Raw genomic sequence first — 72,089 nt, forward strand, 5'->3', positions numbered from 1 at the left:
AAGGGTCTATGACTTTGCCGAAAAGGGTTCTGCGGCGTCACAAATATTGGACATTTTTTTCATGTGAAGAGGAAATAAAAAATACATATAAATTGTATAAGATACACCTAAATTTAAATGCAAAATTTGTATACTCTAGCTCTCAAGATGTAAGAGATATTATCTTCATAACTGATTTTTAAATTAACAAATTACCTTCCATGTATGTTGATATCTATGATTAATAATTATCGATAAATAAAAGACGCTTTTATTTTTCATAGTTTTGTTTATTTGCAAGCTAAACATATGTTGTTTTTGTTTTGTATCCAGTTTTACTCATAATCATTATAATAATTGTAAAAAATGCTTTGCTATTGATGTTAAAAAAAATAGTTACTCTTATTTAAATTCCGATATATATATAATATATATAAGGGATTGAGTGTATGTGTATAGAAGTGAGAGCAAAAAGAAGTGTGTGTGTGAGTAGAACGCTTAAAATGATGTTCGGCTGCTGTTGCTGCTGCTCCCTAGGCCCCTTATCGTAATATATACATATGTATGTATATATATAATCTATGTATATATAGCAACATTTTTCGTTTTACTGATTTCTGTTTATATAATTTATCATACACAAAAACAAAATGAACAAAATGTTCGATAGAAGATGAATGTGTTCAGCAAATTGAATAGCAAAATGCACAGAGAGAAAAAATCAAGTAAATTGCATAACTTATATATTTAATAATAATTAGATGTAGGCATTACCATTCTAATATAATCATAATAATAATAATAATTAGAATAATAATAATAATAGCTTATATACTAAAATACAGAATGCAGTTGCAAGAAACGAAAAAAAAAAAAAAAAACAAAATAAAATATAAACAAAATTACAAAAAAAAAAAAATTGTATATCGAAAATATTAAGAAACAAATGAATGAAGCAGCTAAATTTATTAATTTTATATTATCCTTTTTTTTATAGTTTAAACTTTAGATTAAGTTTTGTTTGCATTTGTGGCTAGTTAGAAAATTACAAAAATTTGCATAAGAGTTTTGCTTTTTCATTGATTTTCGTTTTCGTTTTGTTTTAAAGTACATGTAATATCATTATTAGAGATGGAGTTTGATATCAACCTGCAGCTGCATTTTACAGTTATATATTTTTAAACTAATATTATGTGTATTTAAATTGAGTGTTTGTGTGTATATATATATATATTTATAAAAAGCTTTTCTGTATGTATATATATGTGTGTGTATCCTTTACTTTGTTTGACATTTTGCTATTACTTTATACAAGAAAAAAAAAATAATAATAATAATTAAATTAAAAAATAAAATAGAATATATTTTGTATATAAATTTGTTATTATTTCAGCTTGCTAAATTGATATATAATTATTTTGTTCAATTACAAATGAAAAGCTGGCGCTGTGCTGTAAAGCATTTGATTTCATTGTTTCTCTCTTTGTTTTCTTCTTGTTCTTTTATTATCATCATTATTAGTATGATTGTTGCCTAAATATAACTGAAGAGTTCGATTTAATTATGTATATTACATATCATTCATAATTTATTTGTAAATTTTAATCATCGTTGAAATGTCGCACAAAATTTTGATAAGAGTTTTCTTTGTTTGCTGTTGTTGTTCTTATTGTTGCTGCTGCTCGTTACTAATTATTATTAACATAACACAATTTATTATTATTATTATTATTGATTATTATTATTTCCTTTTTTATATATATATATTTTTTTGCTTGTTGTTGTTGTTGCTGTTGTTGTAGTCGGTTTTGCGGCATATCCGTGTGGCCATTCTTGTTGTTCCATGTGTCGTGTTGCATGTGAGTCCGCGATTGCTTTTGTTCCCGTCGCAGTTGCTCGTTTCATGTTGTTTCTCGTTCTGGTTTTGTTCTCTGTTTGCTTTCTTTTCTTTTTTTTTTTTTTTTACAACAATTGGCAGCAAGGAGAAGGCTTCGCCGGCTCTTTCACGTCCATCTGACGTTGTTTTTTGCGTGATGAAATATCCCTGATTAGATCGAAAAATACCTGCAGAAGAGCACACAGTGACATCGATTAATAACATGTTGTTAATTATTGACTATCATTATTTATGATTACTTTTTTTTTTTTTTTTTGGAGGGGGTTAATTTGTTCTAGAATTACAAAATTTTGAAAGTGTCTAAAACCGAAAGCAAAAAGTTTCATACACCATAAAACCAAATTGAAAGAAAGTAGAATACCAAAATAAAAACCAAACTAAAACAAAATACAACAACAAAAAAAAGGAAGAAGAAGAAAACCAAGGTAAATAAAAGTACTTAAGAGCTATGCGGGGTTTTTGGTTTGTTTTTAGAAATTAAATAAAAATATGCCTTTGCAAAAATGACATATTTATAATATATTTGCCCAGACTGCAAACCAAAGAGCAAAATTTTTGCTTAATATTTCTAAATATTTAAATAAGAATGTTGCAGTCGGTTGTATCCGACTTTAGGGTACTCATTTACGGCTTTAGCGTTGACAGAATCACTGTCCGATTTACCACGGACGGATAGACGGACAAAACCAATATACTCATTTCACTTTTGTGAATGAGCATAAAAATAATATATTTCAATTGAGTTAAGCCTTTGCTGCTTCAGGATTGGTTCTATGCTCAATTTAGTTTGCAGTCTTGACTCTACTTCAATTATTAAATTCTGCTAAATTTACCAAAAATAATTTACATAGCTTTAACATATTTATATGCATATATACATATATGTATAAGTGTGTAGCTGTGTGTACATGTGAACTGTTCAGCCTGCATAGTCGATGTTCTTTAAAATTGAATTAGAAATTGTATTATATATATGTTGATCAGATTCCTTATGAGTCTAACATTTCTTAACTGTTAATTGTTTAATATTTCAGTTGGAAAAATAAACTTTAATAATGCTAAAGCACAAAGTTTTACTGCTTTAACATTTTTACAAAGGCATAATTTATGCCAAATGTAATTGGTTCAAATTTGCGAGTAATATATCGATAAATTTGATATCAATAAATATTGTAAACTTTTTGAAGTTAAAAGAACCAATTCATGTTAATTCATGTTTATACAGTAAAATCTTATATTAAGTTAGACTTTAAAAGCAATATATAGCGAAAAAAGATATCCATATACTTATTGTACAGTTGTTCTTTGCAATAAAAACAAACTATATATGATTTTGATCACATTTGATTTTAATTGACATTAGAAAAATAAAAACTCATTTCTGATCTCTTACAAGTTCAGTTTAGTATATAGATAGAAGACAACATTTCGATAAATTGTATACCGATTAGCTCTGAAGCTAAAAAGAAGAAAATATTCTATATAATTCATATCATGTTTAATGTTTTCGAAGTAAAATCACATGTTATTCCACTCAAGTTCGATGAAAAGAAGATATCTTAAAAGACAAATAATATCGATAAATTTGAAATCGACTAATGTAAATTTATAAATTCTCTTCTAAAACTAAAGAGAAGAAAACACCCTATATAATTAGTATTCATTTAAATGTTTTTGAAGTTCGATGGGTAGAATATATCTTTCTTTTAGAAAGTCCGATTTAGCTTAGTATACAATATAGTATATGCAATATATTACCAACACAATATTAATTGTAAACATGCTAGACTCATTAGGTAGTTAGTTCGGTGAGTCGATTGGCAGTTTGGTTGAGTTAGTAAATATTGTAGTCGACCGATATGTAAGGTCTTTCTACTTATTATTAATGTTGTTTTGTTGTTAAAGTGGAAGTAAAATAAAAATTTAATTAATTAAATCTAAATCTAAATGTAAATCATATAAAATAATTAAATATAATTATTGTTAGAACCAAGGTGGAGTTTTAGTGTTGCAAAAAGCCAAAAGCGAAAGAGGGCAAGCTACGAAAGTACTTAAGGAATATATAATATTAAGGTATTACGCAAAGTGTGTTTTTGTGTGTGTGTGTGTATGTGAGAGAGAGAGAGATTTAAATAATTGCTTGTTTTGTTTGATTGAAATTATATATATATATAGTTAATTGTTGTTTCGTATGCACCTAATGCCTAAAGTAGGGTACACTTAAGTCTCCGCTTCTTGCATCTATCTTTAGCACGCCCGCTCGTGGCTTTCGAATCTTCGGTTTTTCGTGATCTTATTTCGCGCATCAAATCAAAAAATACCTGCAATTGTGATGGGAATAAAACATACATGTACGTATATATATATATATATATAAAGATATAGATATATATCTGTTGAAAATGTAGATATATTAAGAGATTTTTGTTGTCATTTGCTTTTCTTAAGGATAACGCTAAAAACATAAGTGTGTGTGGTTAGTGTTTGAGGAATTTGAATGGTTTATGTGTTTCTTGTGCCATGTTTAGACATTGAATTGCATTCTTTGTGAGACATTGTACATCGACGCGCTGGCAATACGAAAAATTAAAAACAATATCAAAATAATAATTAAATGAAAATATTTAAATATTTTGTCCAAGTCTTTACACAACATCCATAAGCCACAACGATAGCGATAACATTGTTGTAAAGCGTGCTACGATTTATAATCGATAACGATATTTTGAATACACTTCTTATATTAATTTCGATATCAAGTATCGTTTATTCCTCAGTTTTCTGAAAATTGAAAAAACTTCAAAAACGAAGATTTGTAAAAAAAAAAATTTGATAGATTACTGCAAAAATATATAATGTAAAATTTCGTAAGCAATATTTCCTCTAAATAATTCTTTTAAGCACTTCTAAGGATTACTTCTAACTCCTCTAAGTATTTCTTATAAGAATTGCTTTTAAGTATTTCCTCCAACTACTTCTTTTAAGTATTAACTCTAAATATTACTTCTAAGTATTTTTCCAACGTATTTCTTCGAAGTATTTCCTCAAAGTATTTATTTTTATTTTCAGTCTATTTATTTGAATTTCTAAACAAATGTGGTGTTCCAGAATAATTAAAGAAGTATATCTAAAGAAATATATATATAGTAAATATGACTTTTTATATTATCTGAATCTATTTAAAGGATTTTTTAAATATATACTTTAGGGTAAATATCAAGTCATGAATTTCTAACAAAAATTGAGTTCAGAAACAGATTTAAGAAATAGAACAATTTTTTAATTAAATGCAACCTTTCTTTTTTTTCATATTTCGGGTTTGAAGTTTGAAGAAAGTTTGGAATTTTTACTATATGTCAAAATTCTAAAAAATATTACCATAAATAATAAAAAATTATATTATTTTTTTTTTTAATACCTAGTAACTTAAATATATTTAAAAGATGATTGTTATTTATTTCTTTTTTTTTGAATAGACAAACTGAAATATTAAAATCTTTTTAAATGGTTAAATATTAAAATAAAAATTCAATTAAATTAAGTTTCTTATTAAACATTATTTATTATTTCTAAGACGGTCTTTAACATCCCTAATTTAAATATATAATTTAAAAAACAACTAAGTGTTTTACCGCACCTATAAAGGCAGAGCCTTAGAGAATATTATTGAAAAATAATTTTTAACAGTAAATACATTTATAAAAAAATATTTATTATAGGCGTATTTACTCTAATTGTCTGTCAAAATCAGAGCCAAATCAGTTTATCAATCAGTTTATTTATCGCTTTGAATGCACAAACAGTTCATGGCATAAACGTTCTGATTTAATACTAGCTTTCTTGATAACTATGTGTGTGTCTGTGCGTGTGTGTATGTGTATGCGTGTGCGTGTGTCGTACGGTAAAAGCCCAAAACAACAAGTGGCCATAAAATTGTTTGGCTAAAGATTTGCAATGTGCAAAACGCTTGAGATAAGCATACAAAAATGTGAATCGTAACAGAAGACGAGAAGAAAACTAATATGAGAGTGAGTAGTTGAAGTTGTTGTTGTTGTTGTTGTTGTTGCTGCAGCTGATTACAGTGTGTGGTAATCACAAAATACAAAAACACACATAAACTAAAAAGGAATAACAATTGACATATGTATATATATGTATGTATATTCTTTATACATATATATGAGAAAACAAAAACAAACGAAATGAAAAAGAACGAATAAAATGTGTGCAATACATTTTTGCATTTCGTTTTCTGTGGTTTCAATTTTCTGCTTTTTGATTGATTCATTCATGATTCATATATATTCATATTCATTTCCCACATTTCATTGGGTTTTCTTGTTTAAGCCAATTGTTGAAGAGCCTACAAAAATGTTTCTGCAAATGTTGTTACATTAAATATTCATATTCATATATATATACATATATGTATGTATATATGTACGTATAAAGATTGATTCATATCGCGACAGAGAGAGAGAGAGAGAGATAGCATTACAACTCAGAGAGTCATTTGCATGCTCCAACCGCACTTACCTTGTCCACATTCTCACGCGTCTTGGCCGAGGTCTCCACGTAGGGCACGGACCACTGCTGCGCCCTCACCTGGCACTCGTTGAGCGGCACCTTCCGTTTGTCATTTAGATCGCATTTGTTGCCCACCAGCAGGAACGGTATGCTCTCATCATTTTTCACCCGCAATATTTGTTCTCTGTGTGTATGAAATGGGATGGAATCGGTTCGTCAGTCAACAATATTTGCCAAAGTAACGGATAAAATGCTTATCAAACGGTTCGCCTAGCCATGCCATGCCATGACTCACAGCCCACACACTCAACTTGTGGCCCAACTATCGCGCCTGCTGAGCCACACCCAGTCACACTTCATAATTGTCATATGTCATACGGGCCGTTTGTATTAACTTAAGTCTCGGGCTCTCTCACATGCCGCCTCGGGCTCTCTGCTCGAAATGAGGTTAATGGGAGCATAAAAACATGGGCCTAGCCTAACAAGTGAGCAATAAGTTGATTAACAGCAAACTATCGAGCAAATAGAGTAGTTTGCTTATATAGGTCAATGGGAAGCGTTAAAGCATGGAGCATATTTTGTATGAAACTAAAAACCTAAAACATATGCTAACCTATTATTCCCTAAAGTCATAGAATGAGTCTAAGCATTTGAAGATTTATGAATATATACATATACAACAACTAAGATCAGTTTGAAATGAGCTTCCATAATTGAGAATCAGACGAGATTAAAAAATCGAATTTCTTACTTAAGGAACTATACCTTCACACATGCTTATATATGCTATAGATATATCTGTTATAGGCTCAGTTCAATCATGAATGCTGTATCAGGTGTATAAAGCTCCACTGTACTTGGCATAATGCTAAATTAAAAACTAGTCCAAATAAGAGATTGATAGATCAAAAAATTCTATCCCCTTGAAAAAAATTCGTTCTCAATAATTTTCGATAATTTCATTCCTTCGTCATTTCGAATTATCGTGACTCTACTGTATACTCCTGAGCAGGGCAAAGAGCTATGTCGATCTAGACATGCTAATCTTGACTTGAAATCTTAAATCTTTGAGCTTTACGTTCCTTTTAACTCGTCTCCTTTACTTATTATCGATAAGAATCGATAACTTGTGTGGCACTGCCGACTTATTTGATTCTTTATTCTAATCAAAAGTTGTATCGGCCTGCACTTTACGTACATTTACTGCCTAGGAATTACTTTAGACTTTAAGATTATGAATTTCAGACATGGGACCACTAATTAGAAAGTGTTGATGGGAGAGTAGCACTTGGTTGGCTGCGACGCCGCTGTGAGACTTGTGTAGGCACACTTGTGGGCTGACACGCCCACTTGACATACACTCGGAGAGGCACACACTCACCTGAATTCCTGGGTGGCCTGGAAGCTTTCGTCGTCTGTGATTGAGAAGACGCAGAGGAAACCTTCGCCGCTGCGAAAATAATTATCTCTGATCGCTGCATAGTCCTCCTGGCCGGCTGTATCTAGTATATCTATTTGTACTTCCTCTCCATCGAGCACAACCTGAACGAAGATGTATGTATGTATGTATGCGTTCGTGACAACTGTTGGTCCCCGTCAATAGAGTTTACCTTTTTCCTATAGCTATCGGCCTTGGTGGGCTCGTAGTCCTCAACAAACTCATCGTACATGAACTGCAAGGTGAGGGCCGATTTACCAACACCGCCGCTGCCCACCATGATGACCTTGTGGAGCGCCGGGCCGGCCGTCGGTTTCTTGCTCATGGCGATGGAACGTGTTAGGGGTAGGGGGCGACTGCTGTCCGGGCGGGATTAAGATGCGCTGTACACCGACTCGTCTCTTTGCCAAACGCTCGCTCGCTCACTCGTCCACTCACTCAGTCACGCTCCGGCGTTTGCTCTGTTTGTTTAGCTACAAAATAGAGCGGGAGAAAGGGTTGAATGGTTTCGTTAGCTATTTTCGATTGGGCTTCCTGTTTTGGGACATGGCTAAAATAGCCGGCGACAGACAGTTGCCGGTGCCGTTGCCGTTGTCGTTGTCGTTGACTCTCAAGTCATTCAACCGTTCAACAATTGAACCATATACGGCCTGCACTATGTGCCAGGGGTATTGACTTGTTGTGCTGTCTCTCATAACTGTCGAAACATTTGTGCCTTATGTAAGCCAGCTAACACAGTGACACCTGCCTTTAACGGCTGCCATTTGCACAGGCTTCCTGCATAGCTAACCATAATTATATGTCATTAATGGTTTTTGTTTCTTTACTTCCCATTTTTTGTGTACAAAACTAGATTAAACTACTCTAAATAGGATTATTTAATGGCTTTCCGATACGACTGGGGCAACTGGTTCGATTCATATTGGAGCTGCATTTTGTCGCGGATATGGATAAATGAATGAACAAGCGCATGAACTTTATATATACACATATATAAATATTTACATATATATTGTTATTTTTACCCATGCTCCAGGCTATGGCAAACCGATCTCAGTTCATTGCTGTTGTTTCTTGTTAATGCATAAAAGCTATGCTGTTTTTTTTTTTTTTTTTGTTTGTTTCCTTTGGCTACTCTGCGCAAATTGGCAAATGAAGCATTACAGCAGAAACTAGTGGGCTATGATCAACTGCAAGATACCCTGTGCCAGAGTAGCTTAGCAAACTTTGCTGCAACTTGTATTTTTAAATCTCAAATATGATTCTAAAATTATATATTTAATAGCTATCTACAACTAGATCGAGTTCAGTTCACACATCATACCCGTTTGCCATTGGGTACAGGGTATAACAATACAACAACAAAACAATAACGGTTGAATGAACTTTTTACAAACACAGCGCGCAGCAGGCATGTGAATAGCATAATGCAGAGCTGGCCAAAACCGAACTCAAAGGCACAACAGCAACAACAATAACAACAACAATGGCAACAACAATTTGTTGCTGTTTCTGTTTGTGGCCGCCATTCGCAATTAGCCTCTTGTGACCGACGCGTTGCCGTCATCGATTGCAATAAATTAAGGCGTAAAATTGCGTATGGCTTGGCTGCAGCCGCATGGCAGCAACATAGCCGCAACGAAATTGACACACTCAAAGAAAAACACACGCACACACACACACACAGTTAGATGAACGCTCTGGCTGGCTGGCTGGCTGGCTGATTGACCAGCCACGTGGCCATTTGGCTAGCAGCCAATTCAGCAGTGGGCCGAGACAAGAGATCAAGTTTGTTATAAAAAGAACCGAGCCGAAGAGAGGAAGAGTGCGAAAAGGGGTACACAGAGAGAGTGTGAGAGAGAGAGAGAGAGGTGGGCCTAAGAGCCAAAGCGATATAATTACATCGCCACAGCTGATGAGCTGTTGTCATAGACTGATGAGATTTGCCGCTGCCAGTGGGAATGTCTAGCCATAACGGTTCGCGTCTACAGTTACAAGAAAACCATTCATTAATTAATCAAAGCTTTACAAGATATGCCCAAAATAAAGTTATTATATTTGCTATTAAATTATATTGATACTAGATAAATAAACAGTCGACAAATTGAACAAATTTTTAATTAAAACTTTGTATTGCTTGTTTTTTTAATCTCATTGAATCTCTCTTGATGGCCCAACACAATTTATACATTGCCTTTCATTTGGACATTGAATGCAATATATTTATCGAAAATGAACGATTAATTAGGAAATTACCTATTATTGAAATTATTTAAAAGCTTATACATTTAGTTATCGATTGAAAGTATTGAAACAGTTATCGATAAAAACTATTGAAATGCTTATACACTCAATTATCGGTCAAAACGTTCCGGTTGAATTCAACACAATTTATTTTACGATAAGCGTATTGATTAGAATTCATTCCAATACAAATTATCGTAAAGCGATAATTATCGATTCAATAGTAGGACTATATTTTACTTATTGATATATTTCTACGATTGGGATGTCATTAGTTATCGATAAGAAACATTATGTAATTTAAGTACCTATTGATAATTAGAAACGAAAAAAAAAATTATCTATTGATAATTATCGATTACAATTAAATTTAATGAGCTGTTGTCATAGACTGATGAGATCATCCATAACAAAACTATATGCAATTTGTACACCGATAATTAAGACTCACAAAATTTGATCTATTAGCAGTTGTTATCGATTTTAATTTTCGATTACGATTAAATTTAATAGGACTCTTAGAAGGATAGTGTAACCTAAATTGCCAGTTAATATCGATTTACCTTATATTAATATTAATATATATGTACAATTTAACCCTAATTGGTTATCGATAAATTGAAATATTGATCTATCGATACATGTAGATAATAATTGATTGCAATTTGTCTAACAATAGCCTGATAGAAGTTTACTATTATTTGAGTTGTAGTTATTTCAGATAAGAATTGATAAGAGTTTAAATTGATTGTATTAGTTATTATAAGTCAATAATGATTTGATCGGCTTTTATTCAAGCAAAACCTACTCTTATTTTCAACTAAATGAAGATAAGCAAATGGGCGTTGTCGAAAGCTTCAAGTTCCCATGCTCAAATATGAAATATTTAAAAGAATTAATCAGAAGCAAAATTTAAAAGAAAATATAAGAAACAAACAAACAAATAATTTATTATTTGTACTCTAACTAAACAAGTTTTTTTTTTTTTTACAGAATTTCTTTTCAAATTGTAAATTTATTTGATTATGTCAGAGTCTAGCATAATGTATATAGTATATGCATTATGATCGTCTGTATAGGGTGATCAAAGCGGAAGAGCAACTAGAAATGTTTATGACGAAAATGATTTATGTGGCCATAAGGTATATATGTGTGTAGATGTGTACAGACATATGAATGTATGTGCGTGCGTAATATTTGAATGAATGAAGGCTTTCAGCCAACATGAATCAGCTCAACTAACAGCTAACAACAAGTGACATTTGTTTTGACAAACACAAAAAAAAAAAAATATATATGAAAAATATGAGAAGCCCAAGCAGTGGCGTATTAGTATTAGTAACCGCAGTTGACCCACAAAATAAAGAACTGCAATGTGCGCCGCCCAACTGAACTTGAATCGCTTGTGGTCGCTGCTGTTGCCAAATAAGATGAGTTTCGTTTAGACGACGCCTGGGAATTGAAAACAAAAACGGCAAGAGCAGCAGCTGTCAAATAAACTAATGTGCGCAACAAGTACAACAAACAAACAAACAAACGACAAGCAACAGCAACGAGCAACTCGATGAGTGCCACGCGGCGTATGAGTAATCGCCAGCAGCCAAACGAGCGCGTCAATCAATAGACCTGAAACTATACGAAAACAAAACAACAAAAACACACTCACACACACATACACACATAACAATGGAGCTCCAAAACAACAAGAGAAAACGAACACAAAAACTCCCACGCCCCGCTAAGCTGGCGGCTCTCTCAACTAAATTTCCAGTCACACCAGCATGAAACGAAAAGAAAAACGAGTCAAATTGCTGTAAGCGGGCGTGCCCAAATAGAGCATACCCTAAAGCCCATGCCGTGCCCTTTCGCATTAAGGAATGCATATCGATAATAATCGATTTCTTATATAAAGCAAATTTTAAGTTTGCAAATAAACAAACTACAAATATATCGACTTGGTTACATAATATGTATGTATATATACTAAATATTTATAGGTTCAGTCTCCTTCCGTCTTTCACATAGACTTTGATAAAAACCAGCATACCCTAAATGCGCCTTTTCAATGAACTCAGGGCCATATAGAATTTGATTTATTTGTTATTCATAGCAAAAGTTTGTAAAGAAGTTTTGCTAAACCAATATAAAACAAGTAAGAATATTGCAATCGGGCGTTAACGACTGCAGAATACTCATTCAAGGCCCATACGCTGCCGTATCTATTTTGCGACTTGTCGCGCCCCTAAGTGGCATATATACATATATTATATTTTTGTGCAAATCTTGTACACAATCTAAATTAAAATGCATTTTCCAATTTGCCACGAACGGATCGGGAAAATTTTGACACTTTACACGAATATGTTTTCCAAATTGAAAGTCTCTAGCTTCTATAGCACCGAAGGGGCTTACATTCACAGGGACAGACGGACATTGCCCACAACCAATATGCTCATTTTACTTTCGTGAAGAAGTATATAAAATCAGCAAGGAATCAAGATAGCTGAAGAAAGTTGGGTAAATTAGTTTGTTTATTTTTTCCTCAACATAAACCAACTAAAATGAAGCAAGACCCCAATCAGATCAAACAATAGCAGATGATTTTATTCCTGTATAATTTGTCTATTAAAAAAAACGTATACCACAAAATATTGAAAGGTATACAAGGAGTATAGACTCAAGCTATAGTCACATATAACCATTAGACAAGTAATACCTACATCATTTCCTATGCATAGATGCCTGACAGGAAAGTTCCTAATATAATTGCTTTTGTCTAGCCTACAGATCTATGGTAAAATATCTTGGATAGGGCAAATTTCTTGATGATTGGTGCTCATTTCTACTCAGAGATAACGAAACTGATCAAAAAGTCTCTACAATGGAGTAGAAGCAGCAGACTCCACGCTGCAAACTACATAGAGAAACTAGATTGGGCAAATAATTTAGTAGGGCTTAAGGAGAATGGCTTCAGTGGAGAATGCAACACCCTGGGGTGTTTCTCAAAGAAATCGTCAAAATTTCCCACTTTTTATTAAAATATTGGTTGTCAGTTTGTTATTCATTATAATAAAAAAAAAAAAAAAAAAAAACAGCAATCGGCAATCGGAAAAAAACAATTAGCCAAAGTAAACAGATATTTTTTATACATTTATTTGTAACTTGAAACTTATAATTATATACACATACATATATAAAGCGAGTAACATATTCGGATTTTTATTTTTCAACTTTTTTTCCGATTTATGTACAATCTTTGTTAGTTATGTTACATATACTATATATCATCGGAAAGGGTTTTTTTTTTTTTTCAATCTACAATTTAGCATTTACAATTTTTTGATTTCAATATTATATGTTTTATAGGCGTTTGAAGTTGAAAAATAAAAAGTCGATTATTAATGTTACTCACTGTATATATATAAAATATATCACAGCAGTAGTTCTTAATAATCTTCAAATTATTCAAATAGAGACTCTGTCAGTAACCTATTTTTCATTCATTTCGTTTCAAGGATAAACAAAGTGTAATCAAACGATTTTTGAATATATACACATATCTAGACATATATACATATATCTAATAGTGAACAAATTGTATATAGTGTGTATGTGTGTGTTTAACAATCGAATGCGATAATGTTTATATAGAGACGATAAGACTAATTTGTAATTGCCCAATAGGTAGGCATCTTATAAATATATAGCCAATATATATCTCTCTCCTGTATCTATATCTCTACATATACCATTGCTATATACATATGTTGCTATTGTATTTGATGCTGTTGACAAGCGCTACACATGTACATGAAACCGCAATAACAAATTAACAACTTGGTCTTTTTATTGCAATATTACTCATACGCAACGTAAACGCTAGCAAAAATGAACTGAAAATTTGCCAGTTAACATGCGGCGTTGCACACCCATTGATTCATCACACACTGGCATGCAAACATACATATACTATATATACATATATGTGCGTTTGTATATATCATTAATGAAATTACGCGTTAATGCAATCAATTTCTGATTAGCTTTCTTGGGCATGTCTTTTTTTTTTCGTTTTTTTCTTTCGCTTGAGAATTTGATAGATAGTGATATTATGAATTATAATATTATATAGGTATATATATGTTGAAATATATATGTATGCTCTGATTACATACATTGTGTAGAACATTTGACATTAACTCAGAATCGATGGACATATATAAATACAGTGCGCGTCATTAGGATAGGATAGCCCTTATGAAAAGTGCTTTTCAGCTCTTACAAAACTTATTTTAAAGTTTGATGTTCAGCTTGTCATTTGACCTTTGAAAAAGTATCGTTATCTTGAAAGAAGTACTGCGCATCTCTGTGTGGATTGTCTATTTGAAATCAAATTAAATTGAAATCTTTCACATATATATATGTATATATATCTTACTAAAATAATTTTGTTCTCAAAGAAGATTAATTTTGTATAATAATAAATACAAATTTGCTTAATTTTTATCATTAAAAAAGAACACAAATGATAAAAAATCTCGATAAATAAAACAAAAAATTCTATACCCTTGAAAAAATTTGTTTTCGATAATTCTCGCCTTGCCATTTCGAATTATCGGAACTCGACTGTACTCGTAACTTTTAGAAAATACACATACATATATGCAGATATGATATTATTTCGTTTTACAAGTATGATAGATATAGTCTAATCACAGACCAAGTTCAACATTTAGTCCCACATAGTATATTGCAGTCTTACGAAGGTATTTGTTATTTAAGCCTAAGATAGTTGGAATGTCAGCGGTTTGCTTAGTTAGTTTTGTATACGAAAATTCATTTATATATGTATACATATATATATATATATATATATATATATATATATATATATATATATATATCTTTCTGGTAAGCAGCCTTCCCAGTTGCCCTACTTTCACTTATAATAAAAAGAATGCGTCGAGTTAGTAAACAAGTTAGACAAATTTGAAGTGCATTAAAAGCTCAGTTTTGTTTTGTTTCGCTTTTTTTCATATTGTTTATATCATAAATTAAGTAGACTTCTGAGCACAACACAGCAATTCGCTAAGCTTTCACATATGCGACTAGAATTCTCTGTGACTCATCAAATTAAAAAGTTACAAAAAGAATGACGTAAAAATGAAAAATGATTTAGCTACCTCAGTGAAAGAACTCAGAGTTAGTTGAATTAGTTAGTCTAAATTTTAATTTTACTAAAAGCAAAACTTTTCATGCATTTTTGGCAGTTTTACTTTTTGCAAATTGTAATTCGAATAATTGAAGCTAGCAAAAACTAAAAATATATAGTTTTAGGAACATGCTTACTAGTATTATCTAGAGACAGATCCAAATACTATAATACATATTCAAAAAAGTTTTTGATTTGAAGGATAGCACTCCTTAATGAGTTCAATACAATTGAAATTCAAATATTTACAAAATTGAGTATGTATTTAATTTAGTATTTATTTAATTAGATAAGCGCTTTTAATTTAATTCTACTGTAATAAAATCATTTGACGACTGATTTCTTTTGTGTTTAAAAAGTTTAGCAAATGCTCAATTTACCCGATTTACATCTATTGGATTTCGATTTGACTCATGTCCCTGACTAATTTTTGACAGATGTTTTGCTTGGACGTATTTTAGCTCGTCTGCGATTTGTGCCAATTCAAAAAATAAATAAATAAAAAAATAAAATAAAATAAAAAAAAAAAAGAAGAGAAATAGAGCAAAGCATCTGTATCGAATTCTTGGCCAAAAACAACATGCTAATGATGCAGCGGCCATATGGCAAAGACTTGGAGACTTCCTTAGGCTTTTTCAGGACGCTGAAGGGATGACAGAGCACGAACACGGAGAGATAAGAACGGCACTGAAGCAGCAGCTGAACAACATTATAAAAAATTGTGAAATATTTATGAATGAATAATTAATTTGTAAGCAAATAAAAAATTCTACAAAGAATTTATAATCTCCAAATTATTTTTAATCTTTTCATTATTTTTGCTTTTAGGCAAAAACAAATATAATACTATGCATACTAAAGCTAGAACTAGAACAAGAACAATAATAAAATCAAAAAGATTAACCAACAAAAAACATTAACAAAGAAATTTTAATAAAAACAAATTGAAACCACGCAACAATTTTTTTTTTCTGGGCCAAATTTTTCAGAGAGAGAAAACAAAAATGCCAAATTAACAAAAACAAAGAAAGAGAAAAATTGAAATTGAAATTGAAAAAAAGAAGGCAAAAGCATAACATAACAAAAGATATATACAAACGTTGAGCAGTGTTTTTTTTTAATTTTTTTTTTTTTTTTTGAACAAAAGGAAAACATTTTCCCAACGTTCTCACTTTTGCATGGCCCCAAGCAGCAGCAGCAGCAAAAGAGAACCGAACCGAGCAGAACTCTATTTTTGCCATTTGTTTTGTTTGCGGAAATTAATTTTTACCGTACGCAGGAAAAAGAGTTTCAGATGCGATGACGTCATTGCGACTCGCTGACAGACAGACAGCTAAACAACCCAGCGCCAAATAACAAACAATCCAAACTAATTCCCAATTGAATCTCAATAGATGCGGCTAGACTTAATTGATAGACGAATTTTCGGGCTATATACACTTACATATGTACATATATGTATGTATATATATAGGCATAAATAATGAATATAAATCTTTGGCTTGCATTAGTCAATAAAGTATAGTTGCAGCAGCAAGTTCAATCGATTGAAACAGCCCAACAGAAATACAATATTGAAATATATATTGTACATAGTATCTGTCTCTATTGACGCCCGTTTGGGGCGTGGCAAATCCGACACAGCTGTCTCTTCTACTCTTTTAAAGCTAGATACTCCAATTTTAACGACTAAATTACTGTTTTCATCCTCTATTGATTTGTGTACAAATAATAATTTATACCATTTGTGGGCGTGGTAAATCGAAAAATTGATCTGGCAGCGTTTGGGCCGTAAATGAACATTCAACGTTTTAACTTGCTTTTATTTACATTTATTATTTATTTTGCATTTCTTTTTTTTTTTTTTTTTTTTTTGTTCTCTTAAATTGTTGCTTACTATTTTATATAATTTTTTTTTATATAAGTATATATTTTATTCATTTATTTATGAATTCTTTACTTTTTTTATTTCGCTTAAATTATTTCATATTATATATTTTTTCCTATTAAATTAATAACTAAGCATATTTTATATTTAACATTTTTTTTTATTTATAAATATTTTCTGTACCTTTCTTATTTGTTTAATCATTATCATTATTATTATTGTTTTTTTTTTTTTTTTTTTACTTCTTTTAGCTCTTGATCATTAGAGTTTTATTTTATTTTTATTTCCTATTAATTCAATTAACATTTATTTTTATTCTGTTATTTATATTTTTAATTTTATTTTTACTTTACAAATTAAAAAAAAATTTTTTTTTACTTATTTAGTGTTCTTAATTATTTATAATTTTTATTTTTATTTTATTTAATTAAAATATTTATTTTTATATGATTTTTCTTTTATTTTTGCATATATTCATTTCTGTATGCATTTCCCTTAATAAGTATAACATCAATTTAAGAGCTGATGAAGAGTGTATTAAGATTTCGTCATATTTTGCTTTTGGGCAATCATACACAATGTGTCTAACTGTGTTTGTGTGTTTGTGTGTATGTGCTCACGACTTGTGTTTGCCATAATATTGGAAACGAGTAGCCAAATATCGACCAGACGGAATAATATTTATTTGCTAGAAATTGATTTTAAACAGACTCTGGTGCCTAAGCAAGCCGGCCAATCTGAGTTCTAGCTTTTAATCTAGCTGTTTTCTCTTTCTTTTATTTTTTCTTTTTTGGGTTTGCCTCGCACTGTGTGGCAGCAATTAACTAATATGTATAAACATATGCTATATATACAGACTGTATCGACTATTTATATAGTCAATTCTACTTTGGTTTCTATTGGATCGTCCAATTAATTATTACTCATAATTTTGAATGTTAACTTGCTTTGCGTTATATATATACATATATGTAGTATATGCTGTTGCTGTTGCTGCTGCTGATTGTTCTGCTTCTTTGTTTTCTTAAACATTTTCTTTTGGTGGTTGCATCAATGACGTCATCAACAGCTGCGACTCGCTGAAGCGTTAAGTGACGGACGGGCGAGGGTGGAGTCAGCTCATGAAAGGTGCTCAGAGCATGCGAACTCACCCTTCCCTTCCCAAGGCGCAATTGAAGACTAAGTTGACGCGCACACAGACAGACAGACAGACACACACACACACACTCACACACACACACACACATGCATGTATGCATGTGCCTGTGTCATGTGCGTATATGCTGATGCCGCAAAGTGCAGTCAACTCGCAGACACCAAACACGTATTTCTTAGCTAAGTTTAGAGGGTCTGGTCTGGCCTCAGTTTTGCTTTGGCGGGTGTTTTGCGTGCGCTCTCTTTGGCCTGGTTCTGATAATCAGCTAACAGTTACATACAGTTGCTGTAGACCAGACCGCCTCTAGCCACGCTTTTTGCGTTGCGTGCGTGTTTTATGTGAGTTTTGCTTTGGCTCTCTTTTGCCATATTTCTATATTCCCGACGCTTTTTTGGGCCGCCATTCGGTTGGCATTTGCTTTTTGCTCGTTTTTAGTCAACGGTTAATGTTAAGCTAATGTTCTTATGGTTATGATACCCTGTACCCAGCAGACAAAGGTCATAGGCTACTTTGTAGAAGTATGTGTGTAGCAGGTAGTACCCGGTGGATTCTAAAAGAGTTGATCTACTCAACCGACAACAATATTTTGTTTTGTTTTTGTAAACAATACTTTATCAGACAATTAGACCTGCGATCTACAATTGTCAGTATACGATATACTATACACCATTTAAGATATATGATCTACGATTTTAAGTCTCCAATCTACCACTTCTGATCAAATATCAATAATCTACGAAATATATGTTCTACAATCTACCATGTGCATTATACAATTGATTTTGAGATCCAAGATCTATTACTTTCGTTCTGCGTAGTACCTCATACATTGTAAATCTTCAACGTTCAATTTAACATTTTGATTCGTGATATACACTATTTTCTACTTTATGAAAATAAGCGTTCATCTGTATTAATTTTTAAAAATATATCATTTTCCTTATGTACAGGCATTCAATACATTTTCGATTTCGATATATATCGATTGTAAAAGATTATCTTGCTTAAAGCTTTAGAAAGCAAGCAACATTATATTTATTTTTAACGGAAATATGTTAAATATTTAAGATATCATGACATTTATGGGCAGATAGAAAAAAAAACTACTTTTAAAAGCCTGGAAAGCCTACCTATAAAGTCCTAAGATTACATACTATGACACATAGTCTCTCAATTTGGAAGAAACATATGGAATTCTCATTTAAAATCTCTACTTTAACAGGGTAACAGGGTATTTACCTATTCGAGCATTCCCCAATTTGAAAGCACTTAATTGTTTGTTTGTTAGTTGCGTTTTAAGCTAACTGTTAAATTAATGGGTTTTAATACATTTAGACGGTTATGTTTAGAGTATTTGATTGCTACCTGTTATTGTTGTTGTTGCTGTTGTTGTCGTTCTTGTTATTTGAGTTATTTTTGTTGCACTGTACTGTTGTTGTTGTTGTTGCTACAGCTTGTGGTTTGCTTGACTGTTGAGTACAACCTTGACGCAATTCTGTGGTTACTTAGCTACAGTTTACGTCGTAATTCTGTACGGCTTTGGTGAAATCCAAATCGGAGCACGTGTCAATTCATTTCGTTTGATTGACATATTGATTCATTTAAGCATACGACGACTTAACACTGATTATATAACAAAAATTATACTGTAATTTTGGATACTCTTTGTTCATTAGAGAAAGAAATATTACAATATATTATTTATTACTTATTTTTATTTATTATTAGTATTATTTATTATTTATTTTTCTTTATGATTATTATTACCTAAAAATTAAAAACTTGGAATATACATTATATTTTTATATATATTTATTTTTTAGTTTTAATTTGTTTAATTAATTTTTTGGTTTAGTTTTAATTTTTTAATTTTTGTTAATTTGATTTTCTATTCATTTCTTCTTTTCAGTTTTTATTTATATTTTTTATAATGAGTTTAATTTCATTTTGTATATATTATAATATTTATATCTTGTTTTAATTGAATTCTTTTTTTAATTAGTTTAATTTAATTTAATATTTATATTTTAAATAAATTTCTATTAAATAATTTTGCTTTGTATTTTTTTTAACAATAAAATATATAAATTGAATGAAATATGATTTTTTAATTTGCCGAATATCAGCATTTTTGGGTTATCCAGTAAAAATATCAATATCAATATGGGCAGGATAAAATTGTAAATGTCGGTACTTCTTCAGCATCAGGATTTAATCCTGTTCACTTGCAACTTGAGACTTGAAACTTAATGCTACACTAGTCGGGCACTCCCGACTGCAGCACTGTTAATTATTATTGTTTTGATCTTCTATACCTTTGGCTTCATATTACGAATCAATGTACGAATGTGCACATCGTCTAGTTCGTCACTCACAACTAGAGTTGCGTTTTTTATTGACAATTGACTTTCGAGATCTCCGTTCGGAGTTGCTCAGCCTCGTTGTTGGCACTTTGCAGCTGCGTTTTAATTTGCTGCGCCATTTGCAACGTTTAAGAAGAAGAAGAACAACAACAGCAACAACGACAATAATAATAATCTCAACAAAGAGTGAGAGGACAGAGATTTTATTTGACTTCCGCCAAGATTAAGTTCAATAAACCACCAAGAAGTGCAGATGCCACTGCGAGTAGGTGGCAGAGTGGCAGAAGACGCAGCATCAATAAAGTAGTCACATATGTATATATGCACATACAAATATGTGTGTGCATATACGTATGTATGTGTGCCTATATGCACTTATCTTGGCAAAACTCTGCTACATACGTATGCACATATATACACACACACGTATAACTAGATTTTGTGTTGTTGCTTTTGTGTTTTTATGCATCTTTCGAATTCCTAAAAGTAATCCCAAGTTTATTAACATACCTCGAGCAGCATAATCCATAGAAACCGGTCGAAACAGGGTTAACAAATTAAGAGTCTTAGTTGTTTTGAAGATACCCAGTGCGAACTAATAACAGAAGCCTTGCTTTGGAATTTACCAGATAGCAATTTTGTGCTTAAGATTCAGAGATAGATATTAATAATTTTCAAAAATTATTATAATTTCTATTTGGTTTTTAATTTTAATTTTACTTAATCCATTACCATTACTTTATTTATTTTAGATTGTTAGCTTTCTTGAGATTTTAGTTATTCATTAATTTTTATTATTATTATTATTATTATTATTATTATTATTATTATTATTATTATTATATATATTTTGTTTGTTTTTGTTTCTACGCCAATGTTTGGAAAACCAGTAAATAATAATTTTTATAAATTTGTTTATATGTATTTTTTCATTAAATTTTTAAATTTTAAATTATAATTTTTTTATGAATTTTTTTATGCTATTTAAAACAAGTTTCTATATTATTTATTTATACATATTTTTTCTTTATTTTTATTTATTTCCTTAATAGGCTATATATTTTATTTCTTGTTTTTTTTTTTTTTTTTTTTAAGAAAAAAAAATATTTAATAAAAAACTATATTTTTAATCGGTTCATACTGAACGAACTCTTTAGCCATTCCACTTTATATTATATTGCATGGCTGCGCAGTTTATAACGAGCTCGTAGATATATCTCCAACTATCCCAAGCTTTATCTGCTATGCGAAAAAGAAAGACCTAGACGAGCGTACAAGAAAAAAAAATCTTGTTTGTCACATTTTTTCACACAGATTGCTGCCCCGTTTCAGGTTGTCATCAAGTTGGTCTTCTCTTTCGTTGCTAGTTGCTGTCTCTTTTCCGCTGCACTGTGTGAATCTACCACAATTTGTAGATGCGGCGAATTGCATCTATTAGTCAAATGCCGCACAGCTGGGTCTTGCCATGTACAAGAGAATGAGAATGCGTCTGTCAACCGACAGGAGGCGGAGGCACGACACGCCCACCTGCTGATTGTGAATGCGAATATTCACTTTTCATAATTAATGTAATTATGTGTATGTATATGATTATGAGGCACGACTACGGACATGAAATTATTATATACTCTCGTATATGTATAGACTTATTTAATATTAACAGCAACGCTTGACAAAGATAATGAATATTATTAGACTGTAATTATTATTATTTTTTTGTTATAATTCAAAATGCACATATTATAAATACATACATGTATTTTATCTAACGCTTTTGAGCCACATTTGACACTAAAAACTAACACAACGACGAGCAAAAAGTTTGAGAACGCGTCCTCTTGTTGTTTGCCGTCTTTCTTGTAGGCTTTCGTTTTGTTAACTGTTAACTGTTAAGTTTTTGCTGCTGTTCACTCAGTTGTGAAAAAAAGAAGACAAAAACAAAATAAATGAGAGAAAAAGCAAAGCAACAGCAACAAGCTGAACGCAACGGTTGATTTTAAGCGTGTGGTGTGTTTGGCCGCGTGACTCACGACAATGGTTTGCAACGAATTCGCCGCCAGCTGCGCAGTCGCGTGCTATGATGCGCAGCGACAACAGTGGCTCTGGCGCTGGCGTCGGCGTCGGCGTCAACTCCAGCTACAGTTCCAGCGCTTTCAATGTCAAATGGGAGCGATAACAACTACAACAACAATTATGAACAACCAAAACAATGTGAATTATGTTAAACAGCTTTTGAAAGCTTTTAAGCTTAAATTCACAATTAGCTAGTACTCTGGCCGTTGTTGTTGTTGTAGCTTGTAGCTAGAGCTAAATCACAGTCGCTGTTTGCCCATCATTTTTTTGCTTTTGCATCATTGTCGCTATTTATAGCTGCGCACTCAGTCAGCCAAAGCTCTAGGCGGCGAATATGGCTCACGATGTAGCCCAACTTTCTACGCACATGTTTGGCCAAGTTCAAGGCAAAGCGGCGAACGATACGAAGCTGCGTTTTGTTACTGAGGGGACAAACAAGTTGAATTCGCTCCAAAAGATAGCGCGAATTTCACACTACACGCACACAATCAAGGCGTGGGAAGTGTTGCCAGAGTAACCAAGCTAACTAAAAGGGGGAAACTGTAATTAAAAGCAAGGCAACAACAGCAGCAGCTGAGAGCGTAGCACAATAAAAACTAATGTGCAACGAATAGTTAAGATCTCCAAAGAGATATGCAAGCTCATGTATATGGAATATATGTGTGTGTGTGTGTGTGTGTGTGTGTGTGTGTGTGTGTGTATGTGAACATGTGTATGTACAAACTTTCTTACCACCATGTTCGGCGCATTTGAAATGGATTTGAAGATCAAGAAACTGAAGCGCTATTTTGATAAACTATTACTGATCTCTTAAGAAGAGGAAGAAGAATGAAGATAAGAGTGTGAGCGTAAGGGAAGGAGAGAAGAAGAGGTGGAGATTGATAGAGAGACAAAGAGGAGCAAAGATATAAAGGTAGATATAGATATACATAGAGATCGAGAGAATTAGATATAGAGATAAAGACTGAGACATATTTCGAATGAGATTGAGACTGATTAACATGAATATTAAGAGATATATACATACAGATCACGAGAGACATATAGAATTTCATCTACAGATAAGGAGAAAGAATGAGAGAGAGGGAGAAAAACAAGCATTAAAGAAAAACTATCAAATGGATCATAACATCGCGTTGATAGACGCCCTCGTATATGATGCAGTCTGCTTTATCTCTATGTGGATTTATTTTATATATATTCAACGCATAGTCGACACATATCTAAGCTCATTAAGAGATAGAGCTGTTCTTGTCCGACGATTATATAACAAACGATCTAGAATATTAAACTCATTTGGATCGCTTGTTTTTTGCTCATTATTATAAAGATTTGCGCAAGTTTTTCTCATATTTTTTAGGAGCTTCTAGACTATTTCCCAAAGTAATCTTTATAGGTACAAAATCACAGATGTTTCTCTTTTTTGTCCAACTAATCATAACATAGTCAACAAGTAGACCTCTATATCTAGCTTTACCGCTTTAGGAAGTCGACAAAGTTTACGGTAAAGATGGGTTTCTTTTACTTTGTATCTGAAGTTTCTTTTTAGTTTAATGGGCTCGACTCGATTCGTAGGGCCACGTTAGGAATTGGCACAAATCGCCGCTTGATGGCTATAAATTAGGCTAGTGCTGGTAAATGAGAGAGGTTATAAAACGCAGAAGAAGAAGAAGACGCCGAGACAACTTTGGAGTCATTTGACAAAACAAAGAACCAGAACGAAGCGACAATAAAAATTAAGATATAGTGTAGCTTACTTAGAATGAAAACAAGCAAACATAAAGATGAAGAAAATCAGAGTTAGGAGAATTGTGTCATGCGCATCGTTATTATAATTATCATTATTGTTGATTTCAGCATTTACATTCATTCACACGATTGTGCGCCACTCACAATAGATGCGAAAAAGAGCAACAACAAAAACAAGTTCTTCAATTGTTGTAGTTAGCATCGAGTTTAGAAACTCGACAAGAAAAAAAAAAAAAAAAGAAAAATAACAAAAATTAAGCAAAAGAAAAAAACGAGTGCAAAAAATTAACACTTATCACATGACGCCACATCAGGAATTTGCAGCAAGGTGAGCAACACGAATCAAAGATTTGAATTTTATCGAAAAACGGAATCAATAAAACGAAACTCTTTTTAGTTTTCCCTAATGCATACGAGATTTACTTCAAAACCATTCCATGAAGCAATCAAAAATTCGATAGCATCAAATTAGTTAAGATTTAGAGAGCAAGAAGCCAACGAATCTGAAATATTCTCTTGGATGTATTCCCTATGTGTGCTTAAATTATGTATAAACATCAAATGATTGTTTCTCTATGCGAAGATATGTGATATATGACCATATAAAATATGTATATCATGCTATATATTTGCTATATGATAAACAAATCTGATGTTAGTTATACAGGCCTCGTATCTATACAAACTGTATGACTCTTAAAGTCAAGAAGAGATGGAAAAACTAGAATGTCTATCTATGAGTTCTGCTCCAAAAGTATTGTGAATGCTGAGTTTCAATTTCGGTTTGAGTCAACTCCCTCAGTTACGATCACTTTAGTTAATTTTTGGCAGCTGTTTTGCTTCGCCATGTTTTGACTAATCTTCGATTTGCGCCTACAGAAATCAAAATATCAAATACTTAGTCAAAAATCACAGACTAATGATGCTGCACAATCATCAATCAAAAATTTCATCACTTAAAAGTTTTTCTAATGACAAAAAATAGAAGAGGTATATGAAAATGCACTACTAAGCCACGATTTAGTCGTTCAATAATCATAAATGCTCTTTTAAATCAAATTAAATGGAATTTATAAAAATATCATATAAACCATTTTCATTTTTAGAGGAATTCATTATTTGTAATATGAATATTACTTATTTGTCTTATGCAGACCATAATTGTATATCCAGAAACATAGTAAAGCTGGCAATTATTGAGTTAGGTTTAAGAACTATTAAATGTTCCTAAACAAAGCGCGTTTATTGTTTACTAACGCCGCCACAGAATAAATATAGTAAGACTAATTTACTAGAAATATGATACACATATTAGCAATATATACTAAGGTATACTGATATGAGCACCTAAGCGACATGCGACTCATGTTACTCATGTTGCCTCACACAGCTAATTATTTCGCTTGCATTGAGCAACGAAATTGTTCCACAAATAATACCCTCAATTAGATCCATGAATCGTACTGTGACATTTTTAAGATAAGGCGACGAAAGTCATATTTTTCGTAACAAAATGCAATGAGTGTACTTGAACTTGTTTTCAACGTTTTTCCTCTCGGGGTTGTTTTCGCAGGCAAAGGAAGTAAATAGTTTTGTCTATTGATAAGAACTGATAGGAATGCTTAATGGATTAACTTTTTTGTACTAGTTTATACAAGTGATAAGTTTGTTTTTTAATTCGCATTTGAAATGTACGACAAAGATATAAATTTATGCAATTTCTGATTGATGGAGTGTTAATAGAAAATTACTAATTTGGCTTAAATTTCTTATCAAATGAAATGGAATAGACAAAAAATAATATTTTTCTAAGAAAGAAACAGTAACAGTAACAGTAAGAATTGCTTTTGTCATATTTTACAGATTCTTTCAAAGTTTTTCTTTTCCACGTAAGTTCTTGACGGAAGTTAAAAAACTTCTAATTCCACATAAAATATTTTGAATCGTGTACAAACCAGAGTGAATCAAATTTAGTGATTCCGCGCTAAGCTGAGATTACAAATGTCAAAAAGTACCAAATTGAATTGAAGTCACGTTTTTGCAAAAAGAATCATAAATAATGTGGGAGGAGGTAGAGGTGACAAATACACTCACACACACATGCGCAATTATACGCATACGCATACATAAATAGCGAATGCTCACATACGATCTGCAATTTGCTGCTGATTGATAGAGCAGAACAGAAGAAATAACGCAGCACGTTGTGTCGTCGAGAGAGAGCTGCAAGAGTTGCAATAAGCTGCGCTCAAAATGCCAAGAGCTTAATGGAGAGTAAGTGGGTGGACCGCGTGTGAGCACGAGAGAGATAGACACAAAGAGTCTGTGTGTGTGTGTGTAAATTGCTCACGAAGCTAAAGTATGAATGTAATGTGAATGTGGAATGCGCGTTGGGAAAGAATGAGTCAACTTCAGCTAGACACAGAGAACACCAAAAACGCACATTAATGCGGGTGATAGACAGGGAGGACTTCAACAGGCCAATGGGTGGACTGCGCTGCTGCATTAAAAGAGAGCGCAATGTGGGACTGTGTGTGTGTATGTGCGAGAGAGTGTGTGTGTATGTGCATGGAATAAGGTCAAGCGGGGTGCGGCAAAATATTTCCGCTGATAGCATTGATAAAAAGCCCGCAACAATGTTTGAATGGCAAACGCACTAGATGACAGAGAGCAGAGGCGTTGCCAGTGACAGTGACAACAACAACAACAACAACAAAAGGAGAACAACAATGTACAAAGAATGGCAAGCAACTAGCACAACAAAAATTTAAATAATAAAGAAATCTCAGTAGAAATTTCACTTTTGCTATGCGACGAACGGCGCCCGTTATACAGCAGCAGAAGCAACAGCAGCAACACATAAAGACATGAATACTTTGAGTTTTGGTTTTTTTGCCTTTACTTTGCGCACACACATACACACATACTACTGGCAGCTAGGCCGCACTTTCTTTGACGCTGACGCCGCTGACGACGCTGCTTGTGCTTCAACTACTGCAGATATCGTTCGTTCGCCTTTTGGCGGCTTTTACAAAATTTGTTTATTTCAGCTGCTAGACAGCAACAATGTGCAGGACGTAGCATACAATTAATCAATTACTACATCAATCACACTCACACACACACACACAGAAGCACACACACACATGCACTCATACGCGCACGCACATTAAGCGCACCAAATCGAGCGCAAAATTTGTGCCGTTTTATATTTTTGGTCATTTTTTTTTCTGCATGATGACGCGTTCGCTAAAACACAACAAAAAAAATAAAAATAAAATAAAATAAAAAAACATATCTAAAACAATAGAATGAGACAAAGGGCAATCGGACGCGCAATTTTAGCATGAAACTCACATTTTGCACATTAATATGCAAATATCACAACAACAAAAATTCAACACCAGCAGCTAGATACACAATAACAACAACCCAAATGAAATACAAAAAAAAAATACAAAAAACTCTTATATGTGTATAAACAATTCAATGAAAACATACAAATTCGTAATCACTTGGTTGCCGCTTCTTGTTGTTTGTGCTCGTTTTTTGCAGCTAACATACATATATACATATATATAGGTTGACTGCAGCGCGTCTTTTACTATAAATTAGTTTTTAATTTATGTCGGAACGCCTCGAAATTGATATATAGGTAACTCCGATGCGCACAAAAACCGAAAATGAACTGAATCGGATTTAGGGATGAGCGATATCTACTTGCCTAGCGCTGGCTAATATTGCTTTAAAAGTATCGATGTTTCCGACTGAATATCGTATCGTATCACATCGTATGCTATCGTATACTGCCCTAAGAATCGCTGTGGTATTTTGTGTTAAGAAACTAATTTAAATACATTTCAGTATTTGAAATATAAATTTTTTTGTTTATTATTACATACTCTAGCTCCGATTTATACACATATTACATTTTAGAATAGTAACAATATATGCAATACTATCGATATAATGAAACTCGATAGTTATGAGAAGGTGAGCCGCTAGAGGTATTTATGGCGTTTAATGCGCAAGTCACGCCAAGTGACAAATGCCAACACAGTGACGTCATAATCTCTCTCAGATGGCACAAGTATGCAAACAAATAAAACGGACTTAATAATCATTTTTAAGTTGCTAAATTTTATTATGATGGAAGTGTCAATATTAAGGTTGACCGAAAAAACTTATATATATCACAATTTTGTCACTCTCAACTTTTTTAAAAATTTCACAGCAATTTTTATGAAAATAATCACTTAAATATTTTTTCATTAAATTTATTTTAACAAGTAAAAGTTAAAAAAAATTAAGTGTAAAGCTATTTTTATTAAATTTTATTAACATTGCTTAATTTATTTTCATAAATTCTACTTAAACAATTTGTTATATACATTTTATTTAACAATTTATAGCTAAAGTAAAATGGAATATCTAAAATGTTAAGTAGAATCACTAACCATAGAACGTGGTTAGTGGTTCTATGGTTAGTGGTAGAACTAATATGAAAAAAAAGTAAACACAAACAAATTTAATAATTTATTAGTAATTCAAAGAAAAAAATATTTATATATATAAATTAAGTGATACTTATAAAAATGTTTAAAAAAAATATATATAATATAATAAAAATTGTAAATAAATACAGAAAAAAAACTTAAAAATATATTGAAAAAGAAAAATAAATAAATAAAACAAAAACTAGATAAATTCATAATAGCGGTTTTATTTTACATATGTAGAAAAAGGATTAGAAGAATTGGAGTTCCTTACGCATTTTATAAGACCAACATGACAATACCCTGTATTTTGCTGAGCTGCTTTTTAAAACATATTAGCACAAATAAATGCTCACATACCGGAAAAGCCGCACTTGTATACGCACTCGCTCCAGCACTCGCGGAAGCTGTTAAATGATGCTCAGTTGGTTATGCAAATAACAGTTCCGCGACTCATAATGGTAATTGTTCTGTTAATAGTGGCTTCATTTGCTCGTTATTATCTATTTGAATATTAGCGCGCTGGTAACTGATTCAAATTATTTAATTTGAATGAAAGGAAGGAAGTATACTAACAAAATATATTTACTAATTGAACAATTGAACATTGAAAAATTATAGAAAAATTGTTATTTTTTTAATATTGTAATCTTCAATCCTTAATCTCATATAAAATACGAACTTTAATTAACTCTGCGAATTAGACAGTTTATATATCAATATATATAAAATATATTCATATGATATGGATATGAATTGATTGCATCCCAAAGTGAGTTAATTATCGTCAGTATTTTATATGAAATTCGATATTACAAATACAAAGATAGATATTAAATAATTCATTAGATATAAATGCGGAACATATCGGTCATGGCCAGTTGCTTGTTGCACAGTGGGCATTTCCTTCTAGAAATTAGGGCCATCCTGATGCAGATGCGGCAGAACACATGGCCACATTTTGTGGAAACCGGCTCACGTCTACGGACAATCTCGAAGCAAATAGGACACTTGTAGGAAGTATCAAAGTGATCATGGTTGTAAATGCGGTTGCGAGGAGTGCTTCCGATGGTCCTGTGGCGGTTAGGGGCACAGCCACCAAAGGGTTCAGCTGGTGGTTCGAGTGGGATTAGAGATTGGTCACGAACTAGAGGTTGTTCATGGATTGGGAGTTCGCCACGGACGGGAGACTCATCACGGACTGGTGGTTCGGCAAGGACTAGAGGCTCTTCACGGCTTGGAGCTTGTTCACGGATTGGAGCTTGCTCACCGATTGGAGCTTGTTCACGGATTGGAGCTTGATCACCGATTGGAGCTGGTTCACGGATTGGAGATTGTTCACGGTTTGGAGCTTGTTCACGGATTGGAGATTGTTCACGGTTTGGAGCTTGTTCACGGACTAGAAGTTGTTCACGGATTAGAGGTTGGTTACGGATGGGAAGTTGGTTACGGAATAGACGTTCGGCACGGACTCGACGTTGAGCACCGGTTGAAGCTCGGGCACCGGCTGCAGCATTGGAATTATTAGAAGTTTGGGAACTTGTTGAAGAATCATCATCGGTATCGCTATCCGAGAAGATAACCGCTAGTAAATGAGTAACATTTTTAGATATAGATACCGATATGCATATAGATCGTATATACTAACGATTTAAACGGCGACTTGGGAGACGCTGGTTTCCAGGCGGACCACGCCCACGCATCAGATTTATATTTGCACTTACAATTATAACTAAAAGAAACGTCGAATTCGTCTTATATACAATTGCACTCATTAAAATCGTATTGCGACTAAACACAATTTAAAAGGAATATTTCGATTAATATTTATATATGTATATACTTACCGTTATCCATGTCTACATCATCTGAAGGATCTATCGTTGTGGTTATGGCTCGAGGTGGAGAGACAATAATCAACGGTTCATTAGAAGCATCTAATATATATGTACACATATGTATATGTCTTAAATATATGTATGTATATTAAATATATATATTGCACTTACTACGATAAACGCGCCCAATTGTAATCTCTCCTATGATACGATTTGGGAACGGATCATTCTGGAATCCCCCATTTCCAGCTGTGCCTATATGTTAATAAGAAAATATATATGCATAACCATAGAATTTTTATAAATATAAACTGTTTACCGTTAGCCGCGTTCCCATTATTAGCTGCCCTATTTTGGGCATTTGCCTCATTCGAGTTGGCGCCTTCGTCCATAGTTGGTTCGTTATTCGGCGACTCCAAGGAAGCGTTTTCTTCAGCATTCGAACGGTCGTTGGAGCCTGCAATATTATAATTATAGTTACAGTTATAGTTGCCATTGTTAATTAATTAAAGCGTTGAGGAGCCAACCGGATTCAGAAAAAGTTAAATTTTTGCGTTCCATTTTTTTTTCTCTCCTTTTTTTGACACCTTATACAAATGAATGGCGGAAAGTTCTATTACTTCGATTGCACTAGGTATCGATGCAACTGTAAAATGAAAGCCTGCTCTGTTAAATAACAAAAAAGTGGCCGTGTTGTGCCGGAGTTGTCAGACAACAGAATCAAAGATTGCTAAGCAGATGAAAAGATCTTTAACAAACATAAATAAATATAGTTTTCATGCATATTATGCATTAAATATTCAAAATGTATGTATATCATAAAAAAAACAAACATCAAAATAATCTAAATGTGTCTCTTATCTTTAATAGCATATTTTCACAATATTTTAGCATCTAATAGAAAATGTAATGTTTGATAACAAGAAAAATTGAGCTTTCTTCGCTGTACATCGAAGACTGCAGAAATATATCAAGTGTAGACATTTTTGAATCTTTCGTTAAATTGGTTTCGTTAGCTGAGTAAACCGCTCTTTAAGTTCAAAATGTATCGAGCTGCTAACATGGCGAGAACGAACACATTGCATATCGATAGCCCAAATATATCGCTAAGCACTTTGGACAGCTGAGCGCATTTTTTAGCACATTTTTGCAACGCGACGCGTTTGTGTAGCTTCTGCTAAAATTTTTTTTACTGCGACAAAAACAACATTAAAAACCAAACGCAAAAAGCCATTTTGTTGTCTGTGTGCGTGTGTGTGTGTGTGTGCGCATCCTGCAACACAAAACGTTGCAAATAGGATACTTTTTTTTTGTTTGTTTTTGTAGTTAGCCCAAAAAAAAAAAAGCTTCCTCCTCTCCAGCACCAACGGATTGCAGCTGCAAAGCAAAAAGACAAACTTAACCTCGCAGCGTTTGCAAAAAAAAGAAAAGAAAAATAAAAACGCAAAGCAAAGCGGCTAAGAAGAATAAAGAGAGAGCGAGAGCTACTTGTGTAAAAAAAAAGTGTTTGTTGCAGTACTTATATTTCCAAAAGCCGTTCCTGCCCCCAACATTCCTACAACGAAAAGTTGCAAATTAAGAAAATACGTCAAATAAACGACAAGTGAAACGAAAACGAAAAGAAAAACCAAACACACCGGCGAGCAAAGCAAAAACGAGCAACGTACATACATACATATACATACATATGCAACTGTGCGTGTGTGTGTGTGCGTGTGCGCGAATGTATGTTAAATAAACGTTATTTTTGAGAAAGAATAGTATTGAGGTACATACAATTGTATGTATGAATGATTTGTCATTTAGCCGGCTTTTTGTCGAATTTGTGTGAGATTATTCGATCAATTTTTTGCATTTCCTTGGAGTGCAATAATATTAACCCCAGATTGCCTGTCTCCAAAAAGCTTCCCAATTGGATTTTCCCGTTTGCTAATTGGCAACAGCTGTGCAACATGCAAATCTTGATAAAAACCAACTTTGGTTTTACATTCAAAACGTAAGATTTTTATTTAGTTTCCTCCATATGCATATATATATATGTATATACATTGAGCTGAATGCATATATACACACATACACGTTCATATGTCTGTGTGTATGCATACATAACCTAAAATAGAATTGGTGATGGGCTGTGGTCCTGACCTACGCCAACAACATGATCGCGTTTTATTATCTAAATCTGAATTTGACTCGAAATCGTTAAACTCTTTCTTTTAAATTATTATTAATTGCTAATATTGAGTATTTTTTTTTATCAACTTTTAGTTAATTTTTAAATATATAATATATTAATATTATATATATATTTGGAAGACTTTTTGTTTAGAATATATATTAGTGTATAGAAGCAACATCTCTATCTAAAATATATGTCTGTATATAAAATATATATATTGCACTTACCACGATACGCACGAGCAATTCTAATCATTCTTATGTTTCGATTTGGGAATGCATTCTGCGACCCCCCATTTCCAGCTGTGCCTATATGTAAATAAGAAAATATATATGCATAACTATAGAATTGTTAATTGTTATAAATATAAATTATTTACCGTTTGCCACGTTCCCATTATTAGCTGCCGCATTTTGGCCATTCGCCTCATTCGAGTTGGCGCCTTCGTCCATAGTTGCTTCGTTATTCGGCGACTGCAAGGAAGAGTTTTCTTCAGCATTCGAACGGTCGTTGCAACCTGAAATAATATAATTATAGTTATAGTTACCATTGTTAATTAATTAAAGCGTTGAGGAGCCAACCGGATTCAGAAAAAGTTAAATTTTTGCGTTCCATTTTTTTTTCTCCCTTTTTTTTTGACACCTTATACGTCTGATATTATGAAGCATAAGAACTTACAAATGTGGTTGGGTTGCTGAGTTTTTTTTTATTGTAATCCAGTGCTGCAAAAATATGGGATCGGTATCGTTATAATCGATATTTTTTAATTTTGGGAAGACATCGATATGGTTTTCTTAGTATCGATATATCGAAAGAAAACAATGGTTACTTTTGGCGTTTGACTTAATTAAAATGAAAAAATTTACGTTTTTAGGCAGAAAACGTAAATACAATTGACATATCCTATTGGAAAGGCATGGAATTATAGCGCATCATCTTCAGAAAGCGTGCAGATGCTTAGCAAAGCTGGGATAATTGCTAATTCTAGTCGAGCTCCGTTAAAGCCAAAAACTAAATAAGCCAAATTTTTTGAATAAGAACCAATGGTTTTCTCATAGTTTGTTTTATATTTTATATACTAGATCCGTTCAAACTGCCATGAACTGTTTTTATACCCTGAACTCATTGAAAATGGGAAATCAGGGTATAATTGTTTTGTGAAAGGCGTAGCATACCCCACAAAGTATATATTTTCTTGATCAGGGCGCCGAGCTGAGTCGATTCAGCCCTGTCCGTCTGTCCATCCGTATGACCAAGCCGATCTCAGAAGATATAAGAGCTAGAGTTTCGAATTTTTTAATATGTCCGTATATATAGCGCGGATATCGAGGTTACCTCCAAGAATCGATAACTCTTCCCGTTTTTTTTTATCGATTAAAGACATGATCGAAAATAAGCTATTTAATTATATCTCCTACATCTTTAGAGCTAGACTCGCCAAATTTTATATGTAAATTCATATGTACTTTATAGAGCTTGGATTTTTGTTATAATTCACACCCAATCCCTATACCCCCCCTCTCACCGCTATATTTGTAAAAGTCGTAGTCGAGCAGTCTCAACTAGAGCTTTCTTACTTGTTTTTTTTATTTACACATTCTATATGGGCTTGAATAAACAAAAAAATGTGTGGTCATTAAATTAAGAAAATTGGTTTTTCACTTTTATGTAATTTAATGTAAACTTTTTATTTATATATAAGGAAATAAAAACTCTTCTCGATAAATAATAAATTAAACACAAGTCTTCAGTATACAATTTTGTTTATTTGTTTCAATTATTTGACAATTTTGAGTTGCCAATAACTAGGAAAGTTGTAGTCGGGCATTATCGGATCCAAAATACTCATTCACAGCCCAAACGCTGTCAGATCCGTTTTCCGATTTGCCACGCCCCCAATTGGTATATAATGATAAAGTGCGAGTCAATAGCGGATGTCGACAGTAATTTAGTCACTAAATTGTGAATTTCTAGTTCTAAAACTGTAGAAGACACTGGTTCGCCTGCTTTGCTACAGCTCTAGATATATCTGTCATGCCCTTTTGAATTTACATTGTCAACGCGAGTAGGTATTCCATATTTTAGCTCCCTCTTTGTAAGATAATTGAAAGTACGTTTAACCACGCCCCTAGGTGGCGTATCGGGAAAAACTCGACACTATGTACGAATATATGTATTCGAAATATATATATATAATGGGAAAAAATATAGCTTATTCATTAATTAATTATATAATATTAAAATTAAAGATATAAAAATTAAATTCTTAAAAAAAAATTAAATAAAAGAAATTAAGTTTTTATCATACTCTTTAATTTTAATATTATATAATTAATTAATGAATATTAATTACATCATTTATTTAAATAATTACTTGACAGTTTTATTTATCATTTTCTTCTTAAATATAAAAATAAGTAACTTTTGTTTAAATAACAATCTATATATACTAATCAGATATTAAACTATACAAATTTCAGCTAATATGCCAAAATCTGATCGCGATGGCGATGACAAAGAACATGAATATTAATAAGTGACAAAGCAAAAAAAATAGCAAACTAAATTGAAAGAAAAACAGAATAACAAATAGATTTTGAAAAAACTTCAAATCAAACAATAAATCGGAAAATTGAGAACTGGAATAAAATGGATCATTTTCAAACGTCGCTAAATCCGCGCAAACATGAGCTGCTCGAAGCGCGCATCATTGGCGTCAGGGTAAGTTTTTAATATATGTATGTATGTGTATATGGAATGTATAATACACTATAATAGGGAAAGTCTTACACTCACCATAATAAGAGTAAAAATATTTTTTAAAAAGGAATAGAAAAATAAATAAATTTTGACAACTATTTTTTTGTTTATATTAATACATGGTATAAAGGAAAAAAAAACTACGAGATGGAAAAAATCTTCAATGATTTCTAAGTTTATTGAAATTGATTTAAGTGCATAATTGCTTTACAGCGCTCAATATTGGGTAACTAAATGCACGGTGGCTAACGTGGGTTAAGACCCAGGCCCAGGCAAAGGCACAGGCCAAACGGTTATTGCACTTTGGAATTGTCAGGCAGCTACACAGCTTTAACTTTGTGCATCTCGTTGTTGTTGTTGTTGGGATGGAAACTGTGATGGGGTAGGCCAGTGGCATTAGTGAGGAAGGGCGAGGGCATGGGGTAGAGCGGGAGTTTAGCAGAAAATGAAGATGGAAGATGGAGGATAGAGGATGAAAGATGGAAAATGTAAGATGTTTTTCCCATAGTTTTAGTGAGCCCTTCACCGCTGCTGCTGCTGCTGCTGCTGCTGTTGCTGTTGCTGTTGCCTCACCTTCGCTTCGTCCATTTCTTTAGTTTGTCGCTCGCGTGCATAGGGCAAAGAGTTTAACAAAGCAAATGAGATGAAAGAAATACACGAGCATAAGCAAGCAAATTAGCGTAAGCAAAAGATGGGAGGCAAAAGAAAGCGAGTAATACATGCATACATACATACATACACACAATATATGGATATGAATGGTACTAAATAGATGGTATATAATCAGTTTATATATGTATGTATACGAATGTACATAGATGCAGATGTATTATGTATTGGCATATGTATATATACATATGTATATTATATTTGTGTATACATGTATATATGTATGTATGTATTCCATTTTTTAAAATGAATCGCTCCACTTCTGCACACACACATGCACACACAATGGTTGGGCACTGTTATTGTTGTTGTCAACATCTTGTCTCATGCCGGGACGTGGCAAACACACCACATAAACACACACGCTCACGCACACACACATACATATACATACATATATACTTATATACGCTTATATTGCCAATACATATTGCACAGTGCATCGAGTACATATACATATGTATACATAAATATATATATTTACACACACAAATGAAAACTTTTGCACACACAACCCCCAACCACCCGCCTTCTGCCCACTCGCCGCCGTAAGCAAAGCCAAACCAACTGTGCTACCACTCCCCCTCCCGCGTGACAGCTTCTTGTTCCCTTTGCCCCTGCCGCCCTATACCCATATCAAGCGCACTTTCCACACTTGCCCCACTCTAGCTCCCCTTGGCACACACATAAATACATACATACATACATTTGTAAATATGTGTGTGTGCATATGTATGTATGTGGTTTTCCTCCTTTATACACGCTCTCTTGCGCTAGCTAAGCTAGGCTGGTCGGCGGCTTCTGCTGTGCCACGTCTCGTCTATGTGCGTTTTGTGTGTTGAAGAAATGAAAGCAAAAGAACAGCTGATAAGCGCGACACTGTCGTCGGCTGCGTCGTCAACGCAGACGCTGGCGTCGACGTCAAAATTCATGCTGCGCTGTTAACAGTGCGTTGCGACGCTCATGCACAGATAAACATGTATATATGTGTGCTATGGCCTCTGGTGAATTGAGTGTGGTGAATATTAAATTCAACTCTTGATGAAACCAAATTAAGGTTAACTAATGATCGAGTAAAGAGCGTACACAGTGGAGCACATCAATTAAATTTAAACCCAATTGCATTAATAATTTTATTTATTTCTGCTGTTAAAATATTTAATATTTCTTACCATATTCGTATTTCTCCAATTTTGTTTATTTATATTTTTTATGTAATAAAATCTATATATTTACAACTTAGATATATTAAGAGGTTTAATTGCTGTGAATAAAAAAACATACATATAACATTAAATTCATTTGCTTTAAATCAAGCAGTTGAGTTGTATTTTTACCGCCATGACACCACAGTGCTGCGGTAAGCAGTGTACTGTTAACAAGCATTGCGCTGTTATTAACATTTGCTCTGTCTGCTGTTACTTTAACAAAAGCTGTCGCCGCCTCTGTGACTGCTGCTGCTGTATTGCTGTGCGCCGCATACAGGCGTTTAAAAATTGTTTCACTCCATTTGCAAATTAACGCAAATTGCACGGTAAATGTTAATAATAAATACATACACACATGCTAGCTGTAACAGTCTGGGACAGACCCCCTAACACCAATCATTAAAAAATATGATGAACATTTTTATGCACGAACATAGATACAGATATGTATGTATAAGATAGAGATATACATACATATATACAATAACATAGCATTTAATTGGCATACGCCTGTCAACACACACACACACACACTGTGGCAACAGCAGCGTCTGTAGCAGCGGCAGTGGCTTCCGCATGTTATTAACAGTGACGTTGCGGCCGTCGCGTTTTGCCGGCTAATGCCACCAACAAAAAATGCGAAAAGTATAAAAAGAGGAAAAACAACAACTACAACAATGTGTGCGGCGAGCACTGTTGTAGTCGTAGGTCGCTGCTGTTGGCAGCCATTTTAACAGCAGCAGAGCAGCAGCGGCGCAGCAGCAGCAAAGTATCTGTGCTTTGAATTCTCTCGCCAGCAAATGCTCTTGCTCTTATGCTCGCCATGTGTCTATGTGCGTGTGCGTGTGTTGGGGCCGGCTTGTTAACGGCTGTTTTGGCTTTTGTTTCACATTCGCTCTTTGTGGTTAATCAGTTTATACATACATACATATGTACATATATATTTCTGATTTTTTTTTTTTTTTTTTTTCAAGTTGTATTTGCTGTTGTTGCTATGACAACGCGTATGGGCGTATTGTGATTGCTTTTTTCTTTCGATTTCTTACACTTGCTGAGACTTTCATTGAACGAGTCTTCGTTTTATAAAGTTTCCGTTAAACGGCCATTCATTTCACATAGTATATGTATGTATGTATATGTGTATTTATGTATGTCCTCTTATCGGCCTTATCAGCTGAAGCTTGACTAGCCGCAGCCGCGCCTTTTGCTTCGGTTATGGGACATCCTTCGTTGTATCCGCATACCCTCCACAAAAAAAAAATGAACCACCCAAAAACGTTAGGAAATTTGCCGCCAACGTTAACGTCGGCGTCGCGGCCACCCCAATCGACGCTCACGAAGATCAGGCGAAATGGCTAAACCCGACAAGTGGCAGAACGCAAAACGAAGCTGCGTCCGGCAGTTGTAAAACGGTCGTTTGGCTCTGCTAGCCGTTCTCTTGCTCCTTTGCGTCCTGTATGTGTGTTTCCATACAGTTTCCAAGTCGCAGCTACGACATCAGCGACAAAAAACGTCAACTCATTGCGGCCGCAGCGACGCAGCAGTGCAGCGCTGCTCAGTAGACGTCGCAGTCGCGACGCTAGCGTTGCTTTTGCTTGCCTCTCATTTTTTCCACTTTTTCCTTCTTTTTTTTTACATTTTTCCACAGGCCCAACTGCATGCAGTTTTTCACTGTTTTTTCAGTTGATTGCCACGCTTCAATGGAGTTTCAGTTCGACTTCAAGTTCGAGTTGTTGTCCATTGTTGTTGTGTATGTTTTTCGCTGTCGTCGTCGTTGTTGTTGCTGTTGTTATTATTGTCGTTGACATCGCTGCCCAGCGCAAGCGTCCGCATGTCTGTGTGCGTGTGCGTGCGCGTTTGCGTGCGTGTTTGAATGAGCTTGTCGATATGAATGTGTGAGTGGACGAGAGCTTTATGTGAGAGTTGAAACTAAAAAAAAAGAAGCAAAAAAAATGGTGCAAATAGTTAATTGCTTTTTTTCTGTGTGATTGTGTGTGTGTGTATTTCATTGTTGTTGCAAAATGAACCAATGAAATAAAACGATAACAGAGTGGCAAACGAAACGGTAAAGCAAGTGCAAAACAGATTCACGCATTGAAAAGAAAATAAAATTGAGGAAGAATCAGCAGCTGCAAGAGCAGCAATAGCGAAGACACAAACCAAAATACCCGATATGCCTGTAATAAAGCAACGAAAAATGAGCCGCTTAAAGGTTAGTGCAAAAATTTGAAATAACACAGAGAGAGACAGAGAGAGAGAGAGATAGGATAAGATAAATTTTTTCAATTTGTTTTTGATGCCTTTGATAATTAAAAAAAGAGCAAAGGACACGATTAGCATTAAAAGCAGACAAAGTGAAAGAGATGGCAAGCTGAGCAAGTACGCGGGCAATGCAAGATAGACAAAGAAAGTTATATGTATGTATGTATGTAACTGGAGACTGTAAAGATGCAATGGATTATTGAACCATTGCATCTTTGCAGTTTAAAGTTACATATCATTTCTCTGTCTCTTTTGGTTATTACTAAGGTCTTGATGAGCTCGAGTGGTATATATACATACATACACACATACTTAAAATATATACATATGTACATATACACCGCAAACAGGATCAATGAATATACATACATACATATGTATGTATGTATATTTCCATTCAATATATGTAAGATTACGCCAATATTCATAATGTTATAATATTAACCTGATAGTACCATTTATTCAATTTTTGTAAGAATACATATTAATCTATATATGTATGTATGTATGAATGAGTAATACGAGCACTCTTGACATGTTGTATCATAATACTCTCAGTTGAATGATGGGATAATGATGGGATTCTTAAACTTTGTGTACTTAGTCCTAGCCCATATTTCTTAAAATGTCTTGTATTATATGTATGTGTGTATATTTAATCGAGAACTAAGAGATATTTTAACTATAAAAAATATTCTAGTTAAAAAATTAGCAATAAAATATAAAATATATATAATAAATGGTCGTTGATCATGGATTAGTATACATTCTATATATTATGGTGTTTCTTGTTATATGATTTTGGACTTAAGGTATGTACACGCATTGATGTCGCCTATATGTATATGCACATAGTATGTATGTATGTGTTAGCCGAAATCAAAGTTAGAACTGTTATACATATAGATGTATATGTACATATAAAACTGGTAACATCGAGCCAAATGTAGCTGAAGCAATAGACAAAAGAGAAGAAGCGAAAGAAGAAGACGAAGATAAATAATAAGAAGAAGCAGCAGCAGTAGCACAACATTCACACACATACACATACACAGCTAAACAAGCGACAAGAAAACCTAATTTCTCTTTTTCTCGCGTTTGTCTTGCTCGTGTAATGCAAAATTCAAATACAACAACAACAACAATAGCAGCAACGCCAATGGCAAAAAAAAAAAAAATAAGAAATAGAAGAAAAAAATTCGCAAGTTCATTGAACTTGCCATGAAAATTATACGCTGCCAGCGAACGACGCAAGCAACGAGAAAACGTTGAAAAAAAAAAATTGTAGGCAGTGGCAGCAGCAGCAGCAACAGCAGCGGCGACAGCGGCAGCAATGGCAACAGCAACAACAGAAAACTAGTCATGCGTCGCTGCTAGCGTCAGCATTGACGCCGACTGCGCTGCATAGATTTGCGACCTGACCTAAAATGCAAAAATTTTGCTGCCCTCAGACGGCTGATGTTAACAGAGGCTGTCACTGTTATGCCTTGCATTTACAGAAAGCACCAAGCTACGACCGAGACGAGAGAGAAATAAAGAGGGAGAGCGAGAGAGCGAAAGTCTACTAAGCTCAGCTGTTTAACCATACGACCTCTCAATTATCCTTCTCTCGCTCTGTCACTTTTCGCTATGGGAGGGGAAAAAAATAGAAAACGAGCAGAAAATTAATTAATCTTATTGCTATGCGAAAGATTTATTCGTTTGTTGCTTTGTTTTGTTTTGCTCTTTTTTTCATTCTGCTTAAATTCAGTGCAAAAGAAATTAAATTTAAACAGTTGTGTTTCATTTGTCTGTTTTATAGAAGTATATAGAAGTATATAGAAATATAAAACAACATTTATACAAATGTGGGACGCTAATTGCAGCTGTGTTTTGGGGCTAAAGACATAAAAAAAATGATAATAATAAAAAAATGAAAAAGTATAAAAAATAAAAATGAAAATAAAATATAACAATAAACAATAAACGTTACAAAAAAAAAAAAAAAAAAACATAATAAATAAAAAAAAAAAAAATGAATAAATATAAAAAATACTATAACAAAGTATAATTAAAATAAAATTACATAATATAGAAAAAGAGCAACACAATACAAATAATAATAATTAAAATACAGGCGAAGAATTTAGAAGAAAAAATTATTTGTTTCTTTTACAAATTATGTATTGTTTTTTTTTTCCTATTTTTTTTATTTATTTTTATTTTTTTATTGCAAATAAAGACAGCTAAATAATGTATATCTTTGTCCCGAATTTAAAAGTTATTCATATGCATAGATATGTGTGCTTTTGTTTATTCATTCAATTTGTATTTATAGATTGAATACACCAACGCATTATGAGTGTTCTTGGCCAGTTTTTGCTTGCTATTTTTTCATTGTTTGATTTCCTATGTGGCGCAACGCTGCGTATGAGTTATATGTGAGAATATCACGTATACGCCACGTTGTTGGCTGCTTGAAATGATTACTTAATTATGTATTCGAAATTTCACCCAACACTGTCACTTAATGCGAGGCATAGTGTTGGAAAGTGCAACACAGAAAAAAAAATACCAAGATTTTTGTAGGGTTGGGGGTTAAGCTAGGGGAAAGGCAAAGGCGCACGACTGTCTTGTGTGTGTGTGTGTGTGTGTGTATTTCGTTTGCTTTTTGTTTTAGCGCGCGCTCTGCGCTATTTTTTTTTATATTCTTATCGTCAAGGCAGAGGCTGGAAGCAGGAGTTGAAGTTGAAGCAGGAGAAAGAATGGTGATGCACAGTGGTTGCGCTTGTATGGGGAGAGCGGCCAAAAATACTTCTAGTGGAGATAAAAATCTAAAACTTTTTTCGAAATTCAGTAAAAATATAATAATTACAATAAGCAAAAAAAACCGCTGATATTCAACCCCCTCCCAAAGTTACACCCCCTACTCTAACTCAAGGCCATAGGCAAAAATAGCTCTAGTTAAAGTATGGATTGGAAAATAATGTTGTTTTATTTTAATAAATCAAAATTGTAAATTTTGAACAAAGTGGGCGTGGTTAACCAGCCTTTATAATATTATTTAAACAAAAATGGGTAAATAACATATTTTCAAATATAAATCAAATACGACTAAATATATAGCATTAATCTTCTAATAAATCAATTACATATTTTGTTAATTTTGATTTTTATCTACTCGATAACGCCCTCTGCTGTGGTATTGAGGGACTTAAAAGCAAATTTGAAATAGAGTTTTGTTGCACTTGCACTTCAGACTACAATTTAGTAGCTAAGTTTTGCTCTAATACTGTAGAAAATTCAGTTTTTCTCCATTTGCCACGCCCCTACTGGGCGTAGACACTTCATTTTTGGCCAGCTCATAGAACAAGCTAAAGGTAACCTAGCTGCAAAATTTGGAAGCTTACGCTCAAAAAATGACAAAATTACAGGGTATTTTTTCATATGCCACGCCCCTAAAGAGGCGCATCCATTTTTTTAGCTCATCGATAGAAGAAGTCACTAGTAACTTAATTATCCAAATTTGAAGCCTCTAGTTAATATTCTTCAAGAGATATATTTTTTTTTGGGTAAAACTTACCCTTGCTAACCAAAAGTCCCCTTAGTATATTTACTACTATACATCCATGGGCAAATTTGGGCAGCTAATTTTAACATATTTCTTAGAAATATTATAGGCAAACACGATGACATAAATTTCATTTGTGCAATTTTGTGGGATCACAACTAAAACTTTAACTAAACATGAAAAATACGTTTAAAAAACACACAAAAGTGATTAGGTTGTTCAAAACAAATTCTCAAATAGAATTCATTTGTTAATATAATTTTTAAGCTATAAATGAATAATAAATACCTTCAACTCTAAATACCATTTTAAATAATTAAATTTGGACCACTCAATCAAACGTTTTACCACTTTAAAGTTTGCTTTTGGTGTAATAAAAAATTCTCTTCGCTGCGAAAAATTGCAACATTTAACAAGTGTTGTAGCTTTCAATGCTATTTTTAGAAATCCCGTTAGATTCCCGCAAAAAAACGGTTTGCCATTAAATAGTTTGGACATTTACGACACAATTTGTGTGGGTTTTGTCAAAATTGGTTGCGATGGATTTTTAGACTTTTGGCCTATGGGCGCAACCACTGTGTGATGTGGGCATGTGCTGGGTTAATGCTCACCATTTCCTTTTTGGCTATATCCTGTAGAAAATGCTTGACGAAATTCGTATATTAATAATAGTGTATATGTGTATGCATGTATGGGATATAAATTAATTTCTATATATGATCGATAATTATCGATTTTTGGCTCATGTTTTTCTTGGCCATATCTCTGTGTACAGGGTAGTTATTAGTCACTAATTAATTTGGTATCTTTTGCATGTTGCTCTTGTTATTGCTGTTGTTGTTGTTGTTGTTGTTGTCGTTGTCACGTGAGTTGACATCAAAACGGATATGGTATTTTCAATATTTACTGTTGCTGTTGCGGTTTAATGTATGCAGCTGACACACACACACACACACACACACACACACACACACACACACACTCACATACACAAATATGCACGCACACCTGTATATACAGCTGTTTGTGGGTGGATGATTGGGCGGCTATGTGAGGAGGCTGGCTGCGCAATAGCTAGCGCCCAGTTGTGCCCACTTTGGCGCTTATGTAAGCATTTTCAGCATGTTTCCGCTTTTATATATGTACGTGTAGAATTCAGAAGAGAATGTTCATGTGGGCGCTGGGAGTGAGGGGGACGGGGTAGGAGGGGGGGGACTGGTGTGACAAGAGAAGGAGGGTATGGGGAAAGGAGAAGGCTGCGTTGCTTCGTTTCACATAAGCAACCATCCATAGCTATCTCGCTCACTCGCACATTTCTCTCTTTCACTCCTCTGTTTGCCTTTCCCCTAGCACTCGCCCTGTTTCTCTTTCGTTCTCTCTCTCTGTCTCTCTCTCTAGGTCGCTGTGTATGTGCGTGTGTCAGTGTATCTGTCTGTTTTGCTATGTTTCACTCCCACTTTGTATAATTCATTTAACAGTTTTCGCACGCAAAACTGCATTTGGCACACAATTCGAAACGAACGCTAGATGGCGCTGCTATAATTTGAAACAATTTGTCTGATTACAAAATGGCCTTGGGACAGGCCAACCAGCTGGACGCTATCTGGTCCATGTTGTCCTTAGTTTTTTTTTTTTTTTTTTGTCTCTTAAGAATTACCCTATATATATAGCATAAAATACAAAGGAAAATTGCCCATTAGCTTTAATTAAAAGTTTTTGAAATTTTGTTTCTATTTAATTTCATATTTCGTTATTATATGTGAATGTGTCTATCTATTATCTAGTTTATTATTTATTATATTTTCTTATATTATCCCGATTCATTTAGCTCTAGTTATGTTTTGCCCAGTAGTTTTTCTGTTTGATTATATCGGTTTAATCTCTGCCTAAAGAATCTGGATTTCTTTGGTCAATTCGATTCCGATTTTCACTCAATCGATATTGTGACATACAAATTTTTAAAATTCCATGTTTTACAAATTACAGTTTGAAATGCCAGCAAATAGATAATGAAGACATCTCCAATGTTTGCTTAGATTTTGGCACAAACAGAGCGAGAACACTCCAGCTCTCACTCTTGCTAATATAATTATTTGTGTTTTGATTAGCCGTTATTCACACATGCACACACACGCACACACACGCGCACGCACACACTCGCACAGCCATTGCCATTGGCTGAATTCCAGGCAACTGCTGCGATTTGTTAATGCAGGTCTTAATTGAAATTTGGAAATGTGATGAAACAAATGTGAGTTAAGCACATGCCAAATGGAGGTTTAGATAATAGGTATATAATATATGTATATATGTATATATATATATATGCATACATATATATCTTAATATGCTATGTATAATTATCTCTTTATTATTTGCGCATATTATATTAGCACTGCCTGATTATTGTTTTATATATATTTATTCATATACATTACATTAGCTCATTGTAAGAAATTGCTAGTTGAGCGAAGTGTCTGCATATTAAATGCAGTTCAAATTATCATGTTAGAATTATGACAAAATCATTTGTTTGTTTGTAAATGTATTTACCAGGCAGCAGGAATCATGCCTGAGTTCATTAGGTAAAACAAAGCAAGCGTTATTTTGTTGCTATTTTCATTCACGAAAGTGTAAAGATTATGTTGCTTAATCGGAAAATGCATTTTCTAGTATCTCAGAAATCATGGTAGTTGAAGTGCGATACTGTCGAAATGTTTACCTAGATATATATCTAGGTATATATATACGTATATACCTACGACTATTGCAGGCGTGGCAAACCGGGTAAAACCATATTTTCTATAGTTTTAGAGCTAGATAATCTAGATGTTGCATTTATTAAATTTTTTATTGATACCCTCTATTGATTTGTACAAGAATAAAAAATATACATATGTACATCGATCAAAGGCGTGGCAAATCGAGAAAAAATCTAAGTCTGCGTATTCTTTACTCATTATATATCATATTTTCATTTTCATTTCAAGATCATATCTAAAGATTGATTATCCCACCATTTCTCTGCAATTAAATCCTTACTTTAATCACATATGATATCTAAAAATGTTTATCAAATCAAGCATTTTCCATATAGATAGAAATCCTGCGGCTACTAGGGATAGATATAGATTTGGATATAGATATAGTTATAGATATAGATATAGATATAGATATAGATATAGATATAGATATAGATATAGATATAGATATAGATATAGATATAGATATAGATATAGATATAGATATAGATATAGATATAGATATAGATATAGATATAGATATAGATATAGATATCGATATCGATATCGATATAGATATAGATATAGATATAGATATAGATATAGATATAGATATAGATAATAAATATAGATAGATAAGACTGGCATTATTTATGCTACCTTTTTGGCATAAGACTGCGACTCCAACTTGTATACATAGTGCGACAACTGTTATACATAAGCGCGAGGCGCTGCCAGCCCAACCAGCCAAGTATACCCACTGCTGCCAAGCAGCATCCCCACAGAGAGCCACCCACTGTGCCCCTCCAACGGCCACTTTCCTCCTACCAAACTCTATCGACCCACCCGCCGCTGGGAAATGGGAAATGGGAACTGACAACTTTCCCTACAGCCAGAATTCTGGAGTTCTCTTTGTGTTTCTCTGATGTTGGCCAACCCCCTACCACTGCCTCTGCCAATGCCACTCCCACTCCCAATGCCTCTGCCCATTCGCTTTGTATGTTGTATGTTGGTTTCATCAATGCATGGCGCGATTCTGCAGCATCGCTGCATCTGCTATAAGGCGAGTTGGAAGTGGAAGCCCAATGAGTATGCAATTCACTGTGCACACTGCTTCAAACATCAAAAAGGGAATGCCAACAAATTTTGTGAAGTGCATCAAATTGAGTAGAGTAGTTCAAGTGCTGCAACAAAGACCCTTAATTAATCCAACAAATATTCATATATGTTTTTATAGATAGCTGGCAGTATCTGCCTATACAGTAGACACTGTGAGAGCTAATGGATTGAAAATATATTGAAAATTGATTATTTTCATAGTCAATTGAATTTTTATATTTCGAAATACTTTTTCACTTTTTACTGGGAACTTTTGCTCAACATTTCAAAGGTAGATATAGAAGAAGTTTAGATAAATCCCAAAAATGCAAGTTAATGAATGCTTCTGTTATAGGAATGCATGTTATAGGAAAAAGAGGAAAGTTAAAGGAAAGATGATTCAAATTTATTGCATTCAAGCATCCAATTATATATGCTCAATATGAGGACTGCTTTCAATCATTGTTGAGCTCTTTACTTATACTTATACTTATATTACTTATACTTATACTTATACTTATACTTATACTTATACTTATACTTATACTTATACTTATACTTATACTTATACTTATACTTATACTTATACTTATACTTATACTTATACTTATACTTATACTTATACTTATACTTATATACTTATACTTATACTTATACTTATACTTATACTTATACTTATACTTATACTTATACTTATACTTATACTTATACTTATACTTATACTTATACTTATACTTATACTTATACTTATACTTATACTTATACTTATACTTATACTTATACTTATACTTATACTTATACTTATACTTATACTTATACTTATACTTATACTTATACTTATACTTATACTTATACTTATATTTATACTTATACTTATACTTATACTTATACTTATACTTATACTTATACTTATACTTATACTTATACTTATACTTATACTTATACTTATACTTATACTTATACTTATACTTATAATTATACTTATACTTATACTTATACTTATACTTATACTTATACTTATACTTATTCTTATTCTTATTCTTATACTTATACTTATACTTATACTTATACTTATACTTATACTTATACTTATACTTATACTTATACTTATACTTATACTTATACTTATACTTATACTTATACTTATACTTATACTTATACTTATACTTATACTTATACTTATACTTATACTTATACTTATACTTATACTTATACTTATACTTATACTTATACTTATACTTATACTTATACTTATACTTATACTTATACTTATACTTATACTTATACTTATACTTATACTTATACTTATACTTATACTTATACTTATACTTATACTTATACTTAGAATTTTCAATTGATTTTGTACCACTGTGCTGGACTACAATTGCTAGCGTAGGGTTTTGGTCAAAGGCTTCACTGTTGGGTTTCGACTGTGCCTAGTCGCTTAGACGCCTTGTCAACCTTAACTGCATTTCTTTTTTTTGCTTTGTTTTGTTTTTTGTTGTAGCTGAGCTCGCAATTTGATGCCATTTGCTGTGCCGCGCTTTAGATGCAAAGTACACTTGGTTTTGTCGCTAGGTGGCGCTAATGTGTGTGTGTGTGTATGGTTGGCAACGCATTTTCGTTGGTAGTTTCGCAGGCATCCCTAGCAAACATATATACATATTTATATACATACATATATTATATATACAGCTGTGCGTAGCCGAATGCGGGTGGCGAGTGCAGCAGGTCGTGGAATTGGAAAGTTCTAGACGAACAGACAGACAGAGGGACTGACGGACGAACAGACAGACAGACAGATATGCAGGCAGGCAGGCAGGCAGGCAGACATATCAGCATCGGCCCCATTGCTTATTCCAGTTGCCAGCCTTGGATGCAGATGCAGATATACATGCAAGCCATATAGCCGCAGAGCATTGCGTATATCCCAGCACTATATGTATGTATGTGTGTGTATGTATGTGCTCATATGTAAGTCATATATCAAATGAGGAAGTCAACTACTGCAAATATGTTTTCTCTTTTCTTTCTCTCCTTTTTTTTCGTTTTTCTTTTTTATTAAAATCAACATGTTTTTCATATTCATATTCGTATTTATTTCGTTCATTTGGTTCATTTGTTGTTCATTTATATGAAATTTTCTCGGATTCATGGCAACTGAGAGAGAGAACCAAAAATCCATACCTTCTAAAGTTGTAAAGCTGGAACAGTTATTATTCAGTAATCGACTCACTGCTTACCTTCCTTATCAAAGGCCCAACTGTAAATCGTTTGTCTCTTTTTTGAAGCCGTGGCATATTGCGAATGTGCATTACTCTAGATTTCCCCTGAGAGTTGGCCAAAAATGATATATTCACGTCCAAGGTACAAAATATTTAGTATTAGTATATCTACACCCATTAAAGTACTATACCTTCTATAGTTTTACAGTTAAAATCGTTAAAATCAATAATCGCTATCTCACGCCTGTGATAAATCTAGACTCATATTCATACCAATTGTGATTTTCAGTGTAGTTCTTTGGATTTCAGTAGGGATAATAGTGACCATAGGATAGAATTGGATGAATCCTATGGGTACAAATATCCCTCATTAAACACCAAAGCACTACACTGAATACAATGCTATTTTTATTATGTTCGCAGAGCGTCTATCAAATTTACATACTTATTGATATTACATATTAACATGTATCTAGGATATGCTCATTTATTTGGAGTGCTTGCCAGCTTCTTGGTTGGTTTTATAGATAGCCTCAACTACAATTGGAATATAGGATTTCTTATTCTCCTCTTTGGCCTTGGGTCGAATTTTCGATGAAGATTTGGGCTTTGGTATTTTCGACACGAACTGTGAACGACGAGACTCGGCTGTCTGATTACGGCAATTGCTATGGGAAAAAGGAAACAAATTCCGTAGAAAAGTTAAGGTACAGAAGTTGACTTGTCTTTCACATACATTAACCACTCGCTCGGCGTAAGTTTCTCAGTCCATTCCATCACTTTGTAATTCTCATCTTGCATCGGTTTAACGTTATCATCTTGCATCGGTTTGACAGTTTCAGCTTTAAGCTGCTCCAATTCTTCCTCTGGCCTTTCGTCAGCATTCTGTGCCAACTTGATTGTGCTCAACTGTTAATTGTTAATTGAGAGTCTCGTTATTCTATGATAGATGATCAGATGCATGAGCTACCTTTTGTTGAGTTTCCTGCAACCAAAGGGGAATTGGATCTCCATTGCTAGCCTCGGCAATGTCCTTGACACTCTCGTCCTTCTCTGCCAGCTTGGCGATCTCATTCTCCGCTGAATTATTATTCATCTTGCTCGTATTTTTCAATATATTTATTTTTATACTCGCTTGAACGTTCAGATTGAACAAGCAAATATTGACTGCCGATTTGAGCAATCAAAATGTGAGTAGTTGTTTGTGTAATTTTGTTCTGCCTACTGGATCTACCATATTTTACCAGTATACTTAGTATATACTTATACTTATATATATATATAGTACTTAGTATAGTAGCAAACAAGTAAGCAAACTCTAGTGGACTCTGCACGACTACGAGATCCCCTGAACCCTTCGAAGAACTGATATTTCAATAATTCTTCGCGTCTTTCTGCTTAAACAAGAAACGCGCACAGACACTCACAGACACACATACTTGTTTACTATTATACTAAGTACTATATATATAAGTAGAAGTATATACTAAGTATAGTATATACTAGTCAAAAATGGTTTAGCCAGTAGGCAGACTGCTCACATTTTGATTGCTCAAATCGGCAGTCAATATTTGCTTGTTCAATCTGAACGTTCAAGCGAGTATACAAATAAATAAATAAATGAATATATTGAAAAAAAATTATACGAGCAAGATGAATAATAATTCAGCGGAGAATGAGATCGCCAAGCTGGCAGAGAAGGACGAGAGTGTCAAGGACATTGCCGAGGCTAGCAATGGAGATCCAATTCCCCTTTGGTTGCAGGAAACTCAACAAAAGGTAGCTCATGCATCTGATCATCTATCATAGAATAACGAGACTCTCAATTAACAATTAACAGTTGAGCACAATCAAGTTGGCACAGAATGCTGACGAAAGGCCAGAGGAAGAATTGGAGCAGCTTAAAGCTGAAACTGTCAAACCGATGCAAGATGATAATGTTAAACCGATGCAAGATGAGAATTACAAAGTGATGGAATGGACTGAGAAACTTACGCCGAGCGAGTGGTTAATGTATGTGAAAGACAAGTCAACTAACTTCTTAACTTTTCTACGGAATTTGTCTCCTTTTCCCATAGCAATTGCCGTAATCAGACAGCCGAGTCTCGTCGTTCACAGTTCGTATCGAAAATACCAAAGCCCAAATCTTCATCGAAAATTCGACCCAAGGCCAAAGAGGAGAATAAGAAATCCTATATTCCAATTGTAGTTGAGGCTATCTATAAAACCAACCAAGAAGCTGGCAAGCACTCCAAATAAATGAGCATATCCTAGATACATGTTAATATGTAATATCAATAAGTATGTAAATTTGATAGACGCTCAGCGAACATAATAAAAATAGCATTGTATTCTGTGTAGTGCTTTGGTGTTTAGTGAAGGATATTTGTACCCATAGGATTCATCCAATTTTATCCTATGGTCATTATTATCCCAACTGAAATCCAAAGAGCTCCACTGAAAATCACAATTGGTATGAATATGAGTGGAATGCAGAGCTTTAAAAATTGTATCAAGATCTATCACAGATAATACTCAGTCAAGGTATAGAAGTCAGAAAACAATCTACATCAACAGACATAAAAAGTTTGCCACTTATCTACTCCATTTTGTAGCTTAAGCTCCAAAACATTGCAGGATAAAGTTTTACCGATTTTCCAAGACCCTAAGCGGCAGATATTTCAACTGCTTGGAAGATCAATAGACGGCGCTAGCAGTACTTTCATTGTTAAATTTTCAGATTTTAATTGTAAAACAGATAAACAAATGGACAAGGCAAAATTTACTTAGATCGTCGCTCTGCTCAAGAAAATATATACCATTATACACCGACCACCCATACGGCAAATGTATATATGTATAAATATATATAGTCGATTCAAGATAAATCATACCCCGTTATATCGAAAATCGGGATAAATCGGAAAAAATTTTATCCCATTGATAGAAATTCTCAATTATTCTCGATAATTTGAATTTCTGTGTAAATCGAAAAATAAAATCTGATCCCCTTGCCATTTCGAATTATCGGGACTTTACTGTATATACATTTATTTATATATGTATATACATAATATACAAATTTTACTGTAAAATTTGTGGTTCCATTTCAATTAGAAACTTTAAATCTTCCTGAAGACCAAGAAGTGATATTATTGACATTAATATTTTCCACTATATTATTTATATTTATATTTATATTTAATGTACATATAAAAATTGCAAGATTTTTGAACGGTCACAAATGTGAGAAATTGCTGAAAAGTGGGCGTGGCCTCTAGTAGATGCAACTCGTGCAATAAGAATGCTGGTGCCACTTGGCTGCTGTGGTATGTGGGGATGGGGGGGTTGAATCTAGGCACTCACAAGGGAGGATGGAGTTGGAGATGGGGTCGACTGCTGCCGAGGCTTTTCTAATAACATATTGCTAACATGCACGCAACATTGGCTTGTTATGGGTATGGCAGTAAAACAAGAGGAAGGAGAAGAAGAAACACAAAAACCAATAGAATTGCTAAGAGAAGAGTGTGAGATGGGAAGGGAGGAGGTTGGTTGGTGGGGTTGGTTTGGGCTGGTTTCTTTTTGGGGGTTAGGTGCAAGAGTTGCACAACAAAAATTGAATTTTTAATTTACTCTGCAACAACAACAACAAGGCAAAGAAGAAGTAGAAGAAGAAGAAGTGCAACACAAAGCAAAAACGAAGGAGTCGCAAAAAGGACAGAGCGACAGAGACAGGTAGACATAATGCATGGGGAGCTGCTGGGTATGGAAAGGCAATGCAAAGTTAACTTCCCTCTATAAAGCAACGGCAGCAAAATACAACAACAACAACAACAATTGCCCACAATGAAAATGCAGGGAAATGCAAGGCAAGGAAATAAAGTTTTACGCTGGCTGCAACAGCATGTGTGTGTGTGTGTGTGTGTGTGTGTGCATACATATATATATATATATATTTATATTGGTATTAACTTTGATATTATGATGTACATATTTATATAGGTAGACATATATACATATATATATATATGTACATATATACATATGTATTATGGAGTCGTGGCTGGGCTGAGCTTTCAAAATACCTGAAAAAAATGTGAGAGAAGAAGTTGAATTATTCAGTTCCGAGTTGATTTTCATTTCAGCTCACGTCTTATTTATAACTCTAGTGTTTGCTCAACTATACTAGATCCGATACACAAGTCTCTAAATCAATTTTAGATATAACTAGGGTAAATTGCGCTAGTAGAATTCTGTTAAACCAAAGAGGTGTTAAAACGCCTTTAATGGGTATAGATAAATAGTTTATTACTAAAGCAATCTTAGATAATAATAATAGATAAATAAATTGTTTTTTTTTTTTTAACTTAGGAACTTTGATTTTTATTTTGATAATAGAGTAACTGACACAGTTATTTTTTATACCCTGAACCCATTGAAAATGGGAAATCAGGGTATAATTGTTTTGTGAAAAAGTATGTAACGGGCAGAAGGAAGCGTGGCAGACCCCATAAAGTACATATATTCTTGATCAGCACGACGAGCTGAGTCGATATAGCCCTGTCCGTCTGTCCGTCCGTCCGTATGAGTGCGTCGATCTCAGAAGTTAGAAGCTGAAATTTGGCATGCATACTCGTGTGTACCATACGCAGTACAAGTTTATCATATTTTTTCGATACTCATCCGATAACTTTTTTATCGAGAATAATCGAAAAATTGATTTTGTTTTTACAGCCTAATTTGAACACCTTTAGACCTAGAGACTTCAGATTTACTGTGTATATACAGTTGATCGATACAAAGATTTTGTAATTTATAGGTTTTGGATACCACGCCCTTCGCCCCCTATTTGTAAAAACAGCATTTCAAGTACTATAGACTTGTGCTTTGGAATGTACACGAATTTTAACTATATGATTTTAACCATATGATTAACCATATAGTCATTAAAAGTTTCATTGAGATTGTATGTCTACAAAATAAATTATTCAACTAAAAAATTCTCGTAATATTGTCCACTGCGCAGTTAGCAAAGCGCGTGATTATACGTGCGTGTGGATGCGTGTGTATGTATGTGTGCATAAAAGAAGTGCAGAATGAGTAGAATATCAGCTTGGAGGGTTCAGGGTATCTCCTAGTCGAGCAGTCTCGACTGGAGCCTTCTTGCTTGTTTAAATACTGTCAATGAATAGATTTCTATTCTCGAATTGCTCAACTATTTATATTTATATATAGCTATATATCATATATATCATTTAGTCCCCTTTCTTTTGCCAGCTCGATTTTTGTGTAACAAGTTTCGTGCCACAATTCCAGTTGCAAGTTGCTGAAAGAGAAAAGAATCTGAAGTAGCTGCGTCCTTGAACTGCAGCGAACGATTGAATCAGATCGGATTGCAACTGATCGCAGTAGCATATAAATATGTATACCACATACATACATGTGTACATATGTATACACACAGAAGTGTGTGTGTGTGTGTGTGCTCTACCTGGCTGCCAGGTATTGCTACTTATTATTGTTGCTGTTGGTCAGTTTGAAGCGCTGCAATTGGCTGCAGCATGCATGCAGCTCAGTGACGCCCGGCCAAGCCTCAGCCCAACTCCCTAGTCGCCAAGCCCACCTGCCCCTCCTAGTCGCCTGGCCCCTTCACTCAGCACTCACATCGACATGCCTACCACCCCCCTCCCCCTTGGCTGGCATCTATATATATATATGTATACTCCATCAGGCGCTGCTTTTGACTTTTGCATTCGTTTGTTTTGTGTTCGCTCTTTTTTGTCGCGTCTCGTTGTTGGTCAGTTGCTGTTGCCTCATACAACAACAACAACAACAGCAGCAGCTTCAATTGCGCACTTTACGTTGCGATTTTCAACATCTCAGTGGCCAGCTAGCTGGCTGGCTGGCTGGCTGGCTGGCTGCTGTTGCCCAGGTTCACATTCTCATTACAGTTCATTCACCTAAAAGATACGGCTTTTTGTATCTATTAGTTATGTATGTGCTGCTGTTGGCCATGTGTAGATGCTGCTGGCAGCAACAACAGCAACAGCAACAGCAACAGCAACTGCTGCTGCTGCTGCTGCAGCAATGGCCAAGTTTTGATTTGTGAGTTATGTTGTAGACACACACACACACAAAATGCAATACACCAAAAACTCTACAACTCAACAACAATTCAACAACTTAACGAAAGGGTCAACTCCAACAACGCCTGCCTTAAAGCTACACACGACAGCAGCAACAACAACAACAGCAGCAACAACAATAAAACTCTTTGAAAACTTTTGTGCCAGCTAATTGTATTCGCAATTCTTGCTCACTCACTCACTCAATCGCAAACTAACGCTATCTCTCTCTCTCTCTCTCTCCCACTCTCTCCCACTCTTTTTTCATTGCAGGTGAGTTTCTCTAGCAACTAGAACCAATTCAATTTCCAGCTGAAAATCAACCAACCAATGAGCCGAGCCTCAAAAAAGCAAAAAACAACAACAACAACAAAACAATAATAACAAGCTGTTGCGTATTGGCGGGGTATATGGATTTGGTAAGCGTATTTGTAACAAATTTCATTATATAGATAAATATATATATATGTGAAGAAGAAGAAAGTTTTTGAAGCATATATAAACGAAGCAAACGCTATAATAATTTTAGACAGCTCTTTCTCAAAGACATCATTATTATCACATCAACATTAGCATTCCAATTAGCATAAAGCCTATCAATATGCTATCATCAAAAGTAGCTGCGGCATGGCTCACACTTTACATGGCAATTTTCTTGGCTTAAATCCACATTTCTCATAATCATTATTATTGTCATTATCATCATGCACTTTAATATTATCATTATCATGCTAGCTCACCTTTGATAGACTATTCATTCCATTAATTAAAATTTATAGTTTCATTAGCATTAGCATTATTAATGTTTTTCATTATCATCGATCATGATCATTATCATTATAATGATAAATGGACGATTGTACTAGCTGTACACTTTAAATGGTGTTTTGGCATCAATTCAATTGCTGCTGTCATTATCATTAGCATTAGCTTTATCAATATCATTGTTATTATCGTTGTCATTATCATTATCATTATAAATATCATTAACTATAGCTTTATCAATATGATTGTCACTGTCATTGATAATCAATCATTAATCATTGATCATTGATTATTGTCATTGTCATTGTCATTTTCATTATTATTGTCATTGTCATTATCATTGTCATTGTCATTGTCATTGTCATTGTAATTGTCATTGTCATTGTCATTGTCATTGTTATTGTCATTGTAATTGTCATTGTCATTGCTATTACCACAGTCATTCTCATTGTCATTAACAATATATTTATCATTATAATTATAATCATATCATATATGCTTACCCACACTTTCAGGCAAATGTCTGCTAGCAATCGAAAATTCTACTATCATGATCATTATCATTGCCATTATCAACATAATTTTAATTTGTATATTAGTTGAATCCATAGTATGATTTTCTAACAACCCAACTACGCTAATCAAAAAGCAAACCCATTGCTTTAAACGAATTATATCAAAATCATAACGATCACAAATTAGTTTGAGCAAATGTGCTGGCTCTCGTATTACAGGGTATTTTGTGTTAGAAAAAGTTTTTCATTTTCGGTTAGCTTTAGGCGAAACTCTCGGGTACAATTGGTATATCAATGACAACGCTACGCCTTGAGTGTGTCTGTCTGTGGAAGGGGGGATGGGGGGAGTGTTCTGTGGTGGAGTGGGTTTGTTCTTCACCTGCTGCCCGTTGCAGACAACCCTTACCCACCTCTCTCAACTACCTGGCGCAGCCTTTGAAGCTCGCCAAACGCGAAAATTTCTCGTTTTGTTTGCTATTTATTATTGTTGTTTTACGTTTCCATTTTTGTTGTTGTTTGTTTGTTTGTTTGCTTTCTGCTTCTTTTATTTAATTTGTTGTTGTTGCGCTTAGTTTTTGTGTTACGTGGGCGACAAAGCTGAGGGCGCAAGGGGAACGAAAACTGGCAGAAGAAAAAATTTTTGTGTATATACATATGTATATATGTGCGTGTGCTAGTGTGTGTGTGTGTGTGTGTGTGTGTGTGTGTGTGTGTGTGTGTGTGTAGTACGACGGCCACCGTGGTCGACAACGCGGCATCGGACGCTGAAATCGTTTCGGTTTAGTTTTCCAATGAACACACACACACACACACACACATAGGCACATCTACACGCTCATGCTAACAAACAAACACACACACACTTACGCATACAGGGTGCCCAGTCAAAAAGGTGGCGATGCAATGCAATGCGAGCGGATGGCCCGAGCCTTTCCAGTGTGTATTTAGCAAATGTTGTTGTAGCTTAGTTTCCACTTCCAACACAACAACAACAACAACAACAAAAGCAGCAGCAGCATCAGCTAAGGCTGTGCTTCGTTTTTGTGTCTATTACCGCACACACACACACACACATGCACATGCACGCACAGCCTCCCATGCATTTGCCCAATACCCGCTTTGGTTCGCCTTCACTCCCACCTCTTTCTCTTTCTCTTTCTCTCTCTCTCTCTCTCTCTCTACCTCCTCCTGCCTTTCTCGTTGCCTGCTCCACTTTTACCTTACCAACTATACAATATTCCAGCTTCACACACTCAACACTCGCTGCCCACCTAGTTGCCACGCCCCCATCGCATAGCTTAGCCTTAGTTTTCGGGTATACATAAATCAGCAACAGCCGCTGCCATTCGATTAGCATTTCGCCAGCGATTTGCGTCGACCGGGCAGCAGCAGCAACCACAGCAGCGGCAGCGGCAGCGGCAGCGGCAGAGACTATTTGTTGCAACTATTTGGGGCTGTCGTTGTGTGTGTGTGTGTGTGTGTGTTGGCCATGTTTAAACTATTGAAGAAAATCCAAATTTATTAACTAACTCTGACTTATGGAAGGAGATTCAATATTGATATTGAACAGCCGTATGGATATATATGTATATAACTATATTCATTTATATGATTCATTCATATACATACATATACATACAAATATACATCCATCTGTTACATCAGTCTGTGCTTGATATATGCATCGATTTGCCTAGATCTATTAAGCTAGGACTATTTAGATTAATATCATATGGAAAACTTTTAAAGGGCAGTAGAGTCCAGTTATAACGACGCTCAAGGCACCGTCGTATATGAAAGTTTGTCTGGGGGCCAGTATTTTCGGAATCGTTATAACCGAATTCTACTATAGTTCTATTTTATATATACATATATATAACACTATGATTTGTGCGTCTTTTAGATACTTGAAAGCAATAAACCTTATACATATGTTCAAATATATCACTTGATGTCTATCAAAGCAAATTAGTTTAATAAGAACTATATTATATATTGATCCTATGATCTCCTTTCCTATAAACTACATATACTATGAATGTTTAAAGAGCTGAAAAAAAAACCTATTATATACAGCTGTATATTACATACGCGCATAAGATATGCAAGTTTTATTAGCTTATTATTATAATTAAACTTTCCATAAGTAAAAGAAACATGGTAAGAGTGCTCTAGTCGAAACTGCTCGACTAGGAGATACCCTTCTTCTTCTTTAAAAAGTGAGTTGGAAACTCTCTTCTAAAGAATCTTTTTATTGCGAATAGATAGCAGTTATAAGCATAAATGCAATGCTTGAATATGTAAATATATAAAATTTAATCTTTCGTAAACTTACTCTAAACCATAAAAGTTCAATGAAGAGCAGAAGTTAGGATCAAATTTCATATATACAATCAAATGGAATCGCTTATATATTATTATAATTATTATATAATTATCTTAACTATAGAACTGCCTAAAGTAAATTTCCAATTAACAATTTTCCTCAAATTTTCAACATTCCGATTAATTACTTGCTACTGCTTAACCGTTCCTTCTTATTCGTTATTTGTTGCTAGACTTCATGACTGCGCCCACAAATTACTCCTTAAATCACATTTAATTTTTCCGCATTTTAAAAATATTTTTTTATTTATTTTTTTCATTAATTTTTCTTTACTTTTTCGCGCTGTCTCTGTGTACAGTCGCATATTAATATGCGCACATATTTACATATACGCATACATGCATAAATATACATATATGCAAATTTGTGTGTATATTGGTTCAGTTATCTTCATAACTGTCGCTATCGCTGTCTCGCTTCAACCCGCAAAGCTCGAGCCAAGCAAAACGAAAAAAAAAAATACCATAGACGCCGAAAATGCAGTTGAAACGCCATCTGTCGATGCAAAATGCAAGTTGCATGCGTATTTTTTTTTTTTTTTTTGTGTGTGTGTGTGTGTGTGTGTGTGCAGCTGTGTGAATGTGTTTGTGCGCGAACATCTCTGCGTTTCTGCCTCTGTGTGTGTGTGTGTGTGTGTACTTGTGTGAACAATAAGCCAAAACCCGGGCAGCATATATACCGTATTCCGTATGCCGTACGCCGTATACCGAACCCCGGCATTTTGGTATTAACAAGCCCCAGCACGAAGAAGAACAAGAATAGCAGGAGCAGCACGAGAATCGAGAATGTCGTCGCCATCGCCATTACCGTTGCCAGCGTCGTCGTCGCCATCGTCGTCGTCGTCGTCGTCGTCGTTGTTGTCGGAGGTGGCTGCCGAAAATTTTCCACGATTTGGCAACATCCGTGGCAACAGCGAGTGCTGATTGAATGGCAGCGCCGACGACCCGTTGCCCGTTACCGGTTGCCCGTTACCCGCTACCCGCTACCCTCGTTGCGCCCGTTGCCCATTTCCCGTTAGTCGCGCTAGCCATTGCCGAAGCCTTTTCCCATTGTCCTCGTCGTTGGCACTTGGCAATGTTATTTATGTGCAGCGCGCGCGCATAATGCATCACATGAAAGTCACACGAATACACATACAAACACACACACACACACACACACACACACACACACACACACACACACGCACACACTCACGCAATACAGTTCGCTGCAATTGCCATTGCTCATAAGACAATTTCGCATATAGCCGCATTGGTGAAACAGGTGCCACGCCCCTTTATAGCAATTATAGTTACTTATGTATGTATTAGCATTATTTAGCCAAATGCAAGGCTGCAACACTGTGCCACACGTTTGCCCCAGCAACGGGACTTGACAACGGACTGACTGGGCTGTAAATAGAGAGCTGGATAAACATCAACGAACAGCTCGAAGCGCGTGGGGCAATCGATTTACAACATAATCACAAACGTAAGCAGCATATTAATAAGCACTTGGCTTACGTCATTAGTAACGTTACCTAAAGCACGAGGATTTGCTTTGGTTAACAAAAGGCAAATTAAAACCTTGAATATGCCATGAAATATTCTTTCGATTGAGCAACGTTTTCGCATAACGTAACGACGTGTAACTCTCATTAAGAATAACGTGACGCTAATTTGTATTTCATATACTACACTCAACTACATATTTCAACCAAATGCACATTACACTACTATTTTTACAAACAACTATATTTTGTATATATATATTACTTCCATGCATATACTCTTACGTAACGCACTTTAACGTAAGGCAGGCATACTTACTTAAAAATAGTCTTTCAATTCTATGCAAGTTATTGCTAAAGAGATTTAAAGTATATGTTATGCTCTAGTCTATAACGTAATGCCAAATGTTACGTTACGTAAATTTGCTATTTTTTATTTACTAAAATTACGTATTTCACGTCTCGTTAATAATTTAATAATAGACTAATCTAATGAGCTGCCTTGGCCTTGCATAACGAGCCCAGTTTCTATAACGTAACGTTATAAGCTTACGTCACGTAGCGTAAACCACGTAGTACAAATAAATTAATGTTAAGAGTATCATGTAAGGCTTATCATATACAAAAAACTCTTGACCAAATAAGCTAACTTTTAAACGTAATACATTACGTAACGTATAGTGATTCCTATCTCAGTTCAGTTTAGTTTAGTATGAATATCTCAGGCGAAATGTATTTATCATATCTATCATATCACATCCGGCCAAAATTAGAGTTAACTTATCTTATGTATACCGTAATACTTTACGTTACGTAACGTAACTCAAATGGCATACCACGAAATAATAATCACTTAGTTCATTTTATATATCGCAGCCGAAATAAATTTATCCCTCCAGTTTCCTTAACGTAACGTAAGTTTACGTCACGTAGCATAATTGACGTACTACAAATTCAAGGACTATCATGTATATCTCTCATATAATATCCGTCTGTAACTGAAGTAAACATAATTTATATATAACGTAACAGAATACGTAACGTAACGTTATACGAGTAGCATTGCAAAAAGAGAAAAATATTTATTCCATTCGTTTTACATATCGCCGTCGAAACGTCTTTCTTACGCCAGTTTCCCTAACGTAACGTAACACCAAACCAGAGCCTGTCACGTAGCGTAAATCATATAATAGAAATGAACTAACGTCATCAACCTCTGAGGCATATTCCATAGAGCTAACGTCTGCCAGCTCTGCAACGTGACTGGCGAGTAAATTTTCCATTTGTTTCCCATGCAGCTGCTGCGACAGTTATCCAATTGCTGACAAATGGCTATATGATGGATGTGAAGGAGGGTGGTGTGGGGGGAGTGTGAGGGGCTGGTAAGAGGGTGTATGGATGTCAGCTACTTAGCAATGCTCCAAATGCAATGTGCGTGCGATATGCAGCAGCTACTTGACCTATTGCTCTCTCCCTCTTGGTGTGTTTTTCTATTGCTATTGTTGTTGTTGTTATAGTTGTTGTTGTTGTTGTTGGCGTGTGGCTGCCATCAATATTGGCGCTACAATAGCCTCTGTTAGACTTTGCCCAGTTGCATAAATTTGCAGCTCAGCAACCCTATTCTACACTTCATTAGTCTTTGCTCTGGACCCGAGAGCATTCGTTGTGCCTCATGTTGTTTGCTTGCAGTTGCATGTGTCCTTCTGCTCCATTGTTTATGTGTGTGTGTGTGTGTGTGTGTGCGTTTGGGGTTTCTTTTTTTTGCGTGTGTTTTTATTTCTTCTTAGCATTTTGCAGTCTCCAGCACGCACTCTCACGCTGCGCTGCTGTCTCTGTGTCTCTCTCTTTCTCTGACTCTCTCTCTCTCTCTCTCCTCCCTCTCTCCTCCCTCTTTCCGCACCTCTTCCCATTGCTCTACCAACAATTGCCAAACTTGTGCAGCCTTGCAACGTGTAAGCCAATAACATCATTATCATCACGAAAGCATCATCATCATCATCTGCTGCTGCTGGTGTTGCAAGCAGCCTACTTCCTGGGTAACTCAATTTTTTTGTTTTCACTATTTTTGTTGCTGCTCGCTTTGATCCAGGCGTGTCCCGTGCTGACTCTGGGACTCTGCTCGATGGCAGCCCCGGCTGCAGCTGGTGGCACGGGCTCCGACTCCGGCTCCGGCTGCGGCTCCGGTTCGGCTGCATGCTGCACGAAGCTGAAACTTCCAATATTCCTGTCGTCTGTCAGGCCCGTCTGAGTATGTGTGTCTGTGTGTGTGTCTCTCTCTGTGTGTGTGTGTTTTATTAAAGGTACATCACCAAAAATTCAACGAGCCGAGCTCCTCACAACAGCCCCAGCCGATGCCGCACAAGCTTGCCACACGCATTCGGCTATGGCCAAACACTCTCGTTGCGTTCCGTTGCGTCTCGTCTCGTCTCGTCTCGTCTCGTCGCGTTGCACGATGCTCGCTCAGTGTTGCTATTTAGACCAATAACTCAGCCTGGCCCACGCACTGGCGACCGACCAAACGACCAAACGTCCGACCAAATAGCGAACCGCTGTCGCCCCCAAGCCTCGCCCCTCCCCTCCTGCTCCTGCGCCTGCTTCTGCTCCAGCTTCTGCTCCTGCTCTATATACAGCAGTCAGCCGCCATTTAGCCCGGCTTTTGCCCCTTCCAGACGCATCTCTCTCACTATATATATATATATATATATATATATATATATAAATATATGTGTGTGTGTGTGTATTTCCAGGCATCGTCACATCGCCTCTGCACTCTCTTTCTATGTATCTGTGTGTGTGATGTTTACCCTATTGTATCGGCTGCATGGCCGTTGCCATTGCCACTTGAAGGCTCGTCGTGCCTCGTTCCACGCGCAAGTTCACACTCCGGGAATATTAATAAAGTTATACCCGTACCGGATCGCCGTAAACCATATCGTTGTCAGAGCTTAGCTAATCGTGCCGTACCTTAGCTTACCTTACCTTAACCTTAGCTTACCTTCACCTTACCTTGCACTCCGCTAGCCCTTCGGCAACCCAGGGACGACCTAGACCCTAGCTGGAGCCTAGACCAGGGCCAGTGCGTTCTTGGCCCTGTTGCCATGTAACCAGTTTTTTTTTTTGTTTTTTGTTTTTTTTTTTGGGAATACCGTTGTTTGTTTCCTGTGTGATTTTCAATGCATTTGAGACTTTGACTCGCACTCGCATTCGCTCCGTCTCTTACTCTCTCGTGCTCGTGCTCGCTCTCACGGGGAGAGAAAAGCGCGCGTGTGCTACCTTTGGCAGCGTTATCCTTATCAACAGCATTATCAATCGGGCCGTCACAGTTCGTCCGTTGTCGTTCCGTCGATTCGTTCGATTTATCGCTCGCTCCTCGTTTGCCTCAGCTCCACCGGGAGTATGATACTAAGAAATCTACTGGTAAATATTAATTACCAACAAATTTCTACAATTTTCTCGTTGTCTGAATGTGTGTGTGTGTGTGTGTTTGTGTGTGTATGTGTATGTGTGTTTTAGTGTATACGTTAAATATAGCAGCAACAAGTGGCAAAATCTTATTAGATATTACATTATAAACACGTTCCATATAAACTCTCTAGAGCTCTCCAGATACTAAATTCCAAGAAAGTTTTTTGACTAAGTTTTAAGCAATCTCGGTAGAGCTGAAGATCGATTCTCGAAGATAATACTATTTAAGTGAATTAACAATTGATAAATATTTACCCATTAGCTATCCAGCATTCCAAAAGAACTTAGCATAGGAAAGAAATCTCCTAGAGAATTAGATAATAATATTCATAATAAAAGATTTAAATGTGCAAAAATATTAATAGCCTACCTACCTATTATTATTTTCCCATATTTTATAATATTTATTTTACATAACAGAATAGAGAAGACGTTTATCTATGAAAACAAAATTCTATAAAAATAAAATATCTATGAAAAATAAAAAAAAATGTTATTTTTAGATATTTGATAGATATAGATATAGATATAAAATATGTAAAATAAAAAAAATAAAAATTATTTTTAGAAATTTTATTTTTATATATTTTTTTCTAAACGTTCCCTTCATTCATATGACATGGGAAAAACAATAATTTGAACTTCAGTGGATGAAAAAAAAAAAGTTAAAGATCTATAAATAATATTGTGCTATACTATACAGTAAAATACAGGGAATTTTGTTAGTCATCATTAGTAATACAATATTATATAGTATAGTAGTCGTCAATCTAATAATAAAGTACAGGGCATTGTTGGAGTCATCATCATCCTCATCTAGCTGTAAAGAAATTAATCTTAGCAAAGAGTTGAATTGTGAGCTATACAGAGTAATTGCTAGTCGAGCACTAGAATATTTGCTAATAATTTCTTAAAATTAGGGTATCTGCATGTCTAGCAATAGAGCACTTTATGATAATCTCATAGAAAAATGTCTTGACACACAGGGTATGTGCTGGTCTAGAACATGATAATCTCTCTGAAAAGAGTATATATTTCATGCAACATTTCTTAATAAATACCAAATTTTAAAACAAAAATGATCTACTAATCTAGTAGTATCTAGTAATCTACTACTCAACTTCTTCTTGATAATCTCAGAAATGGAGAAGAGATATAAGAGTAGTCTAGAACTTGATAATCTGATTTTAAAATGAAAGAGAAAAAGTATGTGGCATACAGGGTATCTGATCGTCGAGCACGCGCGTACTGCTTGTTTATCTCATAAGTAACCGCATCAATATGAAAATACAGGGTATCTGTTCGCCTAGCACTAGCGCATTTCTTGACAATCTTGTACAGTTCAATTGACTTGCGAATTAATTACGTGTAATGCGTATGAGAGGGAGCGAGATGGTTAATGCAGGCCAACTTTTAGAACCAGTTCATTCGGTGCATCAAATGACAAATGCACTTTCTGTATACATGCATATGTATGCATGCATGTGTCTGTGTGTGTGCATTTGGTTAATGGCTGCTTCGTCTGATTCTGGAACTGGATTGTAATTACGATCCTAATGCTGATAACACAGCTTAACCAGACCCAGGCTAAAACTAACATTTGCCATAAGCTTGCCTACACACACACATATGTATGTATATATTCATATATGTATGTATATGTAGCTAGCATGTTTACATATGCATGAATATGTATATATATATATGTATATATAAATATTTCTATGCTGTCCTGCACACACACACACACACACACACACACACACACATACATACATACAAGGCAAGTCCTTATGTCAAACGAGAGCTCTGTGCGCTGAGCTGCGCCTCAAGCATTTCATCATGCACAACGAACCACACACACACATACATACACTCTCGTTAGACCAATATGTACCGTATCTTGCCCTCTGCTCCTCTTCCCTTCCATTTGTACCGTAGCGTACCTATCTTTCCATATTCCCCGCGCTCGTTCGCTCGCTTATTCTCGCTCTCTCTCACTCACTCTCCTCTCTCTTATCTATCTCCTTCTCGCTCTCTCTGTGTTGCTGCCCACTACTACTTTGGGTGTGCTTTGCCAAGCTGCTTTTCCTTTTATTTTGCGTGGCTCATTCGCTGTGTTGAGTTTGTTGATTTTTGCTTTTTTTTTTTTCCTTTCTTTTTTTCTATTGCTGCTGCTGCTGGTGCTAGTGCTGCTGTTGCTGCTAGCGTTGACGTCGACAGCTTTGCTGTTGCTGCTGTCGCTGCCACTGCCACTGCCACTGCTTTTGCTGTTGCTGGCTGCGCGCCGCACACACATACACAGCTCATGTATATACAACATTCCTCAGTACTTGAAGCGCCTCCGGAAGTGATGGTTTTCATCTGCCGTTCGTCGCATTTGCAGCAGCTGCTTTAATAATAAGCCAAGCAGCAGCAGCAGAAGCAGCAGCCTCCAACACCCCTATAGACCCACTGTGCTCTGCGCATACAACGGGCAGCAGGCAGCAGCCAGCAGCCAGCGAGTAGCCGCAGTCAGCGTGCAAGCAGCAGCAGCAGTGTAAAGTTATTATCTATTGCCGTTCATAGTTGTTGTTGTTTCGCAGCGGGAATGCGCAGCAAAAGATACGCCAGCGATTTAAATCGCATTGTCTGCGCCGGAAAATCGGTGAGCTAATCCAATATTCAATTTTATAAGTTTTCCACCCGAAAGGCTAAATGTGACCACACGCAATAAGAAATTACACACCAAGTTTTTATGGTGGGCACAAAAAAAAAAATGTTAGAAAAAAAAAACAACAAAGAGAAGCAGAGGCAGAGTCAGGAAAACTAACAGCAACAGCAGCGACAACGGCAGCAACAACAGCAACAGCAGCGCCAGTGAGACTGACACATGCGCGAGAGCCGCCAAACGATTTATATGTCTCTCTTTCTCGTTATCGCGCGCTCTCTTCACAATTCTCTCTCTCTCTCGTCGCTGGCGGCACTTGGCTTCTCGCCATTGTTGGACCCTGCCGTCATTGCTGCCTGCTGCTGTGCGCCTGTTACATTCTGTAGACTGCAGCGTCACTGCAGCGACGCTGGCCGCGTTGCCGGCATCGCGGTCGACCGACACAGAGCCCAAACACAGAATAGCCACATAACAAAAACAAACACAAAGCTTCCATCAGCAGCAGCAGCAGCAGCGGCAGCAACATTATCATTTAATGTAACATAAAAAAATGTCTTTAAAGAGTGCGACACGAGCGAACAACTACAACAGACCAACACACTCGAAAGATTAACAGAGAGCGACTAGAAGAGAGCTGGCAAGCAGAAAGAGAGCGAATGATACTGTTGCTATTGCGGCTGCTGCTGCTGGTGCCGCTGTCGTTGGCGCTGCTGCGGGTCTGCGGTTGTTTATTGTTTTACAGGCCGCTTGGGGGCGCTAATTTGTAATGTGAAGCTTAGTTTTGATGTGTGTACAGCAAAAGATTGGCCAAGTGTGTAAACCGCAAGACTTTATGTTAAATTTACATATGTTTATATAATAATGTATGTAAATTCATTACCATATACACATACTTACAGAGTCTGTGTACATACATGCCTACATGTGTATGCATAACGTATTTTCCCATGGTATTTAAATTCAGCTAAGCTTAAATATAGTGCTTTAGTCTATTTTAGATAGAAATGTTATATATATATACATATATATGTATGTCTATATATTTTTTTTTCTGCATACGAAATTAGCATTTGACACAGAAAAACTAAACTTTGTACACATGTACATACATATGTATGTATGTATGTATATTTACTTTGCTGTTTTTTATATGCGTGAAGCTTTAAATATAATTACAGTTAAAGCGTAATTTAGAGCATAATCTGGATTACTGTCAAAAGCAATACAAGTTAACTAAACAAATGCATATTTAATTGAAAATGATTCGAATTCATTGTAAATATCAAAGGTTTAATTATTCCCACAGACATACATGTGTTTGTATGTACTATGGCTATGACAAATTTTTGTTGTGCTTTAAAATGTGTCGCAATTTGCCCACATACACATATGTACATACTTATACTCAGCATTCGTACACATGTATGTGTATGTGAATTCGCCATTTGTATTCCACCTTAGTCTATTGCTGATTCTGCTCGGTTGTTCCGCTCAGCGGGGTAGCTCAGACTAGCTGTGGTGGTTATTCGCATTTCGTTTATTGCGGTAGAGTTTGCCTGCTCGCCTTTTCTCAGCACCCAGCAGTTGGCATACGCGCCGCACAACAAAATTGTGCTCATAAACCGTGTGTAGGCAAATATTGTGTTGCGCACTGCTTTATTATTATAAGCGTCGAATTGGTCTCCATTAAAGAGCACTTTCGACTTACTTGTTAAGCATTTCAATTTTCAACTGTGCAAAAATAAATGTTAAGAGCAGCTGTTAACGATGAGCTGTAAAAAAAAAAGAAAACAAAAACAAATAGCAACAACAACAAAACGATATCGTATAAGGAGAAGGTAATGCTAAGCTGACCGAAATATAACAGTCTCTCTCTCTCCATCCTCAAGCATGCAATGCTCTTGAATGTGTCAGCTGCGTATTTGTGTGTGTGAGCGAGCGCATAAAATTGTGACTGAGTAATTTAGAGTTGTCAAGTTGCTGCACTTACTTTTAGCTAAAGCTGAGATAAAATTTTTTTTTTTTTTGAAGCTATGATATTGAAACATATTTACATTATGTCAATCTTGGAATATTAAAATTCTTTTGCCTATCCCTTTTAATTTTGTTCAAGACATTAAAAATTGATATTGAACGACCATTTTTGTCTTAAAATTTGTTTGCGCTCGCATTGTGCACTTCGGCAACCCTGTGCGCAAGCAACACTCTCATGCAAGTTCTCTCGGTCTCTCTCTCTCTCTCACTCTGTCGGCTGCGGCCGGCAGTTTGTCTGCTCTGTTGCTCGCTGGCAACTGTTTGCCATAGCAGCGGCGCTTGCTGTGCTGCCTGGTTGCCTGTTAAATTGGCGGTTACACGCGCGCGTCAGGTACGCCAGCCGCCAGATTTTCATCGGTTGCTGCTGCTCTGCTGCTGCTACTGCCACTGCTGTTTCTGCTACTACTACTACTACTGGTGGTGGCAGTGGTTGCGCTCTGTGGTGCTGAATGCTGTTGTGGCTGCGTGGGTTCGGGCTCCGTCGTTGTCGGCTAGTGGTTGGTTGGCGCTGTTTTTTTTTTTCTTTTGCCTTTGTCTCTGGTGCCGTTTCAAGTTGGCTTCTTCTTGCTGCTTATCAGCTGCAAGTTTATCGATTTTTACTCGCGCTCTCTTCGCTATGAAGCGTCGCCGTTGTCGGTCTGACAGTTGCTGTGCGCCTGTTCTTTCCCTCGAATATCGAATCTCGATTTCGATGAGATTTTATTACTGCCGTTGTACTGACAGACAGCCATTTAAATATATTTTTTTATTTTATTTTCCTCTTTTTTTTTTGTGGCTGAGTTTTGGTTTTGCGCCGTGTGTACATTTCAAATTATATTTATTTTATAGATTACGATTCTTGCTTTCTTTACACGCGCTGCCCGTCATGGTCTCTCGCCAGAGTATTAGCATTGTTGTAGTTGTGCCGTTGTCGTCTCGTTGACTCGCTTTTTCACTTACCTTCACCATCAACAACTCACCACGGCAGCTTTACGTACATACATATAAAAATGCATGTATGTATGTATGTGTGTATATACATACGAACATTAGGTGAACGGTGTTGGGATGAAGTGGGGAAACGCCTGCTGTTCAGCTTGATTTCATCATTTACCATATTTAATTCCATTTAAATGAAAATGAACTGAAACCGATTACAATCGCCGACGTTGTCGTTGCCGCTGTCGCCGCCCCAGACTCGGGCCAGACATACACACACACCCAATAATCGGTGGAGTCCCGGAGCTGCGCGTGCAAGCGACAAGCCATGCAGCCAGCCAGCCAGCAACTGAAATGATAACACAACCAACGGCAACGAACCCCAACAGCAGGCAGTCAACAATATTCCAACAACAGCCCGCCGAGAGCAGGCAGCGAGCGGGCAGCAACAACAGCAACCGCCACTCAACAGTCAAGTGCTTTGCTTGCCCAGCCAAAGCAGCGTGTGAAATATTTCTTACACACACCAGCACAGAAACACATAAACACAGACAAACTCACACACCAAGCATGAAAAAAAAAAAATACCGAAACCCGAAGAAAAACAACGACAAGAGCGGCCGACAAAATTGCAAAGCTCTCAAATCAGTGTCGGTGGCGGTGGCGTCGTCATCGGCGGCGCTGTCGTTGAATGAATGCGAATGCTCAAACAGCAACACCAACAACTCCCATGCACACAGCCACACGCACACACACACAGGCATACAGCGCGCAACGGGAGACAGCACAAATCCGAAACCAGAACAGATGATTAGCCTAGTAAAACGAAACGAGCGACGACGCTGCAGCACAATGTGGGAGCGCACTTTTGAGTCAGCGAGTAAAGCTTTTTCACGCTCTCGCAGTAGTAGTAGTACACGACAGTGGGACCAGATTAAACATTATTTGCTTGAATTTCTTCAAATCGAAATTGTGATTGCTTAATATTGTTTTTATTAGATTAAATTTTGAATGGGAAATTCTATATTTTACCTAAATTCCAAAATTAAAATGATACAAACTAAAATAATTTTTGGTATTTAATGCCTGATATCTGAAATATATGTGACTGACCATTGATTAGATTAGCTATTAAACAAGCAATGGTGACACAAACGTAATAGTTATGTAAATTATATATTGACTAAATATGAAAATTAATCTACATCTTCAGAAATATTACTGGTTTAAAAGGGTATAATATATGACATAATTTATAGATGTAATTCGATATTGAACAGGGCTCTAGAAAATAGAATGGTGATGTTTATTATATATTCAAATATTCAAATTAACATAGAACTTCAGGGGCTTTACGAGCGTAATATATAGTTAATATTGATATTTAATTTAGTACAAAGAAGCTGAGGAACAAATAGATTTAAATCAAATGAAATTTAATTCAATTAAATTGCCGCTAAAACCAACGAAAATATTGCATTCGATAATTAGTGAATGTTTGTATCACTGTGCATGGCCCCCACTGCTATATGTGCGTAATTGAAAACCGGTTGCACTGTTTACCGACATTTTCCGCTAAGTTGTGAGAGGCTACCAAAGAGAGAGAGACAGAGAGAGAGAGAAAAAAAAGAGCAAGTGACCGACCATAGGAAGGTCGCCGTCATCGTTGCTGAGCCGAACAAGTGTTCGTTGTTGCTCGTTGACTCGTATTTGCGATTCGTCGTCGTCGCCGTCGTCGTCGTCATCGTCAGCCATAACCGGAAGGTCGCCTTTACCACAACATTTATTATGGAAAAATCGCGTAATCACTGTCGTATCACATTTTTTGCAGCCGTCGTTGGTCGGCGTCGTCGTCGTCGTAGTCGTAGTAGCTCTCTGGCTGTGTGTAACTGTATGTATGTATGTGTGCATATATTTATATATGTATGGGCTTCTTGATGTGTGTGTGTGTGTGTGTGTGTGTGTGCAAGCGAGTGTGTTGGTTTTATTTTTAGCAGCAGACGCCGCTTGCCAACTTCAAACTTGTTGCAAGTCGTTGGGTTGCGTGTTTGACGTACGAAATTGAACTTTACTTTTATATTAAAGCTTTGTTCGATTTTTATGGTACATTTTGCTTTGCGTTTGTTTTCTTTCTTTCTTCATGTGGACTATGTGTACGAGTGTGTGTGTGTGCGTGTGGCTCGACAA

The 72,089-nt window shown here is 35.1% G+C and overlaps 4 protein-coding genes and 2 long non-coding RNA genes across 13 annotated transcripts; 2 read left to right on the forward strand and 4 right to left on the reverse strand.

Annotated features, from left to right (window-relative positions):
- Positions 1 to 1,809: 1,809 nt before the first annotated feature.
- Positions 1,810 to 28,226, reverse strand: LOC6584626 (ras-related protein Ral-a). 3 transcript variants are annotated; one of them, XM_002010234.4, is made up of 6 exons: positions 28,028 to 28,225; positions 8,014 to 8,314; positions 7,785 to 7,945; positions 6,413 to 6,587; positions 4,074 to 4,197; positions 2,009 to 2,043 (listed from the first exon to the last, which is right to left on the reverse strand). In XM_002010234.4, exons 2-5 carry the CDS (start codon positions 8,164 to 8,166, stop codon positions 4,081 to 4,083), a joined length of 606 nt encoding a protein of 201 aa, XP_002010270.2. In that variant the 5' UTR covers positions 8,167 to 8,314; positions 28,028 to 28,225; the 3' UTR covers positions 2,009 to 2,043; positions 4,074 to 4,080. The 3 variants fall into 3 exon arrangements, with proteins under 3 accessions (XP_015016750.1, XP_002010270.2, XP_043864648.1); XM_015161264.3 differs by lacking the exon at positions 4,074 to 4,197 and having other exon boundaries at positions 1,810 to 2,043; positions 28,028 to 28,226; XM_044008713.1 differs by lacking the exon at positions 2,009 to 2,043 and having other exon boundaries at positions 4,072 to 4,197.
- On the forward strand, positions 14,971 to 15,835 carry LOC122757196. The gene is made up of 2 exons (XR_006357133.1): positions 14,971 to 15,554; positions 15,735 to 15,835. It is a non-coding gene; the product is annotated as an uncharacterized LOC122757196 (long non-coding RNA).
- A 1,411-nt stretch (positions 28,227 to 29,637) lies between the features above and the next one.
- Positions 29,638 to 34,135, reverse strand: LOC6584627 (N66 matrix protein). 5 transcript variants are annotated; one of them, XM_002010235.4, is made up of 8 exons: positions 33,621 to 34,119; positions 33,419 to 33,556; positions 33,267 to 33,347; positions 31,180 to 31,317; positions 31,032 to 31,115; positions 30,870 to 30,959; positions 30,671 to 30,754; positions 29,638 to 30,607 (listed from the first exon to the last, which is right to left on the reverse strand). In XM_002010235.4, the coding sequence occupies exons 1-8, from the start codon at positions 33,652 to 33,654 to the stop codon at positions 29,868 to 29,870; spliced, it is 1,389 nt and encodes a 462-aa protein (XP_002010271.3). In that variant the 5' UTR covers positions 33,655 to 34,119; the 3' UTR covers positions 29,638 to 29,867. The 5 variants fall into 5 exon arrangements, with proteins under 5 accessions (XP_002010271.3, XP_032588269.1, XP_032588270.1 ...); XM_032732378.2 differs by having other exon boundaries at positions 33,419 to 33,512; positions 33,587 to 33,653; XM_032732382.2 differs by lacking the exon at positions 29,638 to 30,607 and having other exon boundaries at positions 30,734 to 30,813; positions 33,621 to 34,135.
- Positions 34,136 to 49,818: 15,683 nt separating this feature from the next.
- On the reverse strand, positions 49,819 to 50,767 carry LOC6584628. The gene is made up of 3 exons (XM_002010236.4): positions 50,523 to 50,767; positions 50,289 to 50,461; positions 49,819 to 50,220 (listed from the first exon to the last, which is right to left on the reverse strand). Exons 1-3 carry the CDS (start codon positions 50,646 to 50,648, stop codon positions 50,040 to 50,042), a joined length of 480 nt encoding a protein of 159 aa, XP_002010272.1. The 5' UTR covers positions 50,649 to 50,767; the 3' UTR covers positions 49,819 to 50,039.
- Positions 50,768 to 51,097: 330 nt separating this feature from the next.
- LOC6584629 lies at positions 51,098 to 51,912 on the forward strand. Its single transcript, XM_002010237.4, has 3 exons — positions 51,098 to 51,331; positions 51,393 to 51,565; positions 51,631 to 51,912. Exons 1-3 carry the CDS (start codon positions 51,173 to 51,175, stop codon positions 51,809 to 51,811), a joined length of 513 nt encoding a protein of 170 aa, XP_002010273.2. The 5' UTR covers positions 51,098 to 51,172; the 3' UTR covers positions 51,812 to 51,912.
- A 12,946-nt stretch (positions 51,913 to 64,858) lies between these two features.
- LOC116804505 lies at positions 64,859 to 71,684 on the reverse strand. 2 transcript variants are annotated; one of them, XR_006357363.1, is made up of 3 exons: positions 70,078 to 70,936; positions 68,350 to 68,722; positions 64,859 to 65,120 (listed from the first exon to the last, which is right to left on the reverse strand). It is a non-coding gene; the product is annotated as an uncharacterized LOC116804505 (long non-coding RNA). The 2 variants fall into 2 exon arrangements; XR_004364486.2 differs by lacking the exon at positions 64,859 to 65,120 and having other exon boundaries at positions 67,662 to 68,722; positions 70,078 to 71,684.
- Positions 71,685 to 72,089: the final 405 nt, after the last annotated feature.

Source organism: Drosophila mojavensis, unplaced genomic scaffold, assembly GCF_018153725.1.
Source record: "Drosophila mojavensis isolate 15081-1352.22 unplaced genomic scaffold, ASM1815372v1 contig_136, whole genome shotgun sequence".
Classification (NCBI taxonomy): Eukaryota; Metazoa; Arthropoda; class Insecta; order Diptera; family Drosophilidae; genus Drosophila; species Drosophila mojavensis.

Coding starts and splice junctions, on each gene's coding strand:
- LOC6584626 (XM_002010234.4), bottom strand. CDS start 8,166: ATGAGCAAGAAACCGACGGCCGGCCCGGCGCTCCACAAGGTCATCATG. Junction 7,946..8,013: donor CCGATAGCTATAGGAAAAAG/GTAAACTCTATT, acceptor ATCTTCGTTCAG/GTTGTGCTCGATGGAGAGGA. Junction 4,198..6,412: donor CGCGTGAGAATGTGGACAAG/GTAAGTGCGGTT, acceptor TCACAATTGCAG/GTATTTTTTGATTTGATGCG.
- LOC6584627 (XM_002010235.4), bottom strand. CDS start 33,654: ATGGAACGCAAAAATTTAACTTTTTCTGAATCCG. Junction 33,557..33,620: donor TTTAACTTTTTCTGAATCCG/GTTGGCTCCTCA, acceptor ATATTATTTCAG/GTTGCAACGACCGTTCGAAT. Junction 31,116..31,179: donor TAATGGGAACGCGGCTAACG/GTAAACAGTTTA, acceptor ATTAACATATAG/GCACAGCTGGAAATGGGGGA.
- LOC6584628 (XM_002010236.4), bottom strand. CDS start 50,648: ATGAATAATAATTCAGCGGAGAATGAGATCGCCAAGCTGGCAGAGAAG. Junction 50,462..50,522: donor TGCAGGAAACTCAACAAAAG/GTAGCTCATGCA, acceptor AACAATTAACAG/TTGAGCACAATCAAGTTGGC. Junction 50,221..50,288: donor ACGCCGAGCGAGTGGTTAAT/GTATGTGAAAGA, acceptor TTTTTCCCATAG/CAATTGCCGTAATCAGACAG.
- LOC6584629 (XM_002010237.4), top strand. CDS start 51,173: ATGAATATATTGAAAAAAAATTATACGAGCAAGATGAATAATAATTCA. Junction 51,332..51,392: donor TGCAGGAAACTCAACAAAAG/GTAGCTCATGCA, acceptor AACAATTAACAG/TTGAGCACAATCAAGTTGGC. Junction 51,566..51,630: donor ACGCCGAGCGAGTGGTTAAT/GTATGTGAAAGA, acceptor CTTTTCCCATAG/CAATTGCCGTAATCAGACAG.